At 40.1% G+C, this 72,089-nt stretch overlaps 1 protein-coding gene across 9 annotated transcripts; it reads right to left on the bottom strand.

The window, feature by feature from the left end:
* Positions 1-30,199: 30,199 nt before the first annotated feature.
* Positions 30,200-68,700, bottom strand: GPBP1 (GC-rich promoter binding protein 1). Of its 9 annotated transcripts, none has more exons than XM_042804433.1 (13): positions 68,641-68,700; positions 66,716-67,740; positions 65,907-65,974; positions 50,146-50,265; positions 45,279-45,427; positions 44,567-44,790; positions 43,879-43,945; positions 41,290-41,474; positions 39,731-39,871; positions 39,101-39,265; positions 34,708-34,892; positions 31,782-31,884; positions 30,200-30,677 (listed from the first exon to the last, which is right to left on the bottom strand). In XM_042804433.1, exons 4-13 carry the CDS (start codon positions 50,196-50,198, stop codon positions 30,519-30,521), a joined length of 1,431 nt encoding a protein of 476 aa, XP_042660367.1. In that variant the 5' UTR covers positions 50,199-50,265; positions 65,907-65,974; positions 66,716-67,740; positions 68,641-68,700; the 3' UTR covers positions 30,200-30,518. The 9 variants fall into 9 exon arrangements, with proteins under 9 accessions (XP_042660367.1, XP_042660366.1, XP_042660370.1 ...); XM_042804432.1 differs by lacking the exon at positions 68,641-68,700 and adding an exon at positions 68,033-68,386; XM_042804436.1 differs by lacking the exon at positions 68,641-68,700 and adding an exon at positions 68,033-68,385 and having other exon boundaries at positions 45,279-45,402.
* Positions 68,701-72,089: the final 3,389 nt, after the last annotated feature.

Here is a 72,089-nt window from a genome sequence, read left to right as displayed (position 1 = left end):
TCCAAAATCTGCTCTCCTGAAGTCCAGGGTAGCAAGCTTGCTGTGTGTCCTCCTTGCTGCCCAAAGGATCTTGAACTCAAGCATGTCATGGTCACTGCAGCCAAGGCGACCCTTGAGCTTCACACTCCCCACCAGCCTCTCCTTGTTGGTGAAAACAAGGTCCAGCATAGCACCTCTCCTTGTTGCCACCTCTATCGCTTGCAGAAGGAAGTTATCATCAACATGTTCCAGGAACCTCCTGGGTTGCTTATGCCCTGCCATATTGTACCTCCAATAGATATCGGGGTGGCTGAAGTGTCCAAGAGGACAAGGGCTTGTGAAATGAGGCTGCTTCTATCTATCAAGGGCCTCATCCACCTGACCAGTCTTCTTGGTCAAGTAGCCTGTAGCAGACCCCTGCTATAAATCTTGTCCCTGTCTTCCCTTTAATCCTGACCCATAAACTCTCAGTTGGCTCCTCATCCATCCCCAGGCTGGGCTTCATGCACTCCAGCTGGTCATTGACATAGAGAGCAATGCCCTCTCCTCATCTCCCCTGCTTGTCTTTCCTTGCCCAAGGGATGGCTATACATTAACCAAACATAAGAAGAAAGGGGTAGACTTGGAAAGTATCAGAACAGTTTTACAAAGGCAAGTCTTTCTCTGCAAACCTCATTGAGTTCTCTGGACAGATAAGCAAGTGTGTGAAGGAGGATGTATGGTTGACAGATAATCTCTGCATTTCTAACACTTTCAGCAAGGTCATCCATCAAGGACTTCTAAGGAAACTCAGAAGCCATAACATTGGAGGCAAACAGTCAGTTTAAGCCACAGAGGGAGGTGATAGACAGCATTTTTCAAGGGTCTGTGCTGGGACTTGTGGTGTTCAACAAATTCAGCGTGATCTGGAAACAACAATGTGGTGACAAAGTTTGCTGATGCTTATTCATTCAGGGTAGTTGAAAAGGGCAATCTTCAACAATTTCAGGAGGACCTCATGAGACTGAATAACTGGATAATAACACAGATGAAATTCAAGGCAGATAATCATAAAGTCAGTGACAAAGGAAAAAAAAAATCCTAAATTCAGATGTCAGATGGTGGTTTCTAAAATGACCATTACCACTCAAGAGCAAAATTTTGAGGTTATGATGAATAGTTCCATAAATACATCAGCTTAGTACTTGGTAGCAGTCAAAAGAGCAAGTCAAAATTATTGGAAAAGTAACAGAGAATAAAACTAAGAACATCATTATGTCCCTGTACATATCCAGAGTTTATCCACAAACTGAATACTGTTTGCAGTTCCACTACTCTTATCTTCAGCAGGACATAGTAGAATTGGGAAGGGTTCATAGAAGGGACAACAAATATGCTCAAAGGTGTAGATTGTTTCCCACTAAAAAAATAAAAACTTTCTTGGTTATTGTTTCAGACTCCTCAGTCTGAAAAATAAACAACTGAGAAAGAATATGATAGAGGTCCACAAAATCATGACACCCCACAGGGACAGAGGCACAGCATCTGGCAGGAAACCCAAAAAAGTCAGTGGGGGTTGGCTGTCCAGGAAGGGCATTGTAGCATCAATCGTAAAAGACCAACCAAGGCCTGCAGGGAGACATAATGTCTCATTAAATCAAACACTATAGCTGGGGAAGAAAAAAAGATTTCTGGGCATGCCCATCCTTCTTCAGCTTATTTGTCATCTACCAGAGTATACATCTGGCAAGAAAACATCTCTTTCAAGCCAGTATTGAAATGTCTTAAACATTTCCATTTTCCTAATGACTTGACTGATTTTTTGTTCATGGAGCACAACATATGTTAGCTGTTGTATTGTCCTCACAGTGTCCATGTGCTGGCTGAAGCCCAGATTATTTAGCTGAGGTAGGAATGGGAGCACTGAGAAAGATGCCTCTGCCTATAGTACATCAATTCCTTAGGACAGCTGCCTATCCCATCTCCACAGTGATTTCTGTCTTTTTGATGTGTTGGGACATCACACCATGCCACAACACATGAAATCACAGGAAGAAGATCACTGCAGTTACTAACAGACAAAAACAGAGACATAAATGCACCTTTGTATCACAGTTCATCTTTCTGTCTGCTCCCACAAAAACACGAGAGCCCTCTGCTGAACCACTTTTACATATCTCATGCAAACACAAAAGTTACCCACTCCCACAACTTTTGGGGCCTCATCCAAAAATACAGCTCTGGATATATACAAGCTGCATATGTGCTGGTCCTATTCTTTCCTAAGGCACAACATACACATAGAAAGGGTTCCCCTTCACATCCTTCTCCAGCTCATTGTGTAAGGAATTGGATCCTGCAGCTCCACACTTTATACCTCTGCAGCACCTACATTAACATCAACACTGGTCAGTACAGGAAAACCTTAGTCACTTCTCACTGAGTCTCAGTTCATCACTTAGAGATTTTTTTTAATTTAAAATGAAACAAAACAAACAAACAAGCAGGAAGAGTGCTTCCCGCTGTAACAGCAGTACTTGATAGGGTAAAGATAACAGGGCAGCCATACATTCTCTTTTTTTCTTATGGGCAAGACATATATGTAAGTGATATTACTCAGCAGTTTCAGTGCATCTGTTCATGCCTTTGTGTTACAGGCTGATAAGGAAGTAATGCAGCAATCCATAAGAAAGTGCTGTAGCTGTGCTCCCATCTGAGCCATATGCTACGATGGTATCTTCTCTGACTTACAGTCCAGTGCATTCAAATCTTATTACACGCATTCTGGAAGTGCTCTGCGTTTTCCCTCCTCTGTAGTAGTCCAGTGGAACAAGAGCTTTTTATCTTACTACGTCTCCCCTAGCCCTCCCAGAAGATAAATATTTAACATAACAGAATGATAGAGTATCTGTTAAAGGCAAGGCTACTGAGTAGGTATTATTTGTTCTCATGCTTGTTATTCCATTATTGGAAATTAAATACAGTTGATATCTGTTACCTCAATGGTCTACAGAGCATGTCAGTAGAGCTCTGCTCACGTCGACATCACCTGTGATGGCCTTCGAAGTCTTTTTCAGAAACAACAGCAACAAGACAAGGAAACAAGAATGCCCTGATAGAATTAGTGGAATTGCCAGAATGTGCACTTGGGACACAGTCATTAAAATGCTGTGGAATTAATTTCAGTCTGGAAATTATCTCTGACCTAAATAACTTTTATAGATTATTAATTCTAATGACATTTTGCCTAATGGCACCTTCAAAGCAGTTTTCCATCATTTTTAATTAATTGTTGAAAGCAAACAAACATCAAAATGTCTGATAGAATAGTCTCAATTCTGTAAATTGTAGTATGTGTTTAATCTTACTCACATGAGTAGCTCTTTTTGTACATACAAAAAGCCCAGGAAACCAACTACATTCATCTGTGCTCCCAAATCAGAGCCAAGGATCATCACCAACCTTCTCTCTTCACAAAGAAAAATGTGGCTTTTTCTTTTGTTCCAGAGCACTTGTGGGATAGACTGGTTAATCTCTTTGTTGTGAGGTCAGAATGGGGAAGTGGGAGTTAGGAAGGAATGTGTGGAAAGAAGGAGAAAAAGAATAAAGTAAATATTTCACAACAATCTCCAATGAAAGTTACCACAAGACATGCTAGTACTGCCAGAAGGATTTGATATATATGAATTTCAACAGATTTTCCTCAGAGATGTGGTCCTAGCTTGAAAAGTGACTCCATAAAAGTTGATTGATTATGGTTTGGGTTTATTGCATCCCAGCAGCTTCAGCCTAGATATGCTCCATAAGAAAGATCACAAAGCAAGCTAAATCCCTTTCTTTACTAAAAATTACTTCCCAGGAGGCATTAAAATTACACAAGATACAAGTTTATCATATCCTGCATTAGAACTACTCCTGAAGTTTTATTATTTTTCTTCCTTTCACATGCTAATTAGAAATTTAGTGTTACTCTACAAGGTTGATAAGCTGCTGTGCACAATTACAGGAATGACTACATATCAGCAAGGAGCAGTAATTTTTATGCATATTATATACAAGCAGCTATACAGCACTGGCCCAAGACATGTGAAACTTCAAGAAAGTAAAGAGTGCATCTCAGTTAAGCAGAAATCAGTCATATAGGGGTGTAGAAACTTCATGCCTGGTCAGGGCTTCCTGGGACTGCGACCCAGTAGATAAAAGCATATACACTAAAATATTACCTGAACCAGAATCAACCACAGTAAGTTTCTGAGACCAGATATTTACCAGTTGCATCTGAAGAGCTGATGTATCCTTCAGACCTGCAAGACTTTATTCTGGGTTCTTACCACTAATTAAATATGTCTAAAGTAGGTCCTTTCAGGAGAACGAATATAAACATAGGCTTATAAAAGAAGCCCCGGGCCTATTGCTTTAGACCTTATTAATGAAGGGGAATAGTTTGGCAGCCTGGGAATGTATTTCATGAGAATACCCAATGCAAACTGAATGTTGGGCTGCATACAGTTATTGGCCTCTGCTCAGTTGAAACTGCTTTTTGCTACCAATTGGTAAGCAATGCTAGCAACACCAAAGTCTTCAATACATTATGTATCCCTGAATACAGACTCCTGCCTGTTCAGCTCAGGCTACAAGCACAGCACAAGAGTCTCACAGGTCCCTCTGCCCCTTCCAGGAGCAGTTTGGTAGCCAAGCATCAGGGCCAAGCCTTTTTTATCTATCATCTGTCCTGGATGAGAGGCTCTTACACAGTGTTTTCCACCTCTACTCTATGTTTCCATTCTGTTTCTCTCTTCCAAGTACAAAAGAGAAAAGCAGATCTTCACTGAAACAAGTTCAAGACAGCCAAGCATGGCAATGTATGGAGGAGAACAAAGCAAAACCCACAAGGACCTCCCTACAATTTCAGCGCAGTCGGAATTACAGCCCCCAGAGCTCAGCATAAGCAATGCGCTTCCAGCTCATGCTCAAATTGCAAGAGAAAACTATTATTAAGGCTGAAAAGTCAGTACGTGCAAGGTAGAGAACACCAGTATTAGAGTTGTGTTTGCAATGTAGGTGGGACATGAATGTTTTTTCCTAGCCAAGACAAGTCTGATGTTTTGGAATCGATTCTCAGCTTGATTTCAGGTAAAAAGCTGGCACTATGCGAACCGTTATTGCCTTAGTAATTGTTTTCTTTTAATATATTCAGAACTTTTTGTTCTGATTTTTCCCTGTTCATTTTATAAATTCTTTCATATAAACTAAATCTTTAGGGTGAATAAGTTTTTGCACTTAGGAAAAAAAAAAATACAAAAAAACAAAAACCAAACCCAAGTTTTGTCTCTATATTAAAAGCAAAAAAAATGGACAATTCTGGACAACATTAAACTTTTTACCCAGAACTATCTGATTGGGAGGTGCTGTTAAACAAGCCTTTTCCCTACAAATGTTTTGCTCAAACAGCATTTCTCATTCTTCTTGTGGAGGACATACCCTCATGTCTTATTTACTGCCCACAGTTCAAACTGCACTCAGACAGCATAAATTTTACTCTCCCACTGAACTTTCCTGTGGAGTTCCTCATCCACACTGCCCCTTTCCTGGCTCTCCAGGAACATCCCATACCCTTCTGTATGACCTTGCCTAGCTGTGACCCTCTCTTCTCCACCACATTCAACATATTCTTGCCCCAGTTACATCTTTTTCTTTAGCACCATTTCATAAACACTGTTTCCCTTCTCTCTGCTCATCTCAAAGGTATTTTTATTTCCCAGACCAGCCTAACCATCACTCTCTGGGTTTGCTGTCCACAGCCACCCATGTCTCTTCCTGTCCGAGGTTCCCTGCCTGCAACTCACAGGCAGCCATGGGCAAAACCTCCTCTAAGCCTCACTGACCCCCTTCAAAAATAAATACATACACGAGTCAGCTTGAGACAGACTCCTGGCACCCATAATTTCAGCCCACAAAGTTAAAGTCTGTCAAAGTAGTAAGAAACTAAGAAGTCTTTTAATGGAAAGCATGAAGCAGCCTTAATAAAGAATTTTTTTGCTACTGAAGGAGAAGATAGGCTTTTGTCATGGTTTGAGCCTCGTCAGCAGCCAAACAAAATGCAGGCACTCTCTCCCCCTTCTCTTACAGCAATGAGAAGGCACAGATGAGCCAGGCTTGGGGTTTGAGATAGGACCAGGAGGGGAAAATCACCCTTTATCATCACAAGCAAAAGGCAGACTTGTTAGGGGAAGGAAAAAAACAATATATATTTATTACAGACACTAATAACACATAACAGAGTAGGACAGTGAGAAGCATTGTCACATCTTGAGAACACCTTCACCCCGCCCCTCCCTTCTTCCCAGGCTCAGCTCTGCTCCCGATATCTCTACCTCCTCCACCAGTGGCACAGGGGCAGGGAATGGGGGGTGCAGTCAGTGCTGCCGCTTCTTCCATCTTCAGTGGGGGGAGCTTCTGGAACTTTTCCCCCTGCTCCATCGTGGTCCCCCTCTCACAGGATAGTGTCCTCCACAAACTTTCTCCAAAGTGAGTCCCTCTCACGGGCCGCAGCATTTCCTTACACTGCTCCGTCATGGGACACCAACTTTCTGCAACTGGAGTCCTTCCCATGGGCTGCAGCCCTTCCCTAGATACCCTGGCGTGGGACACCCCCACATGCTGCAATCCTCCCAGTGCTGAACTACAGCAACGGGGGCTACCTTTTCCCACAAGATGCCAGCCTTCTTTGGGCACAGCACCTTGATCATCCAGGTGAAAAACACAGGCCATAAATCAGTGTCTGCTCTGGCACAGACTTCCATGGGTGTCAGGGGGGGCCGCCCTGCCGTCTCACCACAGGATAGAGGGGGTCTCTGCTCCGGCACACCTCCCCCCTCCTTTCTTCCTCTGTTCCTGCACTGGCCTTGGTGTTCACGCAGCTGCAGCAACTCCTCCTCACAAGCCCGACTCCTCATCACCACGTCCCTTTTTAAATACGTTATCACAGAGGTGCAGCTGATTGGCTCAGTTTTGGTGCAGAGGTGGAGCTGACTTGGAGGTGGGGGAGCTTCCAGAAGCTTCTCACAAGGGCCACCCCTATAGCCCCCTCCCCTGACACCATAAAACCCCACCACTCACTCAAACCCAGGACAGCTTTTTACAACACAAAACTTGGCTCCCCTTCTTAGAGGACATTTCCCCAGGTTCTACATCTCATCCCTCACCTGCCTATTGTTCCTCTTCCCAGTCCTTTAGTCTTTCCTGTTCCTTTCCACATTTTAACCAAACTCCAGGTCTCATCAAGACAGGTCAAGGCCAAACTGTCTTCTTCTATGGAGGAGGAACTCATTGTGCCATTGCAAGGGCAAGCTCAGGTATCCAAGAAAGCATGACAAATGATGCCTGCACTTCTTATTAGTAGTTCATGAATTTTAGGAATATAAACTAACTTATATTTTACTCCAGGAAGATAAAGATTTCCTTCTCATTTAAAGTGAGTCTATAAGGAAATAAGCATCATAGACAGAGGTTATTGGTGCTACAGACTGCAGAGATCCATTATGTAAATCAAGGGCCCTGGGTAGGCCAAGGATGCCATATTTCAACACCTGTCTACAGGTTCAGCAGCTGGAAATCATGCTGTTGTTTTGGGAAGGGGAATTACTTCAGGGAGGGGACACATGCCAGGGAAGGACCAGAGAGGTCTCTTGCACTGCTGTCCACCAACACCAGCATATTCTGAATTTACTGGCTTTGCCCAAGGGAAAGAGATAAACCTCTCCTGATGTGTGGCACAGGCAAGAGAGCATTTCTGTCCTCCCACATGGATATAATATTTCTTTCAAAAGACACACAGAAAGGTGGGGGGAACACATAAAGAAACTTGTGCATTTGCTACCAAGTCAAGTAACATCCTGTCACAGGGGTTAGGTGTTTTTTAGTACAACAGTTAGTGGCAGAAACGTCCCAGAAATAGCACATAGTAACCAAGGTGTATAAGAACTGCAGCTCACATTGCAGGCGCTCAGTTTCCCACAGCTGATGTTACTCAAGCTACAGCAATGCCTGAAGTGACTCCAAGGGTCCTTTTCTGACAAGCACCAAAAAATCCCAGAGCCAGATGGCATCCACAGAGACAGAGGCTGGGATGGAGAAACAGAAATCTGGAGAATCGGAGTGATGCCTGGCACGGTGGGACACTGGCAGACTTGCAGCCTGTCCATATTGCAAGTTGCTCAAGGACCAGCTTACAGGCACCTGCCAAAACGTGATGGCAGTGCATAAGGATTAGGAGAAAGCTGTGTAATCTAGCAAGGGCCAAACCACTGTCAGCCGCCCTTGTCTGGGAATACAGCAGCACATGTACCACAACACAGTACCACAGACATGGTACTAGCTAGGACACAAGACTGCTTCAACAGTTTCAAAACTTGCTTTTCCATTCATTAAAAGGTGTCCTTGGGGGTGATAGATAATAAAAATAATTACTCTGGGCTATTAGTTGTTATCTGATTTAATTAAAGTGTTGCGTAGTTGTGTGCTGATAAATACGCAGACAACTGCTAAGCATCCACAGCAGTTGCTCATTCCCACACCCTTTTTTCCACCTTAGGAGGGTCCTAGGAGTGCATTCAAACTAAACAGTTCATCATCTCTAAAATGGAAAAGACTTACTTTGCTTCAACAAGTGCAAAATAAAAGTGTGCCAAGGAATTCTGAGACCTTAATATATCTACCAAAAACCTGAAACTCAGAAAAAGTCTGTTCACTTGGAGTTAGACTTGAAAAGAATTTCCAGTAGTGCAGTAAGAGCCATCTAGCAGTGACAGAAGTTACTGTTACGAATTTAAGAGCTCAGTTATAGTACACTAAGATGAAAATATAGCTAAGACCGCATGAGGAGAGTGTTACAAGAAAATAAACCATGAGTGACTCAGCATGGTGCAAGCTTTAAAGCAAAATCAACACTCCACATTGAGTAGAGGATGCACTAGAGCCAGGACAAAATAAGAGACAAGTGTAAGTGGTATTTACAAAACAAGATAACTGTACTGGGTTTGAGTGAGTGGTGTGGGTTTTGGGTAGCAGCAGAGAGGGCTTTGAGAAAAAAAAAAAAAAAAAAAAATTTCCAATGCTTCATTTTCACTACTAAGCCTGAGGGCTTGCAGGTCAGTGTTCTCCTTTATTGAGGACCAGTCACCAGGACAGTAAGGCTCAGATCCTTCATCCAGAAAAGAGACTGTTGCTTGCACTGACTCCTGCACATCCTCCACCATCCTGCTCCCCATCCTGCTGAGCAAGCACTAGGGTCAGCCACAGATGCTGGGAGGCTTGAGCAGGGCCAGAGCAGGTCAAACTCTCCCCTGGCACCCCCACAACAGACTGAATTAGGCAACTGATAAGGAAGCTGTGGAAAATCAAAGGCTGAATAAAATCTACCAAACATAGTAGTCTTGATCCATTGCACTAGCTGACAACAAGTTCTCACCTGCTTTTTCTCCCTCCTCACAAACACAATTGTTACGTTTAAGAAATTGCCTTATGCTGTCCTTCTCTCCTCTGCTTCCCCACCACATATATTTCATAATCAAACTGTCTGCACTAATTGCTCTGACTGATTTAGAGGAAAAGCAGAGCATATCAAAATAGTTAAACTGTTTTTGATTTGTTTAATGTTTTTTAACTACTTCATTGCATAACATTAAAAAGTCTGGGTTAGAGCCCATTAGCTCAAAACAGAGAAAACAAAGAAGCAATGAGCTTTGTCAGGATAAGATGCACACTAAAGAGCATTTAATTTCCATCACCCATGCAATTTCCAAACAACATGCTATTTGTATGCACTTGGTGTCCTTTCTTCTGGCTCAGTCGGTTTCACAGCACGTTGGTGATTTATGAGATGCTACACTTATGGGTCATGCTAACGTGAAAGCACTTGGAAGAGTCTTAGCTGCAGAGATACACCAACAAACTCTTTTCTTAAAAAAAAAAATATTGTGGCAGGAATTGCATGCGAACAGATTGTCTGAAAACCAGGGAGAGATTTTGCAAGATGAGCCAAGCAAACAGCTCACACTCACCAGAAGACACAGTTCCACAGTCTTCTCCGGAAAAAATCAAATACGTTTGAGGGTTTTTTCCCTAGTTTAATGAACTGAATCAGCTCACTGGGGGGTCAAGAACATCTCATCCAATTCAAGGGGGACTGGAGCATGGAGGACCACATAGCCAGCAGGCAACTGCCCCAGAAGTAAAACCCTTTCCTGACAGCAATGACCTGATAAATTGGCTATGTCAGTCCAATGAAGCTTCACCCTAATCTATATCTTAACCTCAGGTTAGAAGAGATAAAGATGGCCAGTGAATGGATGAAAGATAAAGGGCTTTCTTCCTAATAGCATCATCTAGCTGATCCAAGACGATGCTTAATCATGCAGCACCAGAAGTACCCAAGCAAAAGGATCAGCAGAAAGCTAGGATTTTCCTGGGCAGTAATTAACACATGTAACTTCACAACAACTTCTACCACAAAGTAGAGACATACAGCAATAGGTAAGGTGTTTTCTCCCTCTCAGTAAAATATCATTTTTGAGAAATAATGATGAGGGGGCAAAAATAAATTGACAGTAAGTTTTGCAAGTGTCTGTGACGTGCATGATTACCAGTGTCAAACTTCAAATCCTTATGGCCCTTTGTAAGACACTGTTTAAATCTGTGCCATTTTTCTGTTTTCTGGTATAAAAGGCCTGGAGTAAAAACAACAGAAATCACAGTAGCACAAACTAGCATTGGATGTGGACAACAGGACCTGTCTGGGGAAAAATTACACTATGAATTCTCAAATTATCATAACAGAATCAAGGTCACTTTGTAACTGCAATTGAATTTATTTTTATAGCTGCATAAGATCAACTGTTGCAGAAAGTAGGACTCACTGATCAGCCTTTGCAAAGAATCCCATGACAAGACATTAAACTTCTCAAATCCAAAACTTGAAAATTATCCTTTTATAGGCATATGAATGAGACTTGACCTAGGCTCTTCATTTGCAACTGAACATTATAAATCACATAAAGAGACTTTTTGGAACATTATTTTCCTTCTCATGAATGAGAAGAACATCACTTGCTAGCAGGAGTCTACAGCATGTACATGTTCACATGAATATGTAAACTTTGAAAACTAAGGTAGAAAAACCCCTTAATTTTTGCAAAAACTCTGAGGAGGTTTTTTTGCTGTCATCCTGTAGATAGTAAACAAGCCTTAGCATAGACTATATTTTACAAAGAATTCTGGTTCCTGGATTCCACCTACATAAAAAAGTAAAACAAAATAAACAGAGCCCCCCTCCTCTCGCCATCCCAAGTATGACAGAGAAAAAAAATATAGCCTGAAGTTTCTTGTGGAGATTTGCTCATTTATATAAATCTAGTGAAGAAAAGATACATTTCTATTCTCTTACTCTCACATTTTCTGTCTCCTGAGCAAGTAAAAACTCTACAGCCAGGACTTCTGGCTGTTTATATCCACCCCGTGATACCTCTAGAGACCAGATAGTTTTCAGTGTGCCTGCTGTAACAACCAAACTGAAGTCCATAACTAAACAAATACACACGTGACAAGGCAGGACTAGAGAAGGACTCATCAGCACATGTCACTGGCTCACACGAAATGGTCTAATGTTGTGCTTCAGACTCATTTCAGACTACTGTGTCCAGTTCCTTCCATCCCTTTCAATTCTATGCTTGGGTCAGAAAATAGATTCACTTTCCTTTGTAGCCAAATTTGTTTCAAGCAGGAAAGTAGCAGGGCAAGAAAAAAACTTTAGCATTCTGAAGCCCTATCTCCAGGATTATCCAATTTAAATTTTAAAAAACCCAAACCAAACATGAGGTATTTTGATTTGGGAAGATCATCAATAATATTTGAACTCTTTAGTTCTGTGTGTTGGGACCCGCAACCAGATTTCAGTTTCCTTTCAATCATCTCCCCTTATGAAAACAGATATAATACAACACAAGACTGTCCAAAAGGGAGTAAACTGGGAGCAAAAGGCATAGAGACTCCCAGGAGTTACTACAACTGAATTTGAGTGTTCAGTACTTACAAACATCAACATATATACCTGCACCCTTTTACTCTTCACTCCCTAAAGCATCTCCAAATTTTTATCAACAGACTTCACTGGTCTCTTTATTTGCCTTCACACTGTACTACCATTTTGATATATATTGATGCTGGCTTTCATACCAAGCAAACTATTCAGTTTCAGACCCTGAAATAGTGGCAGGATGCCCAGAGCATAAAAATCAGTGCCCTTTTCTAAAGCCCAGTAATGCTAATCACAAGCATGATAGAGTCCAAAAATATCATTAAGTCAGCTCAGCACAGAAAACTGAGGCTGTTGTTATGAATCCAAACCTCACAAAATCTACCCATAAGAACAATTTCATGTTTGGACTAGGCCCACCTGAGTACTCTGCCTTCCCCAGCAGCCAGAAACAGAAGTATGGGTTCAAGAAGAATGGTACCATAGTGATAATTCCTCTTGACATTATCTTAGCTTCCAAAATTTTGTACCTACAGGCTTTTCTGAATCGGAATTTTTGTATACAATCTATTTCCATTAATTTGCCCAAGGCCTTCTTGAACCATTTTGGTTCAGCTTCTAGTTGCTCTGCCTCAATCTACCATCATGTTTCTTTCCCATTGTTATTATAGAAGACAGAGGGCAAAGCTGGATTTCCACACTGAAAAAAAAAGCAACATGGGGAAGCACAGTGTGGACACAGCCAACCACCGTAGTTTCATTTGCTATACTGTTTCATGTTCTTTGAACTTTTAGGACTTACTTTGGCATCTTGTTGCTTCACTTTCATGTGGGTAAGAAACCTGGCAGGAGAAGAGAGAGACAACTCTCATTTTGCTGAGAGACTTGATTGGGTTTTGTGGTTCCAGGTGAAACCTGAACAAAAGACAGAGAGCCCCAGATCATGAACTCCATGCACATCAGACATCACTACTAACTTTTATCCTAACCAGTCTCAAAACAAGACTGTTCAGACCTGGTGGAAGAAGATAACTCCTCCATTTCAGTCTGTGCTTGGAAGAAATAGGTGGGGGAGGGGAGCAATGTCCTGTCCCACAGCTCTGATCTTGGATCCCTGTGTTGTTATGAGCTGCTGTTGTCACCTGATTTAATATCATTGCAGTTCAGATGAGCACGTGTTGGTGAAAAAAGCAGCAATGGAAGGGCAGCATCCTGTTTACATTTCACTACAGGATGATTCATTTACTGTTCTTCAGCAGGGCAGAGGCTGTAATCATGCAAAAGGTCAGCAGTTTCTGCTAGGGCTTTTGCATTTAGTCAGATAATGTTTAGGTTAAAAAAAAAAAAAAATCCAGTGTTGATATAATCCTGCTGAACAGTCTTCATCTTTCCTGGAAATCAAGAGCTTGACGTAGATGGAACTTCTTTAATTTAAGGTATGGAGAACACTCCCTGTGTTTCAAAAGGCAGCTGTTTGTCTTCAAGTACAACAAATGTAATCTGCCTGTGAACCATGCCTTCTGATGGATGATGGCAATACATTGTCTCTCACAGATCTCCAAAACCATCATTGCCAGACGTGCAAAGTGAAGGAAGAAGAAATCACCCTGAGCATTAATGGCTTCTGTTAAATGAGATTGGGGGAAAGTCTGTCATTGTTTGGATAAATAATTACAGATGAGCAAATAATCTAAAACACTTGCCCCTTTATTATTCAGCAGGTGGCCTGCAGGATCAGCCATTTAACTTCAGCATTAAGATATGGAACATGACATCAAGCACTATAGGAGCTAATCAGGTTCTGATGAGCTATGATTTCTTCATGCTTATCATTTGCCTGAAATCTCATCTTCCACCCCAGTCACTGAGCTTTACCTTTCACATGCGCCATGTACAGCTTCTTGTGGTGCGGCCTCACTGTGAAGGTAACACCGCACACAAGGGCAGTGCTTGTCCCCAGTCTCTGCAGGAACACACTTTATGAAATCTATGCACAAGCTCCCAGATAAGCTATTGATCTAGAACTTGACACTAGCTCTTAAATATAGCAAGCCATCCCAAGGTGTATCCTCTTCAAATACTAAACTTAGTTCACCTATACTAGAATACACGGGGAACAAACTTTCCCAGCTGTTTGAAGAATCTGACCTTACAATAATACATGATTTATATTACAATCAAATAAACACAGCCTCTGAGAAGGTTAGAGCTACTTAACTGCTTTCCAAATACTCCCTCACATACACACTTTCAAGCCAAAGCTTTTCTTAAATCAGTAACTACTTCAGCAAGCCCTTGAGGAACTAGGATGTAATTATTACAGCACCAGCTCCTGATTAAGGATTTGTTTGGAAAAGGTCTCATTAATTTGCATGCATATCTGATTGACTGTGATGGAAAGGAGCCGACAGAGTTATTCAGGGCACTGATTCCCCTACACACTGCTCAGTGCATCAAATACATGTCTATTAGAAGTACTGCCACCTGTTTTTTTTCCATCTCTTCTACACTTTAACCCTTAAAAGCTCATATCTCTCATTTTCTTGCTGGCTTAATTAATACTAACAGTTCTGTCTATTCAGATTGTAAAGACATTTACAAAAAATAAAGCTATTCAGGAAAGTCTGACCTGTTTCCAAAGAGTGCATGACAGGAGAGAGGGAGGCCAGTATGGCTAGGAAAATAATTTGCTGCCTGTTTTCCTGTCCATTCCACTGCTGTATAAAGTAGAGCCATCTTATGGTGACATGAAAAGTAACACTGTGCAACTGTTAACATTTTACTAAGGACTGCTCAGAAAAATATGAAAATAGCTCAATTTTATGAGTACATTTTAATAAGCAGAAAGATTTAATCAAAATTTTACCTGTGCTGTGAAAAGGGAGGTTTATGAGCTTTATAAGCCAGGGGTATGCAACTAAATTATCACAGGACAGTTGACCAGAGTTACACTGGAAACCAGAAGGAAGGTAGTTAAAACTACTGCACTACTTAAGCAAGACAAAGGCTGTTGGAACAGGAACAAAAGCAATAATAAATACGTAAGAGTACACAAGACAATTTACCTGGCAACTTTTTCCCCAACACCAGCTAACAGCACCAGAAGCCCATGGCAAGGATGAAGCCCCGCCTGCAGAGAGACCCGGGTGCCAGCAGAAAAGTCTCCATGTCCAGTTCCACCACTAACTCCAGTGGATGCATGAGTGGTCACTTTGGCTCCAGTTTTCCATGCCTGTGTATAGGTGGTGAGAAGTTCCTACAACCTCACTTTGAAGACAGTACATACCTTGGAGCTGACTGTGTTTGGATGAAGCATTATATGAAAAATGGAAAAACATTGTGCAGGATTGTCAGGAAGGCTCATTTTCTTCATGCCCTCACACAGCAGAAATGCAAAGATAACATGTTTGTCCTCCCAGTTACTCTTGCACTTCTTCCATTTGTATAGTAGTCAATATTTCAATTCAGACATTTCTGCTGCTTCTTAGTGAGTGTCACACCTTGCACACAAAATCCTTCATGTTCTTAATTCCAGGGACTTATGCTCTGAATAAATGGTTGCAAACTGTTTGGAAGCAATGGCTCCCCACTCTTTGAAGTGTTTGACATTACCAGGTCTTTAGGCACTACCACTAACATACAAGCTTTTCACCTGCTGCTGATTCCAACCATTCATAAGCCTTTTCCCAAACTCCAGAAAGTTTTTGTTTTGTTTTGCTTTCCTAAATATTCACTTGCTTGTTTGTCTTGGCAAAAACATTCCTGTGTTCACAGTTAAACTTTCAAGAACTTGACAGAATCCAAGACACATCCATCTTTTTCTCTGTAATCTCAAAGTGATCACATCAGAATCTGCTACCACTCTTCAGTACATAGGGTTATGCAGTTCTCTTCAAGGACCATTTTTCCCCCTCTTCCCCTCCCTAGGGATTAATTCTCACACTCCTGACAACATAGTACTATCCGATATTGAGACCCTGGGGACCAGTTTCATCTGCAAAAGGACCACCTCTGGGGTGGACAAATGCCAGGTACTCAGGCCATTTGAAACTTTTCCTACAAACCTTGCACAAAGACAAAGAAAAGCCTGTTCCTTTGCTTTCCTATCCATTTCGCTTCCAGTTTGTTTCCCTTGCTTTGTTCTGTGTGCTTTCACACTGGTAATAAGCCCAGAGGACTGACAGCAGTGAACACGGGTAGATCTCTGCTGTCAGTAGTTATTTAGTACCTAGAAAGCTCCAGAGGCTCAGCAGGGTGGCCACGTTCATACAACCTGGTATTAAGGATGAACCCTTTCACAGTACCATTGTGGTTCTGGCAGAGAAGCAGCAGCCAGAACCAACACTCTGCAATGTCCAGGGTGGCTTTGCAGGCTTCTGCATGCAATAAAAGTTGGGGCATACACACACTTTCACATTGTCCCTACTGCAGCAAGAAGAGGTAAAATCTCCAAGAGGTGGGATGGGCTGGCAGCTCTGAACGTCACCTCCCTTCGACAGGGACACAGCTCTGTAGAACAGAGCTCAGTGTCAGGGCACCACAGCATGGCATGGTGCTGCAGAGCCCATGGGACCATGCACAGCCCCATTGCACCCACGTTGCAATGGCACACAGTCCCAAGCAGCTGGCACCTCCACAGAGAGGAGCCCATGTGGCATGGCCCCGGAGATGGCCCTGCAGCCGATGGTGGGAGCTGCAGGCAGTCCAGGGTCATGTTACCTCGGCAGGCAGGAGTAATCTTGATGAATTTGAATCTAATTCCCATCCTTGGGGATCTCAAAAAGTCCTCTGGACATGGTCCTGAGCAGCTAGCTGTAGATGGCCCTGTTTGAACAGGGCAGTCAGGCAAGATGACTTCCAGAGGCCCCTGCCAGTGTCCACCATTCTGTGAGATCTTAAGATCTGTCAGCTCCTACTGAAGACAGTTGTGTAACTCCAGTTTGGCTACATATAAAATTAATAAAAATTACAGTGTGGCCAACTCCATTCAGTGCTCTTGCTGAGGATTGTAGAACCAGGATACAATAAGAGTCTTTAAAACTCATAAAATGCAAATCAGCATACTTAGATGAACACTGCCAGCTGGTGTTAAGTCCAAGAAAATCTTGACTTTCTACATAAATATGGTTTTAGTAAAAGCCCTGAAGGAATGAAAATATTTTCTTGAGGAGTATAAAAGAAAAATGGTTTAATCAAGCTGTCTCTCCATGGCTGCAAATCAAATATTATTCTGGTGCATGGGAGCATGAGAGCTTTGCAGTTTATATAACCTGCCTGTAGGAACACTAGAGAGATCCGGAAAGAAAAGTGAAAATTGCTCAAATCAATATGAACACGAAAATGCTTCAAAATCATTAAGATGCAAAGTTACTTTCATTACTCAATAAACAGGGAAGAAAATGCAGCTGTAACTTCTGCAGGTAATGAGTTACAGCAATACTGGTTAAAAAAAAAAAATAACCTTGCCTCTACCCTTTTATTTTATTGATGGGACCAGCACTGATGGTTAGGAAAGAATATAATAAATAATGTCAACACAAAGCTAAATATTACAAAAGTGTATTTGCATTCCATGTAGGAAAGATCTTATACACAAAATCCAAGAGCTGCTGATTGTTGCTTTTGTTTCCCAAATGTAAACCTATGCACATTGTGCAGTCTGTAAAACCAACAAACAAACATGATGAGTTCATTGGACTAAGTCTTTGCTTTAACCCCAGAATATATTACTCTCCATGTACAAATACTGTGTGAGAAGAGCTCTCTGTTTCTCAATTATGCACTGTGGTTTTTAGACATATGGTAAATAACCTTTGGAAAGACTGCTTCCAATTTCACTGCATAGTAAGCCAATTCACTGCTCAAACATGAATATAAATCACATACTTCAGGAAAAAAAATAAAATAATTGGCTTTCTTGAAAAGTCCTGAAAAGTGGAACCATTTGTCCTAAGCTCGGTGGGTGCCCTTGGCAGCAGTGACCCCAGAAGTGACTCCCAGCAACAGCCTCCTGCCCTGTAATGCTCCTCAGGCCTGGGGACAGCGTGGCAGAGGAACAGATCAGCCTTCTCTCTTTGCAGAGAACTACCTGACACGTTCAGAAGCTACAATGTGGTTTAGTATATCCTGAAAAAGTATAGTGGCCCGCATGAAGAGTATCCACTGAAGAGATGTTTTTAGAAAGATCTGTAGGTATTACATTGTCACAGATGCCACCTGCAGGTTATTAAACAGGCAGCACAGGAAAGAGACAGCATGATTATTCCTAATCTGCTCTTCCGGGTCCTCACTCAGATTTGCTCAGTCCATACTATCACACTTCAAAATAACCTGTCAGCACTCAAGCCCCAGCAGAGAATTTATATTTTTCTTCAGCAAGGCAGGGTTTTAAGCAGTAACATAGACACTAACTTGTTATGACTCCTAGCAGATAGCCCCAGCCTGGAGGGAGGATAAGCAACTATTCTTCTTACACAAGGCATCACGTGCTGCAGTCAGGTGCTCCTTTGAAACTCCTCATGTTTCTTCAAACCAGGCACCTTCAGCAAAAGCTGTGTCTCTGCCCACTGCAGCGACCTATGTAACTTTGGGTACTTGGGCCTCGGTGCCTACAACAACAGCTTTAAATTTCTGAGCAGTGTGTCCTTTAACAGGAAGGCAGAAACAATGAAACATCCCATGGAAAATTAGATGGTTCAAAAAGAAACCAAGGACTAAAACAGGATCTGCTCTTGGAGTCTTCACACAGCTTAAAAAATTATATGTATGTGCATATACATGCACAAACATATGCATTGGCTTTAAAGAGTTTTCTGTGGTGTGAGAATTAAAAATCAGCAAGCCTGCAATGTGTATTTTTGTTTTTTTAACAGATTTCCATCTCCAACAGAAAGTTACAAAAGGTTTAACAAAAAAAGCTTCAAGTCTTCACCTGAAGAAAAGTATATTTCCTACTTAAAACTCTCATCTCCAGAATGTCATGCATCCTACATCGCATCATATGGTGACATTTATGAAAAGGTTGCTCAGTTCACCTGTATATCACCTTGCTGTATTTTCTAGTTCCTACAGAAGAGAAAGTGGTGAGTACAACCAGTGTCTTCACTCAAACACTTGCTACCTTATCCCTCACATTTTGGTCTGCTTTATTTATTCTGTTTTTACCTGTACAGAAAAATAGAGTACAAAATGTTATTTTGTAGAAAAATAATTATTTGGGCCTGTCTTACAGGTAATGGAAATAGTTTTATGATACTGGACCTCTTAGACTTCCTTCTGCTGCACAGCGATGCTACCTGCATACAACAGTGCGATGAACTGTGCATGCCCCAACTTGTGCAGCATCACTGTAATCATCAGTGTATGAAAGATGTAATCTGCTCTGCCTCTGGCATAATCAGGATAAATCCTTAGATTTGAAACACTGCATGATATTGCTGCTGAGCACAGGGAGACTGGAAATGGCCAAGTTCTTTTTACAGAGCAAAAAAGCAATTAAACAAGTGGTGAAACATGAGGGCAGAGGAATTCTTTTAAGTGACTGTTTGAAGGTGTGGTGTTTTTTGGTTTTGTTTTTTGGTGGGTTTTGTGGTTTGGTGTTTTGTTTTGTGGGTTTTTTTTTTAAGGTGTGAAAATCTAGGCACAAATTTAAATGGTGAACAAAGTGAAAGTTTGCATGAGAGATATAGCAAAAACTCTTGAGTATCACCTTAATCTGAGGTGCAGGCAGATGGGGGAATAATTCCTCCCCTACAGAAGTAACAAAACCAAGACCTGTGAATTTATTTCTCCCCTCTTGGATGGACACCTCCTGCTGTTTTCCAAGGAGCTGGAGACAGCAGCAGGCAGCTTTATTACACTTGGACTGATCCCAGGATAAAAGCCAGCCTCTTCTCCTTCAGTTGCAGGCTCTATGAATCCCCAAAGCCTTACCAAAAAAGAGCTTTGTACTGTGTAAGTGCATGACCTCCATCACACACGTATCCTTTGATTTTTATTTACACTAGTCCTAAAGCAGCTTTCTAGCCCCACACATCTCTGTTCCCTACAGCAAGAGGATGTGGCCATAACTGCAAACAAAAATGTGTGTGAGGAACTAGAGGGCATTTAACCCAGGACACAAATACCTGCAGCATCTCTTACGCAATTAGTGTGACAGCAGAAGAAACTAATGAGAATTGTTGTCTTCTTCCCAGAGCAAGAGAGGCAGAGGATCATCTCATATCCCAGAGACAGGCTGGCATGTCAATATATCTTATTCTCTAACTCCCATAGGTCTAGATAATCAAAACAAAATTGTTTTTATTTAAAAGTCTAAAACCCAGTTGTGAAGTCTTGTTTTCAACCACAGTGAGTTCCACTGATGAACAGGAATGGTGTTGCTCTCCACCTTTGAAAAATGAAGCAATTACACGTCAAAATAAAGGTGCTTCATGCTAGTCACCCAGATTCGAAGATTTTGTCCAAAAGCCACAAAAACTTGTTGTAAGTGTTCATGGCTCATTCGCAATAAAAAATGCATCAGCATCAGAACTGCAGTGCTGGAGAGAGATAAAAAGTTCTTGTAAAAATCCAGTGGAAAAGAAAATTCCTGTAAGCAAGCTGCGAGTTGCAGGCTGCAAAAAAACATCTAATCCCTACTCTGATGAGAAGAAATCTAGATGCAAATATATAAATGAGAGCACATCTCAACTATATCTTTTCTGTCCTCTAGTGTCAGCTTTTTGTGGTGAACAGAATCTGAATAAGCCTTTTTCTGTTGTCCATTTTAACTGCTTTTTTCAAGCAAAGAAATACCTGTCCTATTGTGAACACTGAACACTGGTAGAGAAACTTCTGAAAAGAGGCCAAATTTTGATTGGAAAACATCAACCAAACCCAACTGCAAATTTTCAGAAAGTGCCACTACAGCACATGAACGTAACTAGCAATCTTCAAATAGGACATTTACTTCAGAGGAGAATCATGGCAGAATGGAGAATACAACTAGTTTTGCTCCCAGCTTTTCTTTAAACAAATATCTGCATATGCACAGAGTATAACAGAACAGTCTTTCCATCCTCAATTTACAGCACAGCTATACACCCAGGCTGTTCTGCTTAAGAACATCTCTAGCCAAACTCCAACCTGCAACAGGCAGTTATTTCACTTATTTCACAAGTATAGTCCTAAATTATACCAAAGTACAGCAGTTCTATGAACAGTGCAATTGTCTCTGCATTTAGGGACTGGTATAGTCAAGTATCAAAAAACCCTGGAATACTGTTACACTAGTTTAGAAAAACAAAAACAGATTAACTAACAATAGTTGCACAAAATCTGTGAGTAGAACAGTAGCAGAGACCAGAGCCGGCCGAAGATCTCCAGCACCCTCTTCTGGTTCCTGGAGCCCACAGGTACGACCGTGTCTGGAAACCTCTCTTCTGCTCAAGTGACATTGATAGAAGCAGTTAATACACACCTAGACATGAGCTAATAGGACGCCAGTGACCTCAGCTGCACTAGAGTGAACAATATAGAACACCCTATTATTTTTAAAATTTCAGGAAGAAATTTCATCTGTTGCGACATTGTTCCTATGAGTCCCAGCATCTATTTTATGTGTTACTGTACAGGACCAGAACTTCAATGTACTGGACAACATACAGACACTGGAAAAACTGCTTACAAGAAACCAATGGGAGAGTAGACACAATTCACATGTAATATGGTCCAAGAGCCAGGCAGATGTCAGAGCAGCCTGAGTTGTCAAGGTTCCTAATTTTGCTTCACTTGACTTTGGGAGGTTTGAGGTGGGGGGGGTCAGACACCAACTCTAGGAAATAAAACAACAATGAAATTTCACTGAGCTCCAGAGATGGTATGGAAGAAAGTATAAGGATGTTCTTTTCAAACCTGACTGCATGGATGACACAGTCCAGCACCACTGGCCAAAGACAGGTGCCATCCTTTTGAAGTCAAGTGAAAAGTAACGCACTGAATGGGAGTGTCTACATCACAGGGGGCTCAAACATGTTCAACATAATCAGGGTCAAGATATACATGGAAGGAGACAGAGAGGATCAAAGATGGGAGAAGAACCTGTGCAGCATCACCTTGTGACAGGTGGAGATACACGGACAGAATAGGCCATACCTTAAGACATGTTATACAGTGAAGATCTGCAACAGCTAGAGGTTATGAGAACCCACAGACTGTGAAAGACTGAGACACACAAGAAAACAAGTCAATAATTAGGAATGAAAGTCAAGAATGAAATGGTCAAAAGATATAATTGAAAAGTAAGAAAATAAGAAGTTTGTTCTCTTGGCTAATCAATACTGCTTCTGCACCATGTGGAGCTGTTTGCTTTTCTTTCTGTCACACTCATATTTCAGGTCATTGGTGTCAATAGCTCTGAGGTCTGGGCCCCACAACACTGAGCAGCTTCTTCCCTTTGGGGATCAGATAGTTCAAAAAGAATCAGCAGCAGCTCTCCGCTGTTCTCTCTGGCCACACCACAGTCTTTTCTCTCTGAAGTCACTAGAGTTGCTCTGAAACCCAGACTTTCAGCATTTTTCACAGAGCTAAGACACAGAAAGCACCCTTGAGGGATGACCATGCAGAGGGCCAGGCCAAGCAGCTGGCGGGGAGGGTCACCTGGCTTGGCCAAGGACTGACATTACCTTAGGACCTTGCCAAAGTAAGCCAGAGATAAAATGACCCTGCTGAGCCTCTCATCCACATTGCATCCATTGCTCCTGCAGCCAGTGCAGCCCCAGGACCTCACTGGTCATCCTCACGGCTCTTGCCCAGAGACCAGTTTGCTCCCCCAGCCTCCACCAGGCAGCTCAGGCCCAACTGGGAGGCAACAAACAGCTCCTGATCCACAGCAGCAGCACTGCTGAAGCCTCTGTATTCAGAGACAAACTTCCCGTCTTTCATTTCACTCAGATTTTCTGCTAAACAGAGTTCTTCCACCACCCAGCCTTATAGGCCATGCCTCTGGATATTCCTCTTCACTTTTTATCCTTACTACTTCCTTAGAAATTTGTTTTCCATTCTTTATTAGTGCAGTTTCTGCTCCGGCCTTATCTCTCCACATCACTCCTTGAAGCCAGGTCTAGCTGTAATCACTACCTGCCATTGGGCATGCAGGGAAAGAACCCAATGAGTGAGTCCTAGTGGGTGAAGGTGTCTTGGTCTACATCCTGCTTCCTCAGCCCAAGTGGGCCTGTCCTTTTGCTATTGACGTGCTGTTTCTGTACCACAAAATCTGCTAAAACTTCAAAGGTTTTAAAACTTCATCAGCCTTTCAGAAGAATTAATAGCAGCCAGATTAAAAAAAAAAAAAAACAAAAAACAAACAAACAAAAAAAAACACCAAAGAAAACACTGAAGAAAAATGCAGATTTAGCCTACACTGTATCTGCCCAGTTTTGATCACTGCATGACTTAAGCTAGGCTGCATATAACTCTTTTGATTTAATTTCAGTCAAGCAGCAGTCAAGTTGGCCAGGGGGTGCCAGCCCACTGCTGGGGGACTGGCTGGGCATCAGGCAGCAGGTGGTGAGCAATTGCATTGCGCATCACTTGTTTAGTGTATTCTTTTATCATTATTATTTTCCCTTCCTTTTCTGTCCTATTAAACTGACTTTATTGCAACCCACAAGTTTTACCTTTTTTATGATTCTCTCCCCCACCCCACTGAGGGAGGAGTGAGCAAACAGCTGTGTGGTGTTTAGCTGCCTGCCACGTTAAACCACAACACAGACTCACCTCCTCAGAGAGCTCTCACCTTTCCTTGCTTCCTGCTCTACTCTAGCAGCGATGCACCCTCTAGGTAAGGGCACTTCTACACCCCAGGATGCTTGAAGGATGCCCTCATCCTCACCCACAGGACTATGTCTGCTTCTAAAATCCCTTAAGGATTTTACAGAAGCTCCAGCTTTTTTCTAATTCCTTTCTCAATCTTGATTTTCCCATTCACAGGTAACTATTCTAACATCAGTACCACACTTGTTAAACATTAAGAGAAAGGTATTCGAAGAAAAATAAGGTCAAGGACTTGCAAAATGAGAAATACAGAACCTGAGTGAAGGCCAGGAACCACAAGCCTGTGCAACCTTCAGGTTCTTGCAGGCATGCATTACGTGTTAGCCTGTAATTGCATAAGAACATACCATTCACCTGGCAGGACACCTGCCTTACTCAGTATTTTGTTTTTACCTACTTAACATATCATTCACACCATGCACAAAATATAAAACTACTCCCCTCCTCCTAAGTGTGCCTCTAGTACTCTTGTACTCTTGGTACTCTTGAGCCCTTCACCAACAATAACTTACTTTCGTATTCTTGTGGTTACCCCAGAGTATGGTTAATTCTCTCGAAGTAAATAAATTACCAAGATTAAGACAAAAACTTTCAGAAACATCTGCTAAAATCAGTATCTTGCTTATTGTTAAACCTGGCATATCCTGACCAGCTTTATGTTCTCTCAACATAGAGAAAAAAAAAAAAAAAAAAAAAAAAAATAGTAAAAATTAGAGACAAGAAATAAGAGAACCACATCAAACCTCTACTCGCACCATCTAAGATTTTTGCTTTCTTACAATGCAACTGCAAAATTTGAGATCATCACATGCAACAAATGTTGGCTGTAATCTTCTAACACAAGACTAGCCACTAAGAGACAGGGGGGATCATTTCACTGACATCAGAAGACAAGACTCTAGCTTTCAGCTACATTTCAAAATAATGAGCTTGTGGCCCCTCCTGTTTGCTCCCATTTATTCTTGCCACTGAAATTTCTTTTCCCTCTTTTGCCATTGAGTTCTCTCCAGTTTTAGCTGTGCTCATCCCACCTTCCGGGCTCTGCCACCCTGCAGCTGCATCCCCGGTGACCTGGTCAGCCAGGGAAAACTAGTTCTACAAAGTTAAGTATTTGGCAGTTAAGTGACTGAGAAGAGATCCTTGCAGTGGAACCATAAGGTAACTATAAACACAGTCAGTATCACCAGTTCCATCTGCAACAATGCGTTCATTTTTTAGCAGTTTCATCAAAGGACTAAAAATTAAATAACACTAATCTGTAGTTTAACTGGAACATTAAGATATTTCCACATTGCATTTCCAGAATAACTAATTCTTTAACCTCAACTAAGAAAATATTTGTATTCTGTACAAGGATTATTTGTGCATGCCCGCTTTGGAAGTGGACAATGAAAAAAATCAGAGCAGAGAAAAATGCTCATGTGAGGACTTAGCAAAATATCTGTGTACTTCACATTCATACTCAAAATTATTTTTGAAACAGCTTTCCAATGCAGTCAGAAGCATTTCTCAGCTTTTGGTAATAAAATGTTTACAGCTTAGGATAAAACCATGGCTTAATTAATTAATTGCAGACCAGCTCATTTCAAATATTATCCTTTCAAACAGTATAACTTGTTACCTAAAGCAATGTTACAGGAAAAAAAAAATGAACCTGGTAATTTATGAAGAGGCCCTTCAGCCTGGCTGTAATTTAAGTTCTGCATATTCCTGAGCAGGAAAGAACACAATACTCAAGGCAAGAGCCACCAATAACACCAACAGGTACAAACAGCAAGCACAGGAAGTAAGTCACTACCAACAGTTCTACAATGTCCCCCTGTATTACATTCAAATTGTGCATGCTCATCTATGCCAGATGACTCAAAGCTCAATCATGTTTCATCTGTCATGATGCACCTGTCACCTGAGCTCAGATAAGATGCTCCATACCTTGCTAAGGATGGTTCCACTTCAGCAGTCTTGCAACAGGAAGCAATGGGAGATGGAAGATGCAAAGATGAGAACAGCACAGAGGTCCCCCAGGCATCAAGCTATCACACAGAAGGGGGAGTAAGAATCAAAAGGAAGGCACTGTATCAAAGCCACCATACTAGAATAAGCAGAATCAGAGCTGCACATCATGTCCTGCTATTGGCTATACTGAGTAACAAACTGGAAGAAAAGCTGCATCACCTTCCTTGACCCAACTGTGAGAAAACTAAGGCAATAGCGGATACTGTCTGGCTTCAGAGCAGGTCAGATGTCCATTGGTACCTGATGCAAAGGGGCCTGTTTCAGAATCTATAGGCTTAGAAGGTAACGAAGGACAGCACATGGCCAGCCTGGTGATCCAGCAAAATGCAGTACCTCAGGACACCAGGCTGCTCCAAGTTCATCTTTCAAGCCTTTTGAATTTCTTGCATCAGTTCTCAAGTCTGACTGCTTCCTGGCAGAGTGAAAGGAGTTTGCTTTCCTTTGCTATCCAAGCTGAAACTCTCTAGTGCTTAGTACCGCCAGAACCAGTTATCACCCCACACCTCCTGAGGAGAACACAAGTTCTCTCATATAGAACCAAGCTCCATCAGCCTGATGTGCAGAAGCTCCTCTGGACATCAGGAGTAGCCAAAAATACTCCCTTCCACTTCAAAGCTGTATCTTTGACCTGGATAGGATAGGAAGGTAAAAGAGCATTTGCCCTGCAAGTATGGAATGTCATTTCTCCGTAACAATCATGCTATTGCCAGGGGAATAAATAGCTGCATACTAAGAGGATGTCCAAAGAAGATGTATACAGAATGAAGCCTAAATAGTAAGCATACTCTCAGGTATCTTTGTCGGAATTTAATAAATACAGGCCACTATAGACACTGTATGACCTCACATCTCCATCAGATGATCAGATCTGCACAAGAGACTGCAAGCAGGCTTTGGTAGGCACTGAATTCAGTACAGACCCGTACGCTCCAATGACCAAATGGTTTATGTGTGACAGAAGAGAAAGGCTGGTGAACTACTAAAATTGCCCTGGGAAAGAAACAAAGTCAAAGATGGAAAAAGTTGTATTGTTACATACAAGAAAATCAGATTTCATACTACTTTACTACTACACTGAAATTAAGGGAGGAGGGCAGCACAAAAGAATGCTTTCATACATTTTATGGAAGTAAAATATGAAAAGCAAACTTTTTTTCAAGTGACATTTCACAGGAAAATTAAAATCAAAAACTCAGCTGAAAAGAAGACTTCCTCAGTGAGTGACTAAAGAAGGTATTTCTGAATGTGTCAAAAAAGAGGAGCAATGCACTATGCAGCTTTGCCACAAGCAAAAGAACATAAATATAATATACAGCAATACAGTTTCTCAGTGGAAACATCAAAGCTTCCCCACTTCCATACTGCAGTGAGGGGCAAACATCAGTAACAGCAGGCAAATAACCACTTAAGCTAGGGGCTATGCAGACCTCCAGCACATTTCTGAACTAGCAGAACAGACCACTGTATAGGACTAGAACTGAATCCACAAGTATCAGTTAGCTAAGGCTATGCATCTGTACAGCGTCAAATCACAGTACCAAACATGCTTCAAGAAACACAAGCATACTGTAGTAGGAGTATAGAGTAATTACATTCTGTGTATAGAGCCAGGACGGACAACACAGCAGATACAAGAGAAGCCACCACACACTCAGCAGAAAAGAAGTTATAAAGGCTGTAAAAAAGGTGTTTCATTCTACAAAGCAAAACCACTGCTCAATTCCTGTTACTTCCTTTGCTCACAGATCATTATAACCAGTGCTTCTGTTACCAGATTCAGGATATAAACTAGCAAAACAGAAGTAGCAAGTATAACCATTATTTCTAATTTCTCTAAAGAGAATCTTCTCAATTACAGCTTGTAAATTTCCCAAATCTATACACTTAGTATAGCACAACTCTTCTATAATCATGGTGTCTTCCCAAAGGTTCAATTAGACAGGTAACACTTGTTATTAAACTGAAGAGGGAAAAAAGGCTATGTCCCACTTTGAGAAATATGGAGGCAAATAAGTTTTCACTTAGTAATAAAAATAGCATATTCACATACCGCTAAGTAATTAGGATAGGCATAAGATCCTGCTGATAGGATGTGAAAATCAAAAAGGGAATAGATTACACCAAGGTGTCAAAGTTAGTAAAAAAACTGCAGGAAAGGGGAAGGAGAAAGATGTGTAAGGCATACAGGTAGGAAAGACTTCATTGCTGATATGACAGCTTTCTCTTTAAAAGGAGACACATTTTTATCCTCTTAAATTTAGATGAGAAAATGATGCATTTCAAGACACTGTGCCAAATTAACTACATCAACGTTTGCATGCCTGTTCCAAGACAGAAACTGACCTCTTGAACAGAAATCTCTATTTAAAGTAATTTAAAAAAAAAAAAAAACAAACAACAACAAACCCCAACAAAAACATACTTTAGGCACAAAATTGATAGATGCCATCTTATAAAAAATTATCTTTTCCTGAAGAAGTTAAATATGGACAAAACCTCAGCTTTATAAATATTTTTGCTTTAGACAACTAAATTGCAAATTACTTAAGAAATAGTATAATTCAAAAGATCTTCAAGAGACAATGTCTATATATATATATATATATGTATATGTAAGCTATGTTATAAATGTGACATCACCGAGAGCACCTGTGCTCATGAATTAATGCTATATAGTTTGTACAACCCTGTGGAAAATACTTAAAGAACTAAAATGAACCAAGTAAAACTGTAATACAATATTGGTATTAAATTGTGTGATTATAAAGAACAAGTTTGACACAAAGTAGGCAAAACAGGTGCTTATTGCATAGATATGCTTCTGCTGCTATAAAAGCAAGATCTGGTGATGAAAATATTTTTACCTCATTCTGAAAAGCAATCACTACTGCCAGAGTACATTTAACATAAATGCAAACAAAACTTACCAGATTTAAAAACAATACACTTGAAGCTATGCACTGAGACAATAGTCTGTAAATCAGTTTATTTTTCTTGTAGCAGACAAATCCAATCAGTGTAATTCCTTTTCTGCATGTGAAGAGTAAAGTCAAAGTTTTTTTTTTCCCCACAGGAACATGTTCACTGTGAGAATACTGAGTCTTGCAATACCCCATAGATTTTCCAATTTAAAGGTTAGTTCTAGATATGTAGAACTAAAACATCAGGGTCTTTTGCCATTAACGTTTAACATCTTTGTCAGCGACATGGACAGTGGGACTGAGCGCACCCTCAGTGAGTTTGCCAATGACACCAAGCTGTGCGGTGCAGTGACACGCTGGAGGGCAGGGATGGCATCCCGAGGGACATGGACAGGCTGGAGAGGTGGGTACGTGCAAACCTCATGAAATTCAACAAGGCCAAGGGCAAGGTCCTGCACATGGGTCAGGGAGATCCCAAGCACAAATAGAGGCTGGGCAATGAGTGGATTGAGAGCAGCCCTGCAGAGAGTGACTTGGTGGTATTAGTGGATGGAAAACAGTGAGCCAGCAATGTGCACTCACAGCCCAGAAGGCCAACCGTGTCCTGGGCTGCATCAAGAGAAGTGCGGCCAGCAGGTCCAGGGAGGGGATTCTGCCCCTCTACTCCACTCTCGTGAGACCCCCCTGCAGTGCTGTGTCCAGTTCCGGCGGCCCCAACACAAGAAGGACATGGACCTGCTTGAGAAGGTCCAGAGGAAGCCACAAAGATGATCGGGGGCTGGAGCAGCTCCCCTGTGAGGACAGGCTGAGAGAGCTGGGGCTGTTCAGCCTGGAGAAGAGAAGGCTCTGGGGAGACCTTATAGTGGCCTCACAGTGCTTAAAGGGGGTACAGGAAAGATGGGGAGGGACTCTTTATCAGGGGGTGTAGTGATAGGACAAAGGGTAATGGTTTTAAACTGAAAGAGAGTAGATTTAGATTAGATCTAAGGAGGAAATTCTTTCCTATGAGAGCAGTGAGGCCCTGGCCCAGGGTGCCCAGAGCAGCTGTGGCTGCCCCCTCCCTGGAAGGGTTCAAGGCCAGGCTGGACGGGGCTGGGAGCAACCTGGTCTGGGGGAAGGTGTCCCTGCCCATGGCAGGGGGGTTGGACCTAGATATCTTTTAAGGTCCCTTCCAAACCAAACCATTCTATGATTCTAATAACAACTACTACAGTACAAATGGTTAAAGAGCAGTTATGTGTGGAAGTATAACAGTACAACAGCTCAATTAAGGAAAAGAGGTTTAGTGCACTTTGCTTATTTTAGCCAACATGCTACATTGTCCTTTTTGTGTACAAAGTGGACTCAAGGATTTCCACTGTAAGAAAGAAATTACTTGACAATCGAAACACTGTGTCAAGCTGCCTTTGTTTTCCTTATAGATTTTGACATTTTAAGAGAGAAGCTTTATGAGACATTGCAGAATTCTGTGTTTTTATTATTAAATGAGAAAGTCTGATTTGTTACATTGTCACATTGCTAGTCTGAAATGCTCCAGTGATGAAGAAAGTCAATGCTGCATCAACCCAAGTCCTCATTCTACAACATTCGTTTAACAAAGAAATCATAGTAATGTTCAACACACCCAACAAAACATTCCTTGCTTTCTTCAAAGAAAAGTCCCATTATTCTTCCTCTAGCAGGTATCTTAACTACATAAATTAGAAAATTTTTTTGGACTACACATCCCCATATTTTCATGATATCAGAATGGGTTTCTACAGACATTACAGAAGTCTTCACACATCATCATCATCTGATGTATCACTGCTGCTTGTCTCAGAAGCCTCATTCTCCAGAGCAGGTTTGAAAGTGCTGTTTTTCCAGGAGCTAAACTTAAAATCACAGACAAGGCCGTTTTTCAAAATGCCGTTTCTCCGAAGACCGTTTTTTTTTAACTAAAATGAGAAAACAAGATGTATTTAGAGAAAGAAAAAGCTAAACACAACAATCTGTTGCATTTCAACATTCTCTACATCTTCATCTCCAGGTGACACTAAATCTGCCTTTTCATATACGCACACAAAGGAAAACTCCCCTGAGAGCCTCCACTTCTGGGCCAGTCACTGTATCCAAGCGCCTCCAATTGTGCTAAGCTTCTGCAGCCAACAAGACCTTGCCCTCTTCTCACCCACTGCCTCAGACGTCTTGCCCCAGTGATCCCTCCACCCACATGGTCTCTCCTGCAATGCAGTCGCTTTCTGCACAGTGCTGCAAACATCTGTGCTAAGAAGGGCAGGGTCTGCACTAAGGAAGGGACCCAGAAGAAGTGAAGCAGCAGGGAGGAATGGGTATAGCCAGTCTGTCTACCTGATGCAGCTGGAAGGTTAAAGACACTGGAAAAAAAGGAAACAACTGATTCTACAACAAGAAAGGAATTACTGTATTTCCACACATAGCGCAAAAGCTGGGCAATAAGCCAAGCATTTAAGAATTTAATATTCTGAATGCTCTAATATGTGTGTGACTGGACTTACAGAAATATTCTATGTTCAGATTTAACATCACACTAGATTCTCCCTTCCAGATCCTCCTCACTGATCCCACCAGGTACATACAACACTCCTAATTGAAATTAAAAAAAAAAAAAAAAAAAAAAAATCAAGTCTAGATTGCCTTTTCAGACTTTGACTAGGGAATTAAATGTGTCTCAATTTCCAACAGAGAAAATTTAAGTTTTGGAAAACTGCATCAAAACCTTTAAAGAAAATTCTCTTTCCCTCAGGCTAAACTGGGGAGCTGGTAAGCCTGTGCAATTCTACAACCAGCAAAGCTGAAACTGCTTAGAAGTGCTCCCTTACCCTTCCCTTGATATTTTGAGAAAAGGCCTTACCCTACAGCAAGCACTGGTCCCCTACCTTTTTAAAGCAACTGTTTCTTCAAAAACACAATACTGAAACGGCAACATCCCTAGCCATCAAAATTACTGCAGTTCCTCCTCAAAGGTAGGTATTTAGGGTAGCCAACTGCAAGTTCATAATGGAACATTAGCTGAGTGTTACCTGTTCACTAATGACTCTGAATTCCCTCATCTCATCCTCTGTTAGTGGAGCACATGTTTCATCATTTTCACTGTCTTCCTGCCAGCCCATCTCCTTTAACAACCTTTAAATTAAAAAGGACAACATTAAGGAATTTGCTACACACAATCAGACATTTCAAGCTCTGCCTACATGTATGTGTAAAGATCTGTAACAAATGGACTAATCAGCCCATATTTTTTTTAAACAATCTCTTATATAAAAGTCGTTTAAAAGCATTAAAAAAGATACAGAAGTTGAGAAGTTCTCAGCTCCTTCACAGACGACCCTGTTTTACCACTACATGTGGTAAAAACTGTACCTTCATTTTAAGAGAAGAAATCTGTCAGGTAGAAAAATAAGAATGTATTTCCTTTGCAGCAGCAGTGTACCCCCTTGAAAACAGTATGAAGAGACAAAAGACTCACACTGAGGGAACCTGCAGGTTTTCCCAGATGACAGAGCAGCCATGAGGAGTACTGGTGGTGTCCTCCATGGAAACCAACTGAGGATGCAATGACCTCATACAGTTTATTTTTTCTAGCACATGCTAATGTCAGAGCCAGGACAGGCTTCTCTGCAACTGAGTCTCACGCAACATCTGATGCTGGTATTCCAGCACAGACAGAGTACTAGGAGTTTTGGGATGAGGGGAGGAAAAGAAACAAGACAGATTCCTCTTGTAACTCAAGATTTTGAGATATCCAAAGATGCAATAATCAACAAGTTTTAGCTAGTGCCAAAAGTGAGACAGCAGTATCTGAGCAGAAAGAAAGTGGTTTTACATCTGAAGACACTGTGAAAACAGGGGCTATCTGAGGGTAAAGGCATCATGACATTTAACAATGAAGATAGTAGGGTCTCTTGCTGCAGTTTTTGCCAAAATGATTAGCACCTCCTTCAGGAAAACCATGTACATGTTGACCTTAAATGTTAAAAGAGGTTAAAGCTATTTCACAAAAAATAAAGAGGTTTCTAAAGTATATGCCAGAACTGACACAAGATACTGACACTCAGAGCTGAAGAATGGCAAATATATTAAAACAAGGAAGTAAGACGAACTCACAGTTGGTATCATGTGCCAGGTACTTCATTTAGCCAGATGTCAGAAAAAAAATGCCCTTCAACATAACCCTCCCCATAAAGAACTCTAGGTCCCAATACAATGAATGTGCAGTGGACAAACCTGCAGGTGAACAGTGACACCAATGACTTGTTAAAACCATAATAAAAGCCTGGAATTGTAGAAGGAGAAAGGGAGAACAGCACTACTCCATTTTGAAAAAGAAGAGTTAACAGGACAATAACAGAAATGGAAATTACATCCTCGGTAGTACTTGCACTGAACTGGGACAATCTGACAGCCAGGCACAATTAAATCCTCAGGAAGCAGCAGAAATAACATGCAAGTCACACAAAATTCTCTTTTAAAAGAATACGTGCATTTGCGTAGACACACAGAAAAAGACTTGCAATACCAAATGCAGTTCAATGATAGTTATATTTTTGACAACGGCAATCTGAAAGTTTTACAGCAAGCAAGCCAAGATGTTAACAGTATTATGTACAATAAAGTGAAAAGATACAGAGCTCCTGTTAATGCAAATAAAATTTAGGGCAATGGCTAATTAACTTTTCAACAATACTGTCTAAAGGTATCAGGATCACTGTCCCTTTATAGTGACACTAGGCTTCTAGAATGGTTAAAAGTGTTAACTAAACAAAAAAAAATTCAACTTCAGATTAGCAAACTTGACACCAACAGGATGGTTGTACCTTGGAAACTTCCCCAGCAGAAGGGAAGCCCAAGATATATTTTATGCCACTATTGTTACTAGATATGCACAAATATCCTGTGAGTTAAGCTGCTCACTTCAAATCCAGTTTACCACAAAAACGCTTACCATAACATCTGTCTACATGCATGCAAAGGCCACAGTCAAAGGGCCGGGACAGTGCGGAGACACAGCCTCTCTGGGATACTGCAAAGGAAAGACACTTGCCCAGAAACCTGATGAAGGCCAAAGTCATTTGAACTGAAAGATGAGAGTTAGATTTGACGCCTTTCTTCTAGTCAAAGAATCAGCAGCAGCAGCCTCTAGTGGCCAAAGTCTCCATAGCCAATGGTGGAAAAAAAGGAAGAGAGGAGAGTGTGTTTCACTTTTCATACTCATGAGGGACAACCGGTCATGAAAGCTTCCTCTGCAGGTACAACAAAAGGGAAAGTTCTCTAGTCCAATGTATATGTAAAATCTATCACTAAAAAAAAAAAAAAATCTATCACTGCAATTCTGTAACTGCCAGAGACAGTAAGAATCTGACAGAGCTCATGACAAGCTCATCTCCAGACTGAGTCGTGATTTCCCAGCAGCATCATTCTCAGCTCTACCAGTTGCTACTGCAGTTACTTTTATGAGGTACTAGAATTGTTTCAATCCTTTTTTAAAGTTACATTTTCCCTTTCCAGTGTATTGTCTCATGATATCACTAACAGTGTCAGCTAGTCAGCTACAGAAATAATTAACTGCTTTAACAATGAGGAAGAACTCACTGGAGTTTACATAAGATGCAGCACTTAAAGTATTATTAATACAAATAGCGATTACATGCATTATTCCTCCTAGACATGCAGACCAAAATCACAGGGATGAAGCCACTATGCAGTTTGCTTTATTTCTTCATAAGAAATAAATCAATTTTTTAGTAAAGTAAGTCTAATACACAAGACTAGTAGAAACAAAGCATATTCAATGTTAAATCAGTACATGTCTAAAAGTTAAACTTTGACAGTACTCATTAAACATTTTATGTGTTCTCAGTTTTCAGATTCTGATTTCTGAACTAAGAATAATTTATTACATGCTCACTTACCATGAAGGAAGAATCTTGATATTATATAAGTACATACCTATGCTCTGCCTCAAGTGAGCTTGAAAGAACATCTGCCTGAGGGAAAGCTGAAGATCGAACTATCTGCTGAGATGTAACTGAAGCATTGCCATTCTCCCGTGGAATTTCATTTTCAAAGTTTCGGTTTATATCTCTCTCACAATGAGAACTGTTGCTGTTATGCAAGTTAAAGGACTCATCATCCTGTTAAAAATAATTATGTATTACAAAGTTTAAAGGTAAATTCTATTCACAAGTAAATATCTTCATGCGCTGTAATTCAGGGATTCCATTTAATTTAAAAGAAGTTTAAATGAAGACACTCTATACCATTTCAGAGGTAATTCTGTTCATTCTTCTTGAATTTGCAGTACCCAGATGCCACAGAAATGTTAAGTTATAACACTGATCAAATAATGTAGAAGCAACTCCCATGCTCTGTCTTGAACTTTTTTCTACAAAGTTTCAAACCTATCTTAAAATTCAAAGTTATTTAAGCTGCCTTTCATACCTACAGAAATAACAGGTTATCTGTTGAACTTACAAATAATGTTCCTAGTTAAATATCAGAGCTATGTCTGTCAGGAGAAGTTTGAAAGCATGAGTTCTCAAGTTTACTTAGTGTAAGAGGCAGATCACAGCTACTATACCTCAACCAGCAAATTCATCTGCCACAAGTTCAGAAAGACTGGATACTGCTCTTTAAATTCAGACAATAACCTCCCCTACACACATGCACTCACCAGAGCTTCTCAGGCTGTTAACAGCAACTGTAACTTACTAGCCATGAAACAAGAAATATGAAGAAAGTTTATTTAGAAAGCAGATTGTTTAGGTTCACTCAAATATTAAAAGCTTATTAATCTACAAATCAGAGAGGTTTCTTTTTATTCTACTCATTCAGTAACCTGTAATTCTCATCTAGTAATGAGACAAATAGCCTCAGAAGTCTTACCAACTGTAAAAACAGAGCTGAGTATGATCGTCATCTAGTTAACACCCTTTTGACAACAAAATCCCTAAACTAGGCATATAACAGCATTATCCATAGCAGGAGACAATCACTCAATCAGCCTGTTCTGCACTTGTAAAAAAACATACTTCAGAGTCCAGGATCAAGACCATCACTTCACTCAGTGTTGTCTGCTTCCAGAAATTTTAGAATGCTCAGCAAGAATTTCTTAAGAACAAGCATTTCAATAAAAATACATTCGGCTGTTAAATCACATGCCTGAAGAACACAACTCAGATTATCAACAGAATTTATAAGAATATTAAAGAATTTTAGTGTATATATATATATCTATATATATATATAGGGCAAAACAGCTTCTTCCAAGCATCATTCAGCTGCTAATTAGGATTTGCCTCATTATTTCAGATGTGGCATCTATTACTGCACGCCTTAAAATTCCATCAACAGGATCACATTATATAGTACTGTAGTGCAGTTATCTCCCCATCCACTCAGTTGCACACCATGTCTTCTACTGAGGATCATGAAAATGAATGTTGGAAGTAGGACAACCATTATGTTATACAAATCATGTAACTCTTTTCACACCTGTTAGTGAAACAGCAACAGCACAGAAAAGGAAGCATGCATTTACCAACAACTACTCCACACTACCTGTTACATACACTTTACCAATTATATTACAACTTCTACTATTAACAGCCTTTTTTGTTTTTATTTTTAAATACACTTGCTTCTGAAAATCAGCTCTGTACAATGGGACAACGAAATGCATTTGACATATCATAAAGATATGAACTCAAGACAATTTCAGGAACAGAAACCACCACCAAGTTCATGTATAGTTTTCAGAATTCTGAAGCTCAAGACAGTGTTTCCCAATATCTTTTCGGTCCTAAGTTAAATTTTTTTGTGTATTTCTTAAACACAAGTGAACAACACTACCCCTCCCCAAAACCCATATCAGGGTACTCAGCCACAGAATGCCTAACGGAAGGATGCAGACTCACACATACAGCTAAGTTGTACAGTCACATTACAGCAAATTTTATTCTGCCTGAAATAGGGACAGGGTCAGAAAAGTCTATCTTACTTTCATGAGCAATGCACACTGGCACTGTTTCTTTTTTCACACATCTGAATCCAAATAAACCTTCCTCAAAACCCCTCATTATCTAGCCAATTTGTATTTTTGTTTTGTTTTGTTTACACACTATAAGCCACTCATATACAGTGAACAGGACTGCAATCACCTCATCCTGAATGTTACAATACTTCTCTTCGCTTGGACTATGTATAACTATGCTTATGGCTTGCTGGTGGCTTGTAGCACCGGCACAAATGTTCTCTGGTGCCAGCCAAGCACTGCATAAACCAATCCAGATTGAAAGAAACTCAGCACATACTATATACAGACAGTATAGGCCTTCAAGTTCTCAATTAGGATTTAAAACCAGGTTCTTTATATATGCATAAATTCAACTATTGCTCCTATGATTAGTCCAAGAATAGATAACTTCCGGCTATCTAAACACTCTAACTAGGAAAGAAATGCTATCAGAAGCAGAACCAAGTTTTTCCATTAATTGTTTTGTAGGAAAACTAACAGTCAAGGTATGAAATGCTGCCCTCCACAAGTCTGTAGGGCAAGAGGGGATTCACTCAAGGGTACTGAGGGAGCTGGCGAGGTGCTCACCAAGGCACCTTCCATCATTTTTATCAGCAGTCATGGCTAACTGGGGGAGGTCCCAGTCAATCAGAGGTTAGCAAATGTGACATCCACCCACAAGAAGGGCAGGAAGGAGGATCCAGGGAACTACAGGCCTGTCAGTGTGACCCCAGTGCCAGGGAAGGTTATGCCGCAGATCTTCTTCAGTGCCATTACACAGCATATACAGGACAACCAGGTGATCAGGCCCAGCCAGCACAGGTTTATGAAAGGCAGGTCTTGCTTGATCAACCTGATCTCCTTCTGTGATAAGACCCACTTAGTGGATGAGGGAAAGGCTGTGGATGTTGTTTACCTGGACTTTAGTAAAGCCTCTGACACCATTTCCCACAATATTCTCCTGGAGAAGCCGGCTGCTCATGGCTTGCAGAGGCATACTCTTCACTGGGTAACACACTGGCTGCGTGGCCAGGCCCGAAGAGCGGTGGTGAAAGGAGTTAAATGCAGCTGGTGGGCAGCCACCAGTGCTGTTCCCCAGGGCTCCGTACTGGGGTCAGTTCTGTTCAGTATCTTCATCAATAATCTGGATGAGGGGATCAAATGCACCCTCAGTAAGTTGGCAGACAACACCAAGTTGGGCAGGAGTGTTGATCTGTTTGAAGGTAGGAAGGCTCTACAGAGGGATCTGGACAGGCTGGATCAGTGGGCCGAGGCCAACTGTATGAGGTTGAGAAAGGCTCAGTGCCGGGTCCTGCACCTGGATCCCAACAACCCCACACAACACTACAGGCTCAGGGAAGAGTGGCTGGAAAGCTGCCTGGCGGAAAAGGACCTGGGGGTGTTGGTCGACAGCTGGCTGAATGCAAGCCCACAGTGTGCCCAGGTGGCCAAGGTCATCCTGGCTTGTATCAGAAATAGTGTGGCCAGCTGGACTAGGGAAGCGATCATCTCCCTGTACTTGACACTGGTGAGGCTGCACCTCAAATACTGTGTTCAGTTTTGGGCCCCTCACTACAAGACAGACATTGAGGTGCTGGAGCATATCCAAAGAAGAGCAACAGAGCTGGTGAAGGGTCTAGAGCACAAGTCCTATGAGAAGTGGCTGAGGGAACTGGTGTGGTTTAGCCTGGAGAAAAGGAGACTCAGATGAGACCCGATTGCTCTCTACAACTACTTGAAAGGAGGCTGTAATGAGGTGGGTGTCAGTCTCTTCTCCAAGTAACAAGTGATAGAATGAGAGGAAACAGCCTCAAGTTGTGCCAAGGGAGGTTTAGATTGGGTATTAGGAAAAATTTCTTCACCAAAAGTGTTGTCAAGCATTGGAACAGGCTGCCCAGGGAAGTGGTGGAGTCACCATCCTTGGAGTATTTAAAAGAGATGGTGCTTAGGGACACGGTTTAGTGGTGGACTTGACAGTGCTAGGTTAACTGTTGGACTCAGTCTTAAACATCTCTTCCAACCTAAACAATTCTGTGCCTAGGTTCATGTACTGATCTTAATTTATTCTTTTTATTGTTGCTAAAGACACAGACGTACCTGAGTTATTAACATGTATGAACAGATACTGCAGGGGAAAAAGACTACTAAGAAGGACTAATGGAAGAGTAGTACTTGGAACAACTTTTTTAAATTCACCAAAATGAAATTCCTTTCCTTCAGAGATCCAAGACCATGACTTAGCAGCTGTTTACAGCAAAATAAAAAGTAGTTTATGGTCCATCTGAAAACTACTACTGCTGGATCTACAATATGTATGAGCAAAACTACCTTCTCTTGTCCAGCATGAGTCTTGTCTTCATGTTCCTCTTCCACTCTATCTTGTTTCAATGCTTTCAAAAATTCACTCTTCTTATCAGTCCGCATTCTTGTCAATTTTGTCAAACGAGGCTGACCAACTTTGTCAACAGGGGAAGAAGAATTTGACCGATTACACTAATGTAGGGAATCAAAAAAATAAAAAATATTAGAACTTTATTCATTTAGAAAACTGAATGAAAGACAAAAAGACTCCTTGGCACCTTAATTTCATGTTTCACATGTTTACACAGTCAAAAGTAGAGGGAAGACATTTGTATTTCAGTATAGATACTTCTTACATATAAATTTAGAAATTCAGGTTTATGGAGCACTGCTAGCTAACAGTGTACCTTCTGAAGTGCATCATACCATTAGCAGTTTTGAACTTCAAACCTATGAGGTTATACTTCCTAACACACCACCTATCAAACCTACAAAGCAAACTGCAGTACTTGAAAGCCAGTGATATACCTTCCCTATTTCTCACACATTAATTTCAAAAAAAAACCCAATACAATTCTGCATAGAGCTTACTGATCCCCTTATCTAACCAAATGAAACATTTAATAGATTTGATAAAAACTATAGACATTGCTTTACCTCTTTCACTGAATTCTGTGATACAGTAAATGCCCTGGCAGTTGATTTGAAAGGACTGAAATTGCCAACACCATATGCAGATTCATGAGGAAATGGATTTCCAAGTTTATTTTCTTTTGCTTGGCTTTTCCACTGTGGAGGCTAAACAGAAATTTAAACAGAAATTTAAAGAGTCATTAACTACAACAGGATTATTTTCAGGAATCTTTAGAAAAAAAATTATTAAGCAAAAGCAAATCATAACTACATTCATAATTTATTGCAAACACCTGTTATCTTGTGGAAAAGAGACTGCTTATGAGCAATTCATCTGCTCACAAATACTGTTTACAACTTTTGTATAAAACAAAATTTCAAAACAATTAAGACCCTCATATTTGAGGTATTAAGAATCAAAATATGAGTTTTAAAGAGCTGAATATTTTTTTTAATGTAGAATGTTAGAGAGTTAATAACTACTCCATCATATGCTCTCAGAAGCACAGAAGAATTTCTGAAACAAAAAATTATGAGATGAACATGGGAAGTTTCATTTGGAAAGGGACCAGAGTGACATTAATAGGTTGCAAAATCATCTCTATCAATAATTGGGATAAATTCCTAAGGTATTTTTATGCCAGCTATCTCTCTCCACTAGGTATCTATTTTTCTGTCCAAATCATATATACAAAAGGCATCGCTATTCTGTAAGTTAAAACATCCTTCTTACTCTCACTTGGACAGTTTTTGCACTTCTCAAAGTTAAGTAAGAAACAAAGAGTGATCCAATTACCATACAGTTTAGAAAGAAAAATGAGAAGAAATTGTTTCCATTCACTTTTTGGGTGTGTAGCACTTAGCAAGAGTTGAAAGCATAATACTCTATTGCCATGGTTTAGGCTCAGTCATCAACTAAGCACCACACAGCCACTTGCTTGCTCCTCCCCACTTTCCAGCAGGATGGAGAGGAGAATCAGGAAAAAAAATTAAAATTTGTGGGTTAAGATAAGAATACTTTAATAATTGAAATAAAATATATTAACAACAATAAAATATAATAATTGTAACTAAAAGGGGTGTAACAAAGAGAGAGAAATAAAACTGAAGGAAAAAAACCCCACACAAGTTATGCACAACACAACTGCTCACCACCCGCTGACCAATACCCAGACAGTCCCCGAGCAGGAATCACCTTTCCACCTAACTCCCTGCAGTTTATATACTAAGCATGACGTTCTATGGTATGGAATATCCCTTTGGCTAGTTCGGGTCAGCTGTTCTGGCCGTGCTTCCTCCCAGCTTCTTGTGTACCTCCTTGCTGGCAGAGCAGGGAAACTGAAACATCCTTAACTTAGGGTAAGCACTACTTAGCAACAACTTAAAATATCAGTGTGTTACCAACATGTTTCTTACACTAAATCCAAAACACACTGTACTGGCTACCAAAAGAAAATTAACTCTATCCCAGACAAAACCAGGACATCTACATACAGTACCCTCAGAAGTGAAATAAGCACATTGAGAATTACAACATAATTTTTTTATTTATGTTGTTCATGCCATCAGTATCCGAGACTTACCTTTGCAGGTGGAGTGACAGGTTTAGGGACTAATCCTTTATAAACACTTGTGCCAGTTCCATTCCTAACTGGCTGTGAATGAAGACTTCCCACTACTGGGAATCCAGATATCTGTAGTTCTTTTGTACTGCCCTTTTTAATGACCAGCATTCTTGGAGATCTAGATTGAGGATTCAAAGGGTACTCTGGAAAAAAAAGTAGTGTGTATATATATGCATGCATGTGTATACAATCCTAAATTTCTAGTTCATAAGGTACTGGATAGACACATGGTCCAGAGCAAACAGGCATAAATCAGGAACTTAGTCCAGGATTTGTTCTACATATAACACACTGTACAAACCTGAAGAAACATAGGTTCTATACCATTTTCAACCACCACCATTTGTAAAATATTTTGCTTGGCAATGCAGGAATTTTACTTTTGGAAAGTAAAGATAGTCTTCAAAGAAGGCAGCTACACAAATCTTTGCAAATTTAAAATCCAGATACTATTGGTTGTTGACAGTTACCTAATCTTCAAAAGAGATTATGTTTTTCATACTTCCCTTTAAAGTTACTAAAAGAATAATTACTTATATATTTATTAACAGCTCAGTTTAGAGCAAAATGCTCCACACTGAGGCTCTACAAACATGAGACAAGAGATGTGCACTGCTCTAAACCACAGCAATGACAAGTTTCTGTACCTCCATGCCTCTGATGGGCATAACAGAACATCTGAAGCTTACAACATTTCCACATTTAAAAGAGTACTAATTAAGAGACATACAGTCAGTTGTCATAATAAGTAACTGACATTGAATAGTTTTAAAGAACACCTATTAAAAACAGTTTTAAAGTTTTCAAAAAGTGAAAAAAAAACCACTTTGATTTTTTTTTGCAGGTGTTCCAATGGTGCATTAACAGCCTTTTCCATTATTATCTCCTCTCCCTGCAAGCACTACTTCTACTTCACAGAGTCACAATATCCAACATTTACAAAAATAAAAAAACTATCTAAAAAGTGTGACTTCAGCCTTGTTTAGCAGGTAGCTGTCACAAAACATGCATAGTAACCGTATAGTCGGCCCATTAAATTTTATGAAAAGACTTTTCAGAACACTCACATGCTCCCATCACATAGATTTCATTTTACCTTGTGTATAACAGAAGTATACATTTTTAACAGGTATTAGAAGGGGATGGTAACATTCCTACTGTCCTGAATATTGTTTCCCTTAAAAGGCAATAACAACAGCCTTAATTCCAGTTTTACAATTACAAACTAAGGTTTGCAACAACAGAGCTGTAATAAAGTAAGATACCAAGCTGTAAGCTGTAACAAGCCACTGCACTGTGGCTTACAGGTCTGACTAGATGATCTTTAAAGGTCCCTTCCAAACCAAACCATTCTATGATTTTATGTAGCTAACAGAACTGTTTCTTCCTTTGCTTGTGAAAAGTGGTATCTAAAAGCCTGAAAAGCTTGTCCTCCTTCAGATCAAATTGAGGCACATCATGTAGCAACCATAGCCAGAGTGCTGCAAAAGTTGCAAACCACTCAAATTGCTATGTAAATTTTCCCATCTTCACTAGGAAATAATTTAGTTATTGTTGCTCTTTTACTGAAAGATGACTGTATTTCCTGACTTTCACATGAAAGCTGCTAAACACACAAAACCTGAAAGTTTAGGCTCCTGCAAAAGTCCTTAGCAATCATGTATTTATATTGAGAGCTTGGCCTACATCTAGTGCTACCTCATAGTGCAGAACTTTGTAGGGAAGTATGAGAAAAAGAATCAGCAAATTAAAGTACCATTTAAAATGATACAAGTTTCAGATCACAGTATTAGCAACAGTTTCAGTAGCAGCTTTTATGTTTAAAGTTATTTCTTCATAAAGAGAAATGTTCTTATTTTGAGTAAGTTTATTACTTTAAAACCTGTACAGTCTAAAGCTTCCACCTTCTTGAACAATTGACTACATAAAGCCCATAGAATCATAAAGCAGCAGCCAAATTTAATCAGGTAGAGACAAGAAAACAATCCCAGACCACAATTCAGTTCAAGGGCCACTCTCAGGATTGAACTTGTTGATTGTGTAAACAAAACCAACAGCTTAAAACACTTGCTTCCAGGAAGAGGCCTTGAACCTCTGCAAGATACTCTGTTCTTCACAGCCCTCCCAGGTTTCTCTTCAAACAGCTCTAATCAGTCAGAAGCATTCTTTTACAAACTCTACAGCTAGCAATCACATCACTACTTTAGGTGACCCACTTTCAATGCATTTCCTCTTGAAAATAAAAATTAAGATAAATTCTTGACATATTTATAAAAAAGATGTATACTTGTTCTGGGAAAGAATCCTAGTTTGTAGATGTAGGTGGCTACATCTACAGACCAACAGATTTATATCCAAATAGAAGTGTTACCTCTCTAACAAAAAAGAGACTTACATTGTAATATTGAAGTTTCCCCAATTTCAATCTATACTTTTATAGTTTATATCTATACTTTATAATTAAAAAAAAAAAAATCCTATGTTTCAAATAAAACCACTTCAGATCTCCACTACATTTTTAAGTTGAAAAACATCAAAAATACTCACCCCACACACCTGCAGCTAAAGATTTATTCTGGTTCAGTTCCCTCTCATATTTGGGGTTCAAGGATGGCTGAAATAAATTTTTATCATTATTAAAAACATAAAAGTCCTCAATTCTGGGACCAATGAAATAAAGAATCGCAATAATATTGGCAGTGTGACCTCTGTTGTCAAAGATTTTTAAATGGAGACAGACTAGACACTGTGACCCAAATAGGTCAATGCTCACTTGTTTCTCTTCTCCAAGAAAGCATCTCATGCAGCAGTCAATACCACTACATGAACTGTCTACAGAAAACAGAAGGAAGCTCACCCTTCCTCTTACATCCTACAATTCTAAATTGAAGTATGGGATCTCAAAGGGCTATTGGCAGAAAGATCACTTTGTTAGTACTTCAGACGTCCAGTAAGGCAACTGTGCAGAAATTAATACATACACATACCACAGTAAACTGGAACCCAGTTTCACCTAAAACACTTAAGTGACAATAATAAACATATAATGTTAAAACCTGGATATAAAAGGAGAAACAAGTTAGAAGACAAATTACTAACACTCTTACCTATGGGAAGGGTGATCCCTTACATGATAATGTGAAACTAGTAAAATCTCATGAAGTAGCTTGCAATGGACAAAATGACACTTTTAGAAACAATGAAATCTTGTTTATTATAATTACAATTAACTTACAAAATCCTCTGCCTCAAACTGTTTGGGTGTTACTTTGTCTTCCTTTTTCCCAGTTTCATTATCAGATGCATTGTTTTCATGCAGTCCTTGGCCTTTTCCACTGTGGAAAGTGCTGGTACGGGCACGGGAACCTCCACCATGGTATTCTCCACGATGGTTTATATTTTCTGTACCATTTCTGCCTTGTGAACGCCAACCATTCTTCTCTTTTCTCCCAAAATGCCCTTAGATTTTTCAATTTTAAAGAAATGTAAATACAAACACTTTTAAAAGAATGTTCTACTTTTGCAAAATCGTTAGTTAAGTCAGCAGCTCTGTACTCCGGCAGGTGATAGTATAGCATAGTGAAAGTCTTCATTCACGTAAGCAGCAGGGAAGAATCTTACAAAACAGTGCCAGAGGAAGAGGATAGTAGTCCAAAGTTCAGACAAGACAACCTTGTTTTCTCGTTTCTCACTTACACATTGTTGGCTAGAATATTAACTTAATACTCTTATTCTTAAGAGAGACATACACATGGAATCATACTACTTTAACCAACCCTTAGTCATCACATTCCCTCCCACAAGATCTGTCTTTCCAATACCTCTATTTTATTACAGAATAAGAATCTATCATAAGAGAGCTATTATCATGAGACATTCTTTCTAGCTAGTGCTACAAAGCAATGATATAAACATATCCAAAATGTTCCACGAAAGCTAAATTATACCTCCATTAGGCCGTCCAATGTTAGGATCAAAGCCATCTGAAGAGTTGTGTCTTCTACGATTTGCTTCATAACGATTCTCTGTCCACGAAAAATTTTCAGAATGTTTCTCAAAGTTCAGTGATGACTGTAAAGGAGCACAAGTGGTAGACCTGAGATATCCAATTAATAACAAAACTGAATTATCACAACTGCAACATGCACATTACTCATGGTATATACAATTAATTTTTTAAAGGACTTTGAATGACAGACAATGTAGCAGTCCTCAACTATGCATATGTTCAGAGCTATGTCACCATTTCCCATGCCAGCAAAGTGGAAGATGTATCTTCTGCTCCAGGACACAAACAGCACTGAGGACCATGCTCATGACACAAGGTAAAAAAACTCAACTGTCTATTTCATGTTGACAGCAGAACAGAGCACAAGTGACATGTGTTGCAGCAGAGGAAAAACTTAAAAAAGGTAAGAAATGGCAGAGAATTGCAATTTGGAAAGCAGAAATGAAGTCTGGGATTTTAATTTGTGTTGTCAGAGACTATGTATGTGTATGCCATAGAAAGCAAGGAGTCAATTCCACCAGAGCCACCTATGCTCAAAAAAGGGTCAATTTATTAGTCTTGTCATTGTAACTTATATTTGACTTAATAAGTCAAATGCAACGAGTTATGAAATACAAACCTAGAGTAAAAAGCATACACATTAACAAATATACTTCAAATTATCAGCTTATATTATAAGTAGGCACTGTAGAAATTTTAAAGACATAAATCTTTAATATATCAGTAAGAAGTACTTTAAAAACTAAAACCTTGTATTGAGAATAGCAATTAGAAAACAAAATACATCCAGACTAGAACTCATACCTAAGGGGATTAAACCAAAAAGATCATGCCTTCCCTATTACTTCTATCTGTCCTTACTATTTTAACACTGTAACATTCATTTTGCTGTTACATCTTGAAAATTAAAGAATTAATTTTCATTCTGCAAAAGTAGCCCTTAGCCTCACTGTTGTTCACACCACACATCTCCCAGTGAATGACAAAGGGCTGCATTACCCAGCACCTCCCTGCCACACAGCCAGCCTTTGATGTAGATGAAGCAAAGCCCCCCCATCCCTCCCACTCCCAGCAAGCTTACTGTGCACATATATATCCACATATATTGCACAGGTACAGGTCACCCAACATGTCCCAGGTCTGAAAGAGCTGCAAGTGCATAAATGCACAGCTGTGTGGAAATACACTGTGTCAGCAAACAAAGCTTAATGATTCTAGCAAGTATCAATTTTATTGCACCCAAAGTATCAACTTCGCTGCCTGAATGAAGCTCATTCCCTCTCCAGAATGAGTAACATTCAGGGAAAAAAAAAAAAGTATAGCTATAATGGTGTATGTCTGAAAATGAAAGCCCCAAGTTTATTTCAACAGTTATTACCCACATCTAGTTGAGCTCTATTAATATTTAAAATAATTCACTCATCAACATGGGGGGGGTGGGCGGGGATTGTGGAAGGAAACCTCAGTAATAGGTTTAACTACTTTGGTAAATGTTGAAGAAAATAATTCCCTCCTCACCTCCCCTGCTCCCGCAAGAGACAATCACACCAAAAAAAAACCTATTCCTAAGTTCTACTGACAGTGCCACAGTAGAGCACAAGGTGCTGTTCTAAATTCATTGCTTAAAATTCAAACTCTTACTTTCAATGGATATGTTTAAAATACAAAGCATATATTTCCAAAAATGAAAGAAGAGTGCCCTCTCAATTTGAGACCTGGGAAGTGAGTTACTTTACTGGAAAACTTGTGGAGAGAAAAAACAGAAAACCACCAGAAACTTTTAAAAGATCAAAGTAGTTCCAAAATTATCATAATGAATGTCAATATTTAAGTAAAAAATAAACCCTTGCAAACAAATTTTGAATCAGCTGCCAAAAATTTCAGAAACCTCCAGATCTGTTGATCATAGATGAAATTTTTGAAGATAGAAGGTCATCGTATGTAAATGATCACATGAAGCTAATATTGACTTTGGAATTTAACTTTTTTTTTTTGTATGAACTTCGAAGAAGATTTTCACAAAGTATTACAGACAGGATTTTATATATAGTGTTGGAATTGTAGATGATGTAATGAATCTAAAGTCTCTAAATTGTGTGCAAAGATCATGCAGTTTGCATTTTCCCCACATGATGGAGGTATCAGTCTATCAAGCCTCTTCTGGCAAAGATGACAGCAAACTTTGTAATCACCAGGAAATCTATTGGTGATTTCTGGAAGTTGAGAAATATCTGACTAGGTTCGGCCAGCCAAGAAAGAAAGAAACAGATTTTTGAAGTACGAGAAGTAGTTTTATTGCTTAATACGGAGTAAAAGTAAGCTTGCAAAAGCAAGAGTTTACCAGTCTGTCTGCAATCTCCCCACATAGGTTTTATAGCAATCCCTTCTGAAAAGTTTGATCTGTATTCCCAAAATGGCCTCACTATTCACACCACCTTCCCACTTCCACTTACCCAACTGCAATACTGCACTGACGCAAATATAGTAGTTCCAGACCTGAACAAGAACTACTGAGCAATGGATACCCAGGTATTGAGGTGGACTTTGCTATATAAGCAACAGGGATGATACAAAAACTTACCCTTAAAAGGAAATTATCAACAATAGGTGAGATGCATTTCAGTCAAACTGTAATCTGTATCAGTCACATTAAGAAAACTCATTCACAGTCCCATCTTCCCAGCATCAGGTTTTTCTAATGCTCTCTACCTACACAAAGAAAATCCTTGGCTACCAAGGATCAAGGAGGGAAACCAAGCTTCTAAAGATTGAATCCCTACAAGCACCTCTTCAGGGAAATAAAACCAAGCAGAATTCAGTTTCACCTTTTCAAGTCTAAATGTTATTGATACCATAGCCTTACCCCAGCTCCATTCTCCATAAAACATGAGATACCTTGCCTTCCTCACCCCATCCTTCCTCTTCATCTCCATCCCTCCTATTTGTTCTTCTCTTCAGCTGCTTTGTTGATAGATGGGAAGCAGAAATGAAAACCTATTCTAGAAAATGGAGGGAACAGGGAGCCAGAACATTTAAGACCTCTCTTGCAGAGGAATGACAGGACAAACCTTATTCTGTAAACTAAGAATTGCTCCACTTTAGGTATGACCAAAAAGACTTTGCAAGTGTTTAATATCCAAATGTGCTGTATATCACAGAACACTGATCATTGAATTATTTCTTTCTTCCTCCCTCAAACAACGCATTTCAAACAGTAAAGCACAAAGCCTATAATGGAGAAAGCATGCAACTACAGAGTTTTTGGAAGAGATGAAAGAAAGACTATCTAAACTCCTTGAGGCAAAGAAATACAGAACGGAACAGGATCCACAACATATGCTTGCAGTGAAGTATCCCACAATTCAGCAAGTGAGGTCACAAATACAACTCACACCTCAGATACATTCAAGTGGTACTGGAGTAGTTCTGAAAGTTACTTTTATCCTGTTATGTTGACACTTTAAGCATGCAGGTAAAGCTCTTCCAGTAGATGCTTGAAATATGTGGTGAAGATTGTTTTCTAATTGTGATACCATATTAAACTAAGCACTGATTACTTTTTCAATTGAAAATCTATTCAATTGGAAAAAGCAGATCAAAACTGTTGAATATATCAGAAATCAAGTAGAATGAAAACAAACAGATCACAGGATCCATCCTGGAACAAATAGGCCTGATGTTCCCAGAACAGCAACTGAGCTGTGCTGATAGACTAGCTAGCTATATCAGTGTAGAAGAAAGACAAATAGAGCAATATGAATAAGGACATTCAATGACCTTACAAAAAAAAAAAAAAAAAAATGCATGCGTGTTGGTGTGTGCATGTAGATACAGACAGATAGGTATCTAAGTAAAGCAATAGGAACACAACTAATACTTACAGCTTACTGTGCATTTAACAATACCACAAACCTATTTCCATAATTTTATTATGGCTAAATGTTTTACATGGACATGAAAGACAGCAGGAAACTTACATAAACACGTTAAAGTAAGACAACGCCATTCTCATAGCTGTAGATACAGATATTGCACTGAAAAGATTATAATGAAGAAGACAGGTCTACAAATAGGGAAATATATGACAGGAGTTTAAATATCCAGTGCTGCCTCTGCTTCTGCATTCACACAAATTAAGAAAAAGTAGAAAGATAGGCCAGAAAAAAATAAACATTCATGAGACAGACATACTCCTGACTTCCCGGAATATTTACAAATCCTAACAATTCAGAGATTTCTAGATTCTGTTTCCAAGCGAACTGCCCCATTGTATAAAGTAACAGTAGTCTAGATGAAACAGAGTGAAGATGCACATACATTTGAAAGCACCACACTCCAACATTAGGAACAAGCACCTTACCAGCAACTGAAAAGCCATTTCAGAAGTTCTGTTTCAAAAGTATTTTTTTAATCACTTGGATGATAGAATAACATGTCTGTAAAATTTATAGGGCACAGAGAAAAATCAGAACTAAAAACATCAAGCACATGCCTCTGTCATCTTGGTACTTCTAGCACAAAATACAATAATTCATTTTAAACCCCTGATGAAGGCAATCTTAATCCAACAACAGCTCTGATAATGCTTCTTTCCATTAACTCAGCTGCTGAAACAAAAAACTCTGCTGAAGGTATGAGCATAACAATCACAATACAACTACTTAAACCATGACAAGATGACTTGCTAGGTATCATCTGTAATCAGCCTATTCATAAAGAGATTTGCATTTTTACTATGATTAAGGTTATGGCATTTAGCCTTTTCTAATAATGAGAGTGCCTGTCCAAAAGAAGAAAGAACATACCTTTGTTGATGATGGTGGAGTAGGAAAATTAAGCCAGGCTGGAGCAAAGTCATGCTGCGCCATTTAGGTCCAGTCTCCCCGAATCAGTGAAACAAGGCTTCAGCACCTCATGGCAAGTCCCTGTAATTGGAAGAACAAGAAATAAGTACTTTTCAGATACTCATGCTACACAATTAGTATACTTCTGCTGTTTTGATAATTTCCCTTCTGTTTTCTGGTATTATTTTCTCATACAGATCTGGTTTAGAATCTAACTATCCTCATCTCATTTACAGCATCACATTTGTGTTTTTATTACCAAAGTATCACAGGAATCATGGATACGCAACTATAACATTCCCTGCTTTATTTCCACTTATAAATGGGATGAAGTATCTTGTGTAAGGTATGATCCAAAAAGCTGTGGCAAAATTAGCTTGTTGAAATACTTTCTGGTACCATCAAGAATGGATGTCAGGAGCTATTTCATTAGCTTCCTAGAGGCAGCTGATTTTTTTAATTAGTTCCTAAAAGTTATTCTCAGAGGCCATGTTAAGGTTCCTTATGAAAAAACTAGATGCTCAGGGCCACCACAAACACCGTATTATCTTTAGATTCAATGGAAACAGAGTCCACATGTCCAGAAACAGAACCAAAATCCAGTAAAATTCTCTGGTTTGAAAATGGGCAAGAGAAAGTAATGGCTTAAGATTAAAATCCAGTAGTACTTTTTCTACCCCATGCTCTCCCCACAGGTAGGAAAACATCTCTCAATAAGCATGAGAATACCAGATAATGTGAACTCTATTACCTGAAGCTGAACTATGTATAGCACAAAGGAAAGAAATATATGAAACACTGACTGAACTATAAGGGTATCTGACTCATGCTCTGCAGCTAGGCACTCCAAAATTGTCAATGATTCAAAAATATTTCAAGTATGATATACACACTATTAGAAAGTCAGCTAGTGAAAACATAATAAACACCCACATGCATTTCATAGGGAGACCCAAATAAACATGTATACCACATATCTGCACAACAGAGTGCAGATCCGTTAGTCAATGAGCACAGATGTAGTTCAGTTCAATCTGAAGCTGCTGTAACATAAGTATTAGTAAGAGTTGTGTAACGTTAACTTGATGACTGATAATTATTTTATTCTGGTCTGAACCAGGTTATTTCAGATATTCAGTAACAGATGAGAATGTTCCAGCCTCTAAAAGGAAGTCTTACAGATTTATAAGCATTAAACCGCACTTAGTTAACCTGTTGGTTCTTTTTTGTGCCGTGAGCTCATACGTAGGTTTTTAGGCACCTCTGATACCAAGAGTTAAACTGTAAAATAAGATGCACAAAATCTACTAACATTAAATAGAGACAAGTTTAAAGATATGTCTCACTGAAATAACTTGCTATAAATTACTCTAAGTCATCCAACACTCTCTTCTAAATTAACCTCAACAAAAATTCCAGAGAAATTTTCTAAAGAATCCAGTTAAGTCAGACTAGTAAAAAACAAATGAAGAAAGTTCTAGAGGCACAGAACCATCACAAAAATGGCTTCTAAGAGGAACCAAGTTCACTTTTACTGATGTCATGGTTTAACGCCAGCCAGCATCTAAGCACCACGCAGACGCTCACTCACTCTTCCTTATCTACCACAGTGGGATAGGGAAGAGAATCGGGGTAAAAAAGTAAAGTTTGTCGGTTGAGACGAGAACAGTTTAGTAACTAAAATATAGTAATAATAATAACAAAAAATAATATAATAGAAAGAAGATAAATAAAACTCAATAAAAGATAAGTGATGCACAATGCAACTGCTTACCACCTGCTAACCAATGCCCAAGCTGTGATCTGCCCCCCAGACAACTCCCCTCAGTTTATATACTTAGTTTTATGGTATGGAATATCCCTTTGGTCAGTTGAGGTCAGCTGTCCTGGCTGCGTCCCCTCCCAACTTCTTATGCACACCCAGCCTACTTGCTGGTGGGGTGTTATGAGAAGCAGAAAAGGCCTTGACTGTGTGAGCACTGATCAGAAGTAATTAAAATATTATCAGTATTATCAACACTGTTCTCACACTAAATCCAAAATACAACACTGTATCAGCTACTAGGAAGAAAATAAACTATCCCAGCCAAAACCAGAACAGCTGATTAATGATGTTCAGCAATGGTATAGAAACAGAAAAGGGTATATGTTTACAGATGAACCAATACAAGGGATGCTAAGTTAAGAAACGGCATATTAAATGTGAACAGACTGCAGCAAGAAAAATTTTTTTTTTCTCCTTCTCTCAGATACAGCTCTCATCTCCAAGCAGGAGAATCATGAAACCTTTAGAAAGGATCAAGACAGTTATCAATACTGGAAAATCAGCACAACAACAACATCTTCAGACCAAGGCACTGACAGATGAAAAACAAAATGAGACATTAGGTTTATACCAAATAAGAACATAAAAAAGGATCCACAAACTATTACCAAGTTATTGGTGAATCAGCTATTAGGTATGGGACAACAAAAGCACTAACAATGTGATTTCTTAATAAATTCATCTTACCACTATTAAAAAATGAGTCAAGCTTCCTAACACTGCTATTTATCCAACTGCCAAGAGTTTATTCTTAACTCACTAACATCCCTACCTTTTACCTTTTGCACATAAATCAAGGGCTCAGGCAAGATTTGGTGATCACCTAGTATCCGAAGACTGGAGAAGTATTTTTAACAGAGCTTTGTCCACAGCTCTACTGACACTGAGTGTATATTTTTTCCTGAAAAAACTATTCCAAAAGCAGATTCAAGTCTTCCTCATGTTCTCAGTCCTTCAACTAGAAGATCTTAAAAGGTTTTTGATAGTGCTGCTCTGTAGAAAAGGGATTGACTCATCTGACAAAGTGGTATAGTGAAGTGGTAAAGACAGAGAGTCCTGGGCCAAAACCACACCATACTCAGAGTGCAAAGTCAGCAACAGAGTATTTGTAAATTTCAATAAACCCGTAAGAGAAAAATTTTCAGGCCTGATCCTTCCAGCTAGTTTTGATAAAAGAACAGCAGTAACAAAAGCACAGGTTTACAGTTAAAGACTACCAAGAAAAGCAATTACTGATGAAACTGACCTCCACACCCAAGTCAAGAAAACACTTTCTTTCATCTGACTGTACATATTATTGGTCTGGCAATTATACACAGGAAAATCTAGTATCTTCATTATTAAACCTTACTAACTTCTAAAAGGCACAAACACCCTAACCATAACTAAACTGGGAAACAAACAGAGCAGATCAGGAAAGGACAAATATTAACACCTTTTTTTAAAACTGTTTTAGAGTACATAGGCTACCCGTCTTGAAGTTGCCAATTCCATGTTTTACCAGGCTTCATAACTACTCTTACAAATGCTAGCTTTCTGATGTCAACAAGTTTGTCCTAGAATGTGTTTTACTATAAAAACATTTTCATTACATGCATCATCTGTGTTCTGATGATCTGGCCAACATACAATGGCTCTAGGATACTCTTCCTTCTCAGGAAGATGTTTTTGGTAAATTGAAAACAGACCACAAAAGGGGAGAATAGGATGTCAGCAAGACCACTCTGCTGCCACAGGCAGGATTTACTATGCTTAAATCCTTCGTGACCAGCTTGGCTGCCAAATATCAGTTTGTTCCTTGCTTGCTTTCCAACTTAGGTTAGACCAACAACTCAGAGTAGCACGTTATCCTGCAACACATGCCATCACTAGAAAGCTTCCTTCTACCAAGTCTGGCCTGTCTTTTTTCCTGCTATTCATGTCCACTACCTAAGCTACCCTCAGCAGAGATGTTTCTGCATTCTGTGTCTTCCAAAGCACTTGCAACCTCTATTCAGATTCGTACTATTTACAAATTTAATAAGCATAAACTCTATTTCATGATTGAAGTTAATAAAAATACTGAAGAGACCTCTTTAGAAATTTACTTGATATATCCTTCCAGCTTAACATCAAACAAGAGCTGTCTACAAAGACTGAGAAGTCACTATGGCAAATATGTAACATCGATCAGCAGTTTACTTAAGAACACTTGTGCCCTTCAGAAACACAGGACTACTCTTAGATTTAAAAAAGTAAAGTTTTTCCATAGTATGAAAGTCAGTAGTATGCACCCATATAAGCATTTACAAGAAATGGCTTTAATTATACTGACAGACATAAAGAACCCATTTGTCTGTTAGCAAACCTTCTCTTATGTACACAAAGCAATGGATCAACCACTGTTCATTAACTCTGATAAAACATCTGTTGTATTATCAAAATTAACACAGCTACCAGAAATAAGCTTTATTGAGGTAAACACCACAAATCTGAACATGATTCCACTGCTTTCAGAAACTCTCTTGACAACAAGTAAGCCCAAAATTATTCACTGAATGTTTCAGCCACCTTCCCCTTGCAGCACAAACTCAAAATGTATCTGGCATTCTTTAACCAAAGTGTCACAAAAGCTGGCTCAGGTTGTCTATTACTGAAGCAGAGCTGCACAATAGGAAGAGATACTGAAATACTGCTATCCTCATGCTATTAACACTCAAACGCATTTAAATTTCTTTAATCAGACTGGTCAAAATATTCAGCCTCATCTCAGCAATCACCTCTGGTGTCTGATTCAAGTACTGCATAGTGACTTCAGAAAAGACAATCTTCCACAGCCCATAAATTTAAATAAAAGTTGTGTTTTGCTGTGTTGTAAGAGAGTAGAGTAGCTAAGAGGGAAAAAAAAAAATGTCCTAGATTTTACTTCTATCTGGGGGATCTGAACGAAGACTGTAAAGCATTTCGTTTCAGGTACTCAGGTTTCCAATATTCAATTATATAATATTTAATTCTATAGTACTGTGAAGTATGATCTTCAGTAAGGCAGTGAATGCCAAGAAATTATGAACCGCTGGTTCCAAATGATGTATAGTGAAGAGATTTGTTATAAATCTCATTCAGTCATCCACTTTGAGCCACAAAGCAGTTGAAAGGAGGACACTGCACCAAGTATGTTTAACCAACATCCAAATAAGGTGGGGCCAGGGTTTTTTATGGTTGAGTCAATAAGGTCCTTTTGTGACAGAAACTATTTTTCACTAGTTTTAAAGCAGCTGGAAACATTACTTATTAAACAAAACTTATTTGTGTAATCTGAAGAGTATTTGGGAAAATTTAATATATTGCCTCTGTTTTAGAAAAAGTAGTAAAATGCTGAGAAAAGGGAAGCAGAAAGCCATTGCATGAATCAGTCAAACTTTCTGTGAAAAGGCTAAGGAAAAACATCCTGAGTCCCAAAACTCGGGAAAAACAACCAAAGAAAGAACTAAAACAACTATTATTAGTTTATTCTTTTGCTTACCAAATTAAATTTTAAAAATTAATAATTAAACAGTATAGTAAATTTTCTCTGCACTACTACATTTTTCTTTTTTAAAATCACAGAAAAAGATATGAATAAACTCACACTTAGAATAACAGCAAGAGAATTTAAAATTGTACTTGGTGCAATAATGAACTATTTCAGCGACCAGGGACAAGTCTAAGGAAACTACTTGGCTTGCTTTGCCTCACAAAATGATGACCTAAGGTGTATTTAAACAGTGGTTAAAAACATCTGAAGGAGTACAATCCACCAAGAAACAAGACATCTTAATCAAAAACACAGTAAGAATCACAAGATACCAACCATAGTAGATATAGGCTGGACACACAGTCCTGAAGACCAGAGCAAGATTCTGGAACAACTGTTAAGACTTTAGAAAACATTTGAATCTGTCAATTGTTATTATGCTTCTAAGTCAGAAACTAATAATTGCAACCAAAGAGTTTAAGGTGTAGCACAATGCATGCACACAAAGATAACACTATAATAATTAATCCACTTTTTCCCACCCATCATGTTTTGAGCCCAGAGGGCAACTGAGCACCACACAGTAACTCACTCACTCCTTTGCCTTCAGCACTGGGAATCAAAAGACAAAGAAAAAGGCTCCGGAATCAAGGTAAGGACAGGGAGGGGTGGCTCACCCATTACAGTCACGGGAAAAAGACAGACTCATTAAGGCAAGAAAAAAATACAACATCACTTTAATTTGAACGCTAACAACAACACTTAACGGACAAGGTGAGACAGTGAGAAGCGCCATCACATTCAAAACCACCTCCGCCCACCCCTCCCTTCTCCCCGGGCCCAGCTCTACTCCCCATCTCTCTCCCTCCTCCCCCAGCAGCGCAGGGGCAGGGGATGGGGGTTACAGTCAGCTCACTGCTCCTTCCAGCTCGGGAGGTGGGATGAACACTGCCCATTCCTTCCCTGCTCCACGGGGCTCCCCTCTCACTGCAGACACTCCTCCATGAACTCTCCCCGGTGTGAGTCCTCCCCACGGGATGCAGCCATTCCCATGCTGCTCAGCGTGGGTCACCCCCATGTGTTGCAGTCCTCCCAGTGCCGAATCACAATGCTGGGGGCTCCTTCTCCCCTCAGAGTCCCAGCCTTCTTCAGGCTCAATCACCTGCTACACCATGGCCTCCTTCACAGACCACAGGTCAGCCTCTGCTCCACCACAGACCTTTGTGGATGTCAGTGGGGGCAGCCCTGCCATCTCTCCACAGGATACTGGGGTCTCTGCTCCAGTGCACCTCCCACCACGTCCTTCTCTCTCTTTGCACTGACCTCGGTGTTTGCATAGGTGTTCTGCTCTCAACTCCTCCTCACATGTCCGTTATCAGAGGCGCAGCCACTGTCACATGTCCGTTATCAGAGGCGCAGCCACTGTCACCGGTAGGCTTGGCCCTGGCCAGAGGCAAGTCTGACTTGGAGCTGGGGGAGATTTCAAGAAGCTTCTCACAGGGACACTGCTGTAGCCTCCTCCCCCGCTACCCAAAACCCTGCCACACAAACCTAGAACACCATCTTAGGTGGTAACCATACGAGAATACTGTTTCCCCAGCAAGGTTTTTTTCCCCTTTCTCCCCTGCTACTTTAAATCAATACAGTGTTTAGAACTCAAACCTTCTAAGCATAAAGACCACCTACTACAATCAAAGTATACATCAAACTATTTTTTCTTCTCCCTGCACTAACACAGATAGAATTCAATATGGTACAAAAGCTGAAAACACCCTATATTCATGAACTTTCAGATTACTTTAGCAAAGAGCTTCTTCAAGCTTCATCTTATATTACACCTTTCACCTTATCTGGAAACTTTAATTCACTATTACTGGGACAAAATGTGGAACAGCCAAAATGACTAACATTTAAGTTTTGTTTGCAAATCTTGTAAGCCAAAAACCTGCATGCAGTTAGCACATAAAACAGGGGCATGAAATACATAGATCAAGGAGATCCAGATAAACAAACTATCCAAAATAGTGTTATGGAATACATCTCAGGTTTAACAAGCACAATTCCTCACATTTTAATAAAATTTGATTAATTTCTTTCAGTAACAACATTTTTTTAAAAATTTCTTTTGCCCTCTCCATGTTCATCAAGGAGGAGGGAGGAGAGGGAAGCGTGCTTGCTCATTCTCATACCATTTGTCCTACATTAGGGATTCCTGACACCACAACTATGTCAATTACAGATTTCACTCTCCTTCACTCCTGAACGATTTCACCAAATAGGCAGACTGGCAATACGTGGCAGTAGGGTCTAACAATTAGTGAAGCATGAGAGCATTACAGGGTAAGCATAGCGCAGAACGCTAGCAAGCATCTGTTAGTCCAGCTTGTATCTCTGTGTAGCACATCAAAAATGGGAGTACAGTGCAGTCACATACCAGACTCATTACAGTCAGGGTAACTGCAGTGTCACTACAGACAGATGTATTTATTAACTCGTTCAGCTGCAGTACTAAATCAAGTAGTTGTGCTGCCAAAAGTTATGGAGCAAAAGGCTAATACAAAAAGATAGACATTTTTTTTTTCCCATGCCAGGCATCCATAAAATGCTGGAAACAATTAGACCTGACAAAGCTTTACAATAAAACAAAACAAAAAAGCAAACAAGTCTCCAGCTCAAATACAGAAAAACAAATGCTACTGAGGTCTGGAATAAACTGGTTACACAAAAAATAATTTAAGTGATCACTTCTGCTTCCTTATAAAGATGATCCTTTATCCAGATTTTCCTTTAGCTTCACTTCCATTCATCAAATCTTTACAGCATTAGGAACCCTCTCTTTATTTGTCTACTTACACAACACTAAAAAAAGCCATACAGCATCTCTGGAAGTGCATAATACTCTTCAGGAGTTGTAAAAGTGACTCCCATGAGAATTCATCTCAAGGGAATCTCTGTACTGGATGCGTAAGGGGACATGAAAGCCCACAGAAGGAAAGAGGGAAGAAATTTTCTGGGATATTGCAAGGGCAGAGAGCAGAGCAATCAGATGTAAGCAAAGCATTCTGAATTCTAGTTCCATATTTTGTGAGACTGTTTTTATCATTTGGTTTAAGTAACTCTAACTAGAGGAAGTGCATTTAGTATCACATTTTTAACATATTTAACCATAAACACTATAATAATTTTGCAACTCATAAGAATTAAGTGTAAAAACACATAATCCTTTTATTTTCCCAGGTCCACACCCATTGAAAATTATAGGAGGAATGTCTCAACAACACATCTCTTAAATTGATCACAGGGTTATGAACTTTAAGCATCACTTTGTCACAAAGTATTGCTGTGTGTAACATCCTTCCAAGACCAGACTGTCTACTCCTGTCCCAACAGTCTGGAGTCCCATCAATAGCATTAACAAAGATAGTGTCTCCTTCATGGGTTTCATCTTCCCAGAATGCTACATGAGAAAAATACAAATTTGATGGCTTTACTTTAAATCTGAAAAGTATCTTCTGACAAATTAAAATATAACATGCAGAGCATGTTCTGAAAGACTGAGAATCAATTCATACTTCCCTAGAAGATCAAAAAGAGTATCAGCCCCTCTCCATAGGAAAGATGCTCCAACCCCTTAATCACCTTTGTGGTCCTTTTACTGAATTCACTCTACGAAGTCTATACCTTTCTTGTACCAGGGAGCCTGTAACAGGACACAGTGCTCCACATGTGGCCTCACCAGTGCTGAGTAGAGGAGAAAGATGAACTCTCCTCGACCTGCTGGCAACACTCTTCCTAATGTAGTCCAGGGAGATATTGGCCTCATTTGTTATGAGGATGCACTGCTAGATCATGGTTGGCTTGTTGTCCAACAGGACACCCAGGTCCTTCTCTGCAGAGCTGCTTACCAGCTAGTCAGCCTCCAGCAGGTACTGGCGTAAGCAGCTACAACTCCCCAGAGGCACGACTTTGCATTTTCCCTTTGCTGAACTTCATGAGGTTCCTCTGTCCAGTTCTCCATCCTGTCCAGGTTCCTCTAAATGGCAGCACAAACATCTAGTGGATCAGCCACTCCGTCCCATTTTGTACCACCTGCAAACATGCTGAGGGTAAACTCTGCTCCACTGTCCAGGATTTCAATGAAGATGTTAAACAGTACAGGTTCCAGTACTGAACCCTGGGTCACAACAATAATGGCTCACTCCAAATGGCCGTTGTGTCACTAATCACAACCCTGATGAGCAGAGCCTTACCATTCAGCCAGTTTTTGATATACCTCATCATTCACTTCTCTATACATGCTTTGTCAGCCTCTCTATAAGGATGTCAAGGAAGACAATGTCAAAAGCCTTACTGAAGTCAAGATAAACACCATCCATTGCTCTCTGTTCATCTACCAAGCTAGTCACCTCTTTGCAGAAGGCTATTAGCTTGGTTAAGCATGATTTTCCTTTCATAAAGCCATCATGACTGCTCCCACTCACCTTCCTGTCCTTCATGTGCTTGGAAATGGTTTCCAGGATTAGTTGCTGTAACACCTTCCCATGGACTGAAGTGAGGCTGACCAGTCTGTAGTTCCCCGGACCCTCCTTCTTACCCTTCCTGATGACAGGATTGACATTTGCTTTCTTCTAGTACTCAAGAGCCTCTCCCAATGACAGTAAGATCTCTCTAAGATAAGAAGGAATGGCCTTGCAATGACATCACCTAGCTCCCTCTGCACTTACCACAGCATCCTGTCAAGCCCCATGGATTTACGTATACCTTATTTAAGTGTTCCCTAACCTGATCCTTTCCTCACCAAGAGTGGAAGAAAAAAGCACAGCAGAACTTCTAGATGACAAGGACATGAGATCAGAGACTGTCTCCGCCCAATTTAAGGGCATGTTGTTTAACTCGTCTAACCAGTATTTAGCTGGCAGAGGAGAGACAGTCCCACTGGTATTAAAGAGATCCAACTTCTGGGAGGCCTCTTCAAGTATACAAAATAAAAATATTTCCCTATCCCAGAAAGCTGTTTTCAAAATTTAAGGCAGGTTTCATTATCATTGGCAAGATACATTTGGTAATGCTATTTGTCTGGACTACCAGAATAAATAAAAACAGCTGTGCTTTTTCACAGTGTCCTAGCATGAATAAACGGATAAAAACGGTGACATCACTACAATAAGGAAAAGGCTGGACAGTATAATAGTAAAATAGTAAGAACACCTACAATCTAAAAACTTAATTTACTAAAAGATTGCATGTTTTTAGCCTTCTTATGGATTTACCATATTAATGAATATATCCAATTTAAATGGAGCTGACCAAAATTTTATAGGAAAAACAAATTCTAAAATAATGCTATAAATTAGGAAAAAAAAAAAAAACAGCTGAACCCATCTCACCAGAAGCTATAGTCAAGAAAAAAACAGTTTTGTGTTTTCAGCTTCTATACTTCTCATGCTCTGTGGACAGCCTTTATTATTTTACAGGATGCAGTTTCTGTGACACTGGGTATTTCAGAGATTGTCAGAAGACAAAATAAAAGACAATATAAACTATATTATAAACTATAAATTAGGAATACTCAAAGCTTGTGAGTGAAGCAGCAGTTATCAACAGGGGAAAAAAAAAAGGAAGCTCGGAGCCATGAATTCACAAAGTTAGAAGGGAGATACGAATTCAAATTTCTTGAAGCTCACTAAAGACCAGTTTAGAAATACAGTCTGTTGATTTGCACAGAGAAACCCACAAACAGAATACATGTTAAAAGCATGTGGATATATTCACAGTTTTCAAGAAAGTCTAAAACTATCACGAATCCATATCTAAGTGGCACATACCTATGATCTTTTACCTAATGCCTCACAGACTATCATTAAGTACAGCACATCACAAACTGCATGTGGGAACCTTACCTTCATCTCTCAGCTACACACTTGTTTGACAATCTATCTCATCATGTCACCATAATTTTTAGTTTAAGATTTATAAATGGGGTAAAAAGAAGCTTGTAAGCCATCAGAATTAAAATACGTTATAGCATTATGACAGCAGAAAAAATGAAAAGGTTATATATTATTCAGTGTCTCAAGTTTGTTGCTACTGTTGCTGCTTTGCTTCCTTGGTAATGAGCTACAGCAAATACACCAAATCGTTGAAGGCAAATGAAGCTTATATATCAATTTCAGAGGGCTCCAAGAAGCCAGACTTTATGACATCTTAGAATAGCATGACCATATAACAAGAAGGGAAAGAAGTCACAATTTTCTAGGAGGGAATTAAAACTGAATATTTACTATCAGAGACATACCAAACACAAACTGTACTGTACTTTTTTTTTTTTTTTTTTAATTCCTGAAGAAGCAGCAGCAGCAGCAAAGTCCTCACTAAAACAGAGAAATTCTGGAATAACCAAGCTACAGAATAAATTGACCCTTCAGTTCTCTCATCTCCAGCCAGTTTCAAGTGTTTATTTCACCAACTTAGCACCAGCCATAGAAAACCTACAAAGTTTTACTCTGAATTAGGCAAAGAAACTATATGCACAAGTCCTAACCATCTGACTATGCGGACCCTCTTCTTCATAAACGAAAGCATTCCAGATTTTTTCTCAAACTCATCAGGTCTTTAAAACAACCCACTCCAATAAAAGTTTTTCCTACCGCCCGAAAACACATTTTCTTTTAAACAAAAAATTTCTTGTGATAACAGATCCTTCCCTGTTATCTCTAGTCCAAGTAGTGCTAATTTGAAGTTGGTAAGTAGTGGCATTTAAATACGTTTAAACCCTACACATCTCAACTTTCACTCCCCTTTTAAAGACACAGCTTATTAGAGATCTTCCTTACTCTGTGACTCATTTAGTTTGAACAATGCAAAATACGCTAATTTCAAGGTATTCTGCTATCCAAAATCTGCACATTAATAAACCAGAAAATAATATTCAAACCCTAACATAAGCTTTACAGAGTTTTTGAAAATGGAAGCATTTCTACTGATCATAGATTGCTGCAAAAGCATTACAACTACTTGAACTAAAGATTATTTATATTTTTCCTTTATTTTTTCTCCATGTAAATGCACATCCACAACAAAAGAATAAGCTTAACTCTTCATAATCAACCTTTTAACACTTTGAAGAGAAAACGTGTATGTTGCTCCCTGCTACCTATCAGTGTAGAAGTTAGTTTACAAATACATAATTTACAAACAAGATTAAGTTTGGATATGATAATTCTCTCAAGTTCTTTGGTTCTCTTAACCTTACTGTCAAAGCCTATCACCTCCAATAAAATGAAAGGGAGCTGAAACTTTAAAGGTCTTCTCTCCCACTGGTTCAACAGACATTAAAAAGTCCTGAACAATTCAGCCGAAGCCTCTTCTTTCTCGACTGTGCTACTGCAGAGCAAGTAAAATCTCCAGTTTTAGTCTCGCTGTCCCCACCATCCAATACAGAACTGTTCTGATGGGTATTCTAAAGAAGAATGAAAGAAGATACCCATACATTTTTTTAACTTACCTTCTTGCCTCATCTTTTTAAAAGAAGCATGACAACTAAGGCTTCCTGCAGAACACTGAGGAAGGAGCATGATCCTGTCAAATCTGAACACTTTCAGGAAACTTATGACATGCCTAAGTATGAGAAGCGTATGGAGTCAAACTGTAATGATCAATTTTTTAATCACTGAAAGCAAACACATTCTCTAATACAGCCACAGCCCTAAAACCTAGCTTTACAGCTCCTTAGCAGAAAGACCTAAGGAAAACCCACCTTCATTTCTATTTAGGGCTGAAGTTCATTATGTGAGGATGAATCAACTAAAGCACGCTTTGTTCTGCATGAGGATCTAGAACCTCAGCAGGCTTGGGTGTACACTGCAGTTTTAGAAATCCCAACCACTGCTGTTTATCATATGGTCCCCTTCCTATACATGGATATGGTTCACAACAGGGTTTACATCACCCCTGAGAATCAAGTATTATCGTCACAACAATCAAAAAACCCATCTTTTAGGAAATGTTTTAAAACAGCCAAAGTTAATGGGATCTTTGAATAATTCATCATCACTTTTATTAGAAAAAGTTCTTCCTTCTTGCACTGTACCAAAATGCAAATTTTACAAAGCAAGCCATTATGTAACATGGAATAACTTCATATTTGAAGGTAAACTACAACCACGTTACTTCTGCTCAAAACCCTACATGCTTGCAGTACCCTTTAGCAGAAATCTAGATAAACGCTAATCTCTTGCCTTTTGCAAGGTTCAAAGTCCAAAAGCTGAAGTGTTAGTGCCCTAACATCACCATCCTGTTCAGCATACATTATGTAACAAAATCATCAGGAATTCTTTTGCACTTTGGAGTCTTCTCAAGGATCTGAAGAAAAAGCAGTTGAAAAAAGTAGCAGTTTCAACATACCCTGAGCATATAAAGCAGAAAAACAACTTTGTGTATTTCATTTGTTTGCCTGGCTATGTTTACCCAAAATATAAAAGTTGCTTGTGGAACAGTTGATAGCACCACATAGGGCACCATCATCAGTTACTACTGCTCAAATACACACAGTAACAAAAACCAAAACAAAAAGCTTGTCAAGTCTCATTCACGTTTGCTCATAATAAGGTCTGCAAATAGTTCTCCTTGCAGGGCAGAATTTATTCCTCATACTAAAAAATAAGTAAAAGCAACTTCTCAGAAGTTGCTGATAAACTATCACTGTGTCACTGTTTTATCCACATATTTTATACAGAAGAATCTCATTAAAGTAAAAAAAAAAAAAAAAAAAAAAAAACAAAAAAAAAAAAAACAGGGACTGTAAAGTACATTAACTTGTAGAGTACTAACAAAGCTAAATATCTACACAATTTCTCTACATCATTTTACAGATGTAATTCCACTTAAAAATTTGCTGCAAGTTTAAACTCTGCTTACTCTTAAAAGCGTCCACCAACAGTTTTTTTCAGAGCAGAAAAGCCTATACCATTCAAGCCAATTTCTCAGTACAAATATACACAATTTTAGGATTCTACCAGAATAGATGCCTCAGTAAAAGAGCCAAGCTGCTGACAGTTATTCCAGTAAAAAAGTTATGTTTACACCAAGGCTTAAAATACAAGCTCTTCGGGGCAAGGACCTTATCTTCATAGCTGTCTGCAAACTACCTAACAGACTGTCAGCATTACGCAAATAAAAACCTGAAGAAGGAATTAAAGTGGACCAGCATTCTAGGCACCTTCTCCTCAACTGGCCTCACCCAAGTACGAATTTTGCTTAGGGTACAAGGGCACAGCTGTAAAACATGCCTGAATCCTTATCAAATACATATGCATACTAATAAGAACAACTGCACTTCCCAAGTGCAAACACAGTGAAAAGAAAAACCTACCAGCAAACAGAGATATAAAGACATAGCTAATTTAAAGCTAAAAAGCAAACTCTTCAAAACATCTGGAAAGGAAAGAGTCCAAATAAGGATGTCACCCAAAATAATTAGTGGGTGATGCAGCTCCTTGATTTCAGTGACAGCCTCTTGTCAAGAGGTAGAAATATCTCACATCACCAGAACTTAATAGCTTGAAAAAAAAAGAGACATAACACTTTCTCAGAGTTAAGAAGCAAGTACTTGTATTACTATTGCTTATGACCATACAATAGACAAAAATCAAATGAAATGGCCACTCATGCCTGAACTCCTTCCATTTACCAAACGCTTTCAAACAAAACACAGATTAATCCAACTAAAGGAATGAGGAAGATCATTCTTCTCTGTTGGTCTGGTCCCTTCACACATGGCTCAGTTCATTCAGTCAATCTCCAGCCAAACCCAGACTAGAAGAGCCACAAACCACAGCCACAAGAGATTACAGAAACAGCATTCTATTTAGGCTTCAGAGTTTCCACGTTTTCAAAACAACAAAACTGAGATATAAGTTAAAATAACAAAACAGCAAGGCTATCCAAAGCAAGCAAAATAGTGAAGCCAGATCAACCTTTAGATATTGACAACACACAGAATCGAACTACTTCAGTGAGCCTGAGAGTTTCAATAAATTAGATGCCAAGTCTTTCATTTGTGGTCAAATATCAAGTTACAGAGGGAAAAAAACACTGTAAGTAATCTTTAGATACAGTTTCACATGCTTTACTTTCTCCACAAGGCTTTAATACAAGCTATCTCCTCAAACATCTTTACATTGCCTTGGGAGAAAACCTTTTCCTTTTTATTAGCTCACTACTACTAATACTTCAGTACTGCAAAAGCTCTGAACAGTTTTTTAAAAGGTGGTGACTGAAGTAAATACGTCACTTTTACCAGACACTCAGTTTACAGTGTACCCAATAATGCTTTAATTGTTTAAAGCTTTATAAATAATCAAGGTGTGCTAGGGAGGAGAGAACTTTAATAAAATTACCACTGACTTTTGAATTAAGTTGTTCTGTCCATCTTAATTTTCTTTGAGGCAGAAGCAATTCAGCTGAATGCAAACCTACAAAAAATTATTGTAAACATTAATTTCAACATTTAAACTATACCTATCTTCAGAAACATTTACACTTTCAGAGGAAGGGGACAGCAAGACATCTGAAACTAATGTGTAAAATTAATTAGTTCACCACTAGATTTTGTTTTCAATCCTTCCAAAAACGTGGAGGTTTTTGGTAATGTTATACTTCCAGACCTGTCAGACTCATTCATTCCCATTACAGAACAGGAAATTACTCTGAACTCAACCTTAAAATATCAACACTTTAAAAAGCTAGTTTGCACAGGCAGTAAATTAGTTTTTGGTAAAAAATACCTCCCTTCCGTAAGGGACCAAGAACAGTGGTAGGAAATTAAAAGGGTAAGATTAAGGCATGAAGGCCATCCTGCAGACTTGTTCAATAAGTATAATACCTCACTGTTGAGATTACAATATTAACGTGAAGGCTAAACTAGCTACAGATTCAGTCTAGATGTATCTATTTTTTAATCTCTCCCAAAAAAAAAAAAAAAAAAAAAAATCACACTCCTACCTACACGTTTCTCCTTGTACATGTATTCTTCAAACTGTTAAGGAATTATTCCATTGATTTTTAAGAACAGCAAGTAAAAGTTAGATTCTGCAAGGTCATTTCAACGTTCTCAAAAAAAAACAACCACCTCCACGCAGTAAACATTACCGGTTTAACCATTCTACTGATGTTTATTCACGTGTATACTGATTTATGAACACTACATCACTTACCTAATCCAAGAGGACCGCACAAGGTGTTAGCGCTGTGTGATTTATATTTTTCCAGTTTGTTTTCCTTGAGGTAATATCCCCAGTTCTTGTTGATACTACATTCGTAGCTGTCTGACATAGATTTGACCCCACAGAAATCAGCTACCCATCCTTCTTGCTTACAGATTCCACAAAGGTACTTCCAAAATTTGCCAAATCTGTCTTAAAAAGATTTTATCTCTGTTTCTTCTCTTGTCTATTCCATGTACATGTCACTGTAAGAAGCATCAGCTCCAGACGAAATAAATACACTTCTTACACCACAAACTGTGAAGCCAAAAATCCAAATTTCACATCTGAACTGTGAAATATTTCCTAGCTTCGGGTAACAGAAGCACTTGTAAACAACAGCTATCTGGATACATCCATATTGCTTATTGGCAACAACATTTTTCTACAAAAATATTAAATAAAATATAAAAGAAAAAATAATAAACAAACATCTATTAGATTCTTCATTTAGAAAACAGGTCTCGCTGCAAAATGACAGAAGGCTATGTCATAAAATCTAAAAAATAAGATAAGGGGAAAAAAATCTGCCATGAAACTTTTCAGCAATGTCTACACAGTGACTCAGGCTGCATTTAACCCGGAGCCAGTTAACAAAACTGGTTATGCCTATGACTCAAGACAGAATGTTGCCTAGAAAAAAAAAGTACCTAAAAGCAAAACAGCATTTTGGCAGCTGAAGTATTCAGAACTTGATAAATTTAGCCATGTATCCATATCATGTCGACAAAAGCATCCAAGGGTGAAGGTGCTCAGTGCTGCTAGAAAGAAAAAGCTGACAACTTCAAACTTCCAATTCACTTCTCAGAAGGCTCTTCAGGATGAAGCTCTTGGACTGATAATCCCAGAAGACTGCCCGATATTTCCCCCTTTTCACAAGAAGTAGCTGCGGCAGGTCGGTTTCCACCTTTTTTCCTCCCTACCAGCTAAAGCAAAAGGCTGCAAACATCCAGGACTCCTTCTGTAATCCAAACCGCCTACAGTAAAAAGAACCAGAGCAATCAATTTTCCCTTCTGAAATCTGAACCGGCGTTAGACAAACACATGAATCTTAAAAAGCAAGCACACATGCAGCCAGGGAGCCCAACCCGAGTGCAGGAGCCTCGGTTAAACCTTCGCCCACATCCCGGAGAACGCAGCCTATCAGCGAAAACGTCCTCCTGCCTCTCATTCAAGAAAAAAAAAAATAAAATAAATAAAAGGGCATTTCTCATTTTATTGGGAAATATGAACGGGTCTGCAGAAACCGCCCGGGAGGGAGGCGCTGACCTGGGCCAGGGACACCGAGCGGAAGCGTGTCAGGCGCCGGCGGCGCGGCGGGAGGCGCCGGGGGAAGCCCCAGCACGCCCCGGGGGAAGCCTCGCCGCCCCGGGGCCGCCCGGTGCGCGGGCAGAGCCGCAGCTCCCCCGCGACCACCAGCCGCGCGGCGCGGCGCGGCGGCCGCCGCCGGGAAGGGAGAGTTCCGCCGGGCCGCGCTGGGCGCTCGCCCCGCCCGCCTGCCCGGGGCCGCGCCGCCGCCGCCGCCCCACCGAGGGGACGCGGGGGCGGCTCCCGATGCCCTCCTCGAGGGCGGGCCCGGCCGCGTGGCGGGGGAGGGAGCGCGCGGCGCCCCGCACGCCAGCGCCCGCCCCGGCCTCGGCGACCCCCGCCCGCCGCCGCCGGACCGACCCCGGGGGGGCGGGGGGTGAGGTGCCCCGGGCACGGCGGCGGCGGCCGCCCCCCTTCCCCTTCCCCTTCCTCCTCCTCCTCCTCCTCCTCCCCTTCCTTCTCCTCCTCCTCCTCCTCCTCCTTCTCCTCCCCCCCGCGAGCCGCGAGGGCCACGGGCGCGAGAGCGCCGCACGCGCACACCCCCCGCGCGCGCACGCACGCACACACACCCCCCTCGCCTCGCTCCCAAAATGGCGCCTCTCCGAGCCGCAATGCCCTGCGCGCCCCAGCCTCGCGAGAGCCGCCGCGCGACACCCCCGCGGGAGCTCGGGGGCGGGGCTTCCCGGGCACGGCCGTCGGGAAGACCCCGCCCCCCGCCCCCGCCGGCGGGAGTCCCTCTGCCGTGACGTCACGGAACCATCCCGAACGTTCCGCGCGGAGCGGCGGGGGAATCCCCAGCGCGCGCGCCCCGCCCCCCCGCCCCGCCCGCAGGAGTTCCCGGCGCCGCCGTAATTAACCGCGCAGCGGCGCAGCCCAGCCCCTACAGGTACCGGCGCTGAGGCCCCGAAACCCGGCCCCGAAACCCGGCCCCCGCCCTCTGGCGCGGCCCCGGCCCCGGCGAAGCGCAGGGCCCCGGCGAAGCGCAGGGCCCCCGCCGCACCGGCAGCGGGGTTAAAGCGCGGCGCCGGCGGGGCCTGAGGCGAGCGAAAGGGCCGGGAGCCGCCATTTAAGCGAACGACAGCAACAAAAACCGGCGTGTTCACCGAATCGGCAGGAATAGCTCCCATGCGCAAGCACGCGAGTAGAAATGCGCTTCATGTACGTGCAGCCGTTCCGTGAGCGAGTCTTTGAAAGAAACACGACGGAATTGTTGCAACCTGGGAACTAAATGTCACAAATAACCTTTTGCAACTTCGAATTCTCATTTCCAATGCAAGTCAAATTGTTTTGAAATCAATTAGGTGAAAAACAAAATACACAAAGTTATGTTTAAATATAATCAGGGTACTGGCAAGTGTTTTTAAAGCCTGCATTCGATTCTGGATTTTCTTTAAACGGCAGTTTCATCTGCAAGATCTAAATTATCGTAGGAACTGAAATTATGCGCCAGATTTTTTACAAAAGTGGCTCGAAGCCCTGACAGTAGGATTTTTTTCATATATTTGACATCATGTATGTATATATGCCTGCAAAGTAACTCATTTTCATCATTTGAAAAAATTACTAGAAAGCAACAAGTACTGGGAAAAAAACACTAATAATCAACAACTGAAAAAAATAGTAGAAAAATATGTAAGAGTTTCATCTTTAAAAACCTGACAGAAGCTCTGAAACTGCTATGGTGGCATTAACCTTTAGCTCAACTCCAAGTAATCGACCCCAGTTCCAGTGTCTAACAGCAAAGGTGTTTTTCTAGGCTCCCACCATAGTCTTGACAGCATTGCAATCTCCTTTCTCTACCTCACCCTTGAAATTATTTGTCCTTTTATTAACCTTGATCTGTGCTGTAGAAGCGAGGCTTCGCAGGCAGGGTGGCAGCACATACCCTGTGTCCCTCGGTTATTCCCCCAGCCTGTGCAGGAAAGGCAGAGCCACCACGGAGCCAACTCTGACGAGCCTATGTACGATCACTGGGACCATAGGACCAAAACTGCCTGCACTCTCAAGCTTCATTATTAAAATAGTTTTCAAAATAGTAATTTATAACCTACATATTAAGCAATTTCACCTGTATCAGACATAAGCAGCAGTAGTAGCTAGAAGCTAAAGGGTTTGCTCAATCAGAAGTTGTCAAAAACATCTCAGGACTTCAGGACTCGCTGTGCTGCACAGTTCTGACACATGTAATGCCAATGAAGCTCTGGCCAAAGGGATCATATACAAGTCCCAAGGCAACATACACAACCCTAAAATATAATGGTTAAAGTATCTAGGAAAACAAGAGGTCAACCCAAGGCAACGTGAAAACAAAGTGTATAGAGTCAATAAAGCATCCCCAGGCCACCTTGAGAATACACATTTAAGGCTATGTTAATGATCTGAAAAGACCTTTCAATTCCTTTGAGTGACTTATGGCTAAAGCCTTCCCACTGCACAGCTATTCTGAGCTTCTTTGCAATACATTGTATACCATGCGTATCAAAAGAGAAACACAGTAAGTAGCAGAAGAGTATCAATTTATCCATATCAGTCCTTAACAGGTTTCTGTTTGTGTTGCTTCAAATATGATCCTTCTATTTCCTCTCGTTACAATAAACCACATCAATTTTAGTAACCACAGGAAAAGCTGTGATAGCCAGTGGGGAAATTAAAGTAGTAATGGGAAATGGATTTGATTTGTATCTCTTAATGGTCTCGTAAAAGAAGGTATAATGCCATTTCCACTTCATGAAAAGCAAAGCTTTGACCCAGCAAACAGGTGAAGTGATGTCCTTACCTTACTGAGATCAGTGGCAAACCTCACACTGAATTCAAATCAAGAGCCCCTCTCTTTTAATGTACTTTGGTTTACATGTCACAAGCATTCAAGCAGTTCCAGCAAAGTCAACAGTCAACAGGATGTTCTTAGCGTGCAAGGATTAGTTTAAAAGAATTAATTTGCAAGCCTGCTGGCATGTGAATTTGGTTTGTGAAGAGGTTTCTGCCATGCACAGCCAAACTATACCAGCTGGTTCTCCTGGTATACACAGAGTTTGTACCAGTAAAGCAATGCTTCTACTAACACAGGTTGTTTTGCTTGTGTGGGAAGTAATTAAACTACACTGATAAAACCATATGTATTCCATTACTGATGAAGAAATCCTAGCATAAGCATAGTCATGGCGTGTCATGAAGAACAAGAGGAAAGAGAGAAGATTGCCAGAATGACAAACTTGTAAAGAAATATAGCATTTTTTGGTTGTAAAACATGTTATTTGATCTTCTGAACTCAAACTGTACCTGGATCTTCAGAAGTATATAGAGCACAAAAGAGGGTGAGAGCATTAAAGGGATTGATATGTAACAGAAACAACTTCTGAAACTACGTAAGCTGAGGAGAACATGTCTGCTTTGGAAAACTGCTATAGGAGGTTATGGTGACATTTGCATTGGAAATTAATATGGTGGGTGAAGATATATCCATATGAACGGTTCTCTTTTGTTAAGCAAACTTGGAGAAGTAGGCCAAGATTTTTGCTGCAGATGCTCACACATGTTTTTAAAAGTCCTTTCAATGAACCATGATATAAGCAAAGGGTAACTTGTGGAATTTAGAAAACAGATTAAATTTAATAACAAGCTACGAATGACTGTTTCTGAATGAATGAGGTACCTCGGGGTAGTCTGATGAAGAGAGAAGAAAAACACATTTAACACTTTCATCCAAATTGACTATTCCAAATACTATACATAATTTAAGGTTCTGTCTGGTGTACATCAGACTACACACTGAGATAACTGAAGAGATAGCTCATTCCATATTCTGGGGATGTCTACATCAGTATATGAAAGCATTTAATAAATACAGTGAAATAAAAAATGTGGGAAATACTAAGGTATAAGAAATAAAACCAGAAACATTTAACTCCCACTAAATACTAACCACCCATATTTAAACACAAGTCTGAGAATTTATTTTAGTATGAAAAATGTATAATGAATTTAAAATTAAATTATTTACTGCACAAGGTTGGACGAT

This window comes from Tyto alba, unplaced genomic scaffold, assembly GCF_018691265.1.
Source record: "Tyto alba isolate M040663 unplaced genomic scaffold, T.alba_DEE_v4.0 Super-Scaffold_42, whole genome shotgun sequence".
Taxonomy (NCBI): Eukaryota; Metazoa; Chordata; class Aves; order Strigiformes; family Tytonidae; genus Tyto; species Tyto alba.
Note: the sequence above shows the minus strand (reverse complement) of the source record. Positions and strands in the feature narration are given on the sequence as shown.

What these genes read in the sequence shown, in the direction of transcription:
- GPBP1 (XM_042804433.1), bottom strand. Translation starts at nt 50,198, where the DNA reads ATGACTTTGCTCCAGCCTGGCTTAATTTTCCTACTCCACCATCATCAA. An exon ending in AGTTTGAGGCAGAGGATTTT is followed by an intron (nt 43,946 to 44,566) that starts GTAAGTTAATTG and finishes AATTTATTTCAG; the next exon opens with CCATCCTTGAACCCCAAATA. An exon ending in TTTAGCTGCAGGTGTGTGGG is followed by an intron (nt 41,475 to 43,878) that starts GTGAGTATTTTT and finishes TTTTTTTTCCAG; the next exon opens with AGTACCCTTTGAATCCTCAA.